Consider the following 57,500-nt stretch of genomic DNA (forward strand, 5'->3'; position numbering starts at 1 on the left):
TTAGCTGTACGTACAGAATAACTGGGTTACACGACACTTATGGGAGCGCCATTTTAAAAGCAGCCTAAATTTGTAAGCTCTACTGACAAATTTTCTGGGTTACACTACACTTATGGGTGTGCCAACTTAATATTATGCAGGTTATGTTTGTAACTACCTACTGAATCACTGTGTTCCACGAAACCTATGGATGCGCCAGCTATAGTGCGACCTATGTTTGTAAGCTGTAGCTACCTACAGAATGAGTGGCTTTCACAACACGTATTGGTGACCAGCCTTAAATGCAGCCCAAGTTTGTATGCTGTACTTATAGAATTATTAGGTAACACTAAACTTATGGGTGTTCCACCTTACGCTCATCCTCTTGTCTTTAAGCTTTACCCACAGAATCACTTGGTTACACTACACTTATGGAAGTGCCAACTTAAGTGCAGCCTTCGTTTGCAAGCTCTACCTATAAAAACACTGGATTACACCACACTTATGGGTGTCCGACTTTAACTACAGCTTATGTCTGTACCCGCTACCTTCAGAACAACTGGGTCACACTACGCTGATGGGTATGCAACGTTAAGCGCAGCCTATGTTTGTTAGCTCTACTTACTGAATCACCGAGTTTCACTACAGTTATGGTTGTGCCAAAATATGTGCAGCCTATAATTGTAAGCTTAACCTACAGCAATACTGGGTTACACTACACTTATGGGCGCGCTACTTTAAGTGGAGCCTATGTTTGTTCTACAGAATCAGTGGGTTACACTTTACTTACGGATGTCCAACCATAAGTGCTTCCTACATTTGTAAGACCTACCTACAAAATTACTGGGTTACACTAGAATTTTGGGTGTCCAACCTTAAGGTGCAGCCTATGTTGTTAGCTCTACCTATAGAATCACTGGGTTATACTAAACTTCTGCTTGTGCATCCTTAAGTTGAGCCTTTGATTGTAAGCTCTGCCTACAGAATGACTGGGTTACCCTAAACTTATGAGGGCGCCGCCTTAAGTGCAGCCTATGTTTGTATGTTCTTCCTACAAAATCAATGGGTTAGACGACACTTATGTGGTGCGCCACCTTAAGGACGGAAAACTTTTTTTAGCTCTACCTATAGAATCACTCTGTTACACTACATTTATGTGTGTCCAACTTTAAGGGCAGCCTATGTTTGTAGGCTGTACCTACAGAATGACTAGATTACAGTAAAGTTATGGATGCCCCACGTTAAGTGCAGCCTTTGTTTGTAAGCTCTACTTATAGAGTCACAGAATTAGACTAAACTTATAGGCGTTCCACCTTAAGTACAGCCTATGTTTGTAAGCTTTTTCTTTAAAATCACTGAGTTACACTACACTTATGGATGCGTCTCCTTAAGTGCAACCTATATTTGTAAGCTCTTTCTTCAGAATCACTGGGTTACACTACACTTATAGATGCGCCTCCTTAAGTGCAGCCTATGATATAAGCTCTACCTAGGAGATCGGTAGGTTACACTAAACTAATGGGTGCGATACCTTAACTGCAGGCTATGTTTGCTAGTTCTACCTACAAAATCAATGGCTTAGAGTACACTAATTAAAGCCCAACCTTACGTGCAGTTGACGTTTGCTTCCTCTATCTAACGAATCACTGGGTTACAACACTTTTACAGGTGCGCCACCTTAAGTGCAGCCTATGTTAGTAAGCTCTACCTGTCTAAATGACAAGTATTTTTCAGCAGGGTAGTGTGGCTTTGGGAAATAATGTATCGGTTCCTAGAAAAGTTACCTCAAGACTCCCGAGGTGGAATTTTTTGTACAGTGTCTTGGCCTCATTTTCTTGGCCGAGGGTTAATATGGCCCGGCTGCTTCGCAGAGCATATTCTCGGTCTATTGGGATTATATTCTTAGACTTTGTCTAAGTTTGTGGGATTTGTTTCTCGAAAGCTCCATTGGTTTCTATATCCGCTGCTATCCTATTTCTACGATCCTGGCATGCTTTTTTCCGTTGGAGTTCGAATATCCTGAAAAAAGTTGTGTTGAATGAGAGCATGTCCGCGAAAATAGCGTCTTGTTTCTCCTACCTTGTATATTATTATTGTATATAGAGTGAATTTGAACAAACTGCTGGACATTATCAGGTATCTTCGTTGGAGCAATAAAAACAACAACAATTACCTGCAGAGTTAGTTTCATTGATCTTTTAAATTTTAGGATGGAATTTTTACCCAATACGAACACTGTAATTATAGTTGAACCGTACTGTGGTACTATCACAGAGCCTTGGTTACCTTTGGTTTCACCAGACATAATTACCCATTTAAGTGGGCTAATGATAATAGACCCTTTTACCCATACGGCGGCCATATTGAATTAATTTGATTTAAAGAGTATTTTAGGATGCCATGGGGGCATTACCGAGAAATAAGTATAGGTAATAGCATCATTTGTAGTGATATTTGGCATAAATACCACGAGTGATATTTCAAAATTGTTAAACGTAATTTCACGAGCCGTTAGGCGGGTGAAATTTGAGACAAATTTGAAATATCACGAGTGGTATTTATGCCAAATTCACGTACAAATTATGCCATTATTTGTTTATACTACTCCCCGCAAAAGGTTTGTAATTTTCAAATGTAGGTATTTCAAATTAAGCTGAAATACCACTGCTCTAAACCAATCCAATTCCAGAAATTTCTCATGTAGTAGGATAAACAGTGAAAACCCATATTTCTAAAACTAGACTAGAAAAAGGCGATCATTATTACATCCACACACCCCACAAGGATCTTGTTTCAAATAACAATCTTGTTTAAGAAAAAAACTTTAAGAGAAAATGTCCTAGGCATCCTATAATACTCTTTAAGTCGAATTAACTTAATATGGCCTCGGTATCAGTAAAACGGTCTATTACATTGATTCTTTGTATTACTTAGTTAAAAAGTCTGGCAAAATTTTTGATGACACTTGTAAAAAAAAAAATTTCGATATTCCACTGTAATATTCGTAGTTTGGAAAAAACAAATCCTCGCTTCATGATATTTTAAGCATATTTAAGAAAACGCCAGATATCATTGTAATATCAGAGAGTAAGATGAATGCAAATACCAGTGCAAATTTGAATATTCCTGCTTATGCTTTTGTGAACAATAACTGAAAAACGCAGATAGGAAGTGTTGGTCTGTATTTATCTAATGACTTGAAATTTTTAAAAAGGAGTCACTTAGATGTCGAGGATGATAAAATAGAGTGATGCTGGATAGAGCTGGAACGTACAGCACAAAAAAATACTGTAATAGGCTGTGTCTATAGACATGCTAAAGGTAACCAAGACCTATTTGATAGTATTTTTAAAGAACAATTAGAACAACTTTATACCAGGGGACACGAGTTGTTGGTCCTTGGGGACCTTAACGAGAATCTTTGAAATTTTAATTTTCAAATTTTAATCTTAATCAGAGAACCTAGACATCGTTCTTAGATTAGTGCAGTCAATGTTTGTAAGCTCTAACTACAGAATTACACTACACTTACGGTTTCCCCACCTTCAGTGCAGCTTATGTTTGCAAGCTTTTTTCACAGAATAACTGGGTTACAACATACTAATGGCTGCACCAACTTAAGTGGAGCCTATGCTTGTTAGCTCCACCTACAGAATAACTGGGTTACACTACACTAATGGGTGTCCAGCCTTAAGTGCAGCCTTTGTTCGCTAGCTTTACGTACAGAATAACTGGCTTACACTACACTTATGGGTGTCCTTCTTAGTGCAGCATATGTTTGTAAGCTCTTCCTAAACAATGACTGGGTTACACTAAACTTATGAAAGCGCCACCTTAAGTAGAGCCTATGTTTGTATCCTTTACCTAAAACATAACTGGGTTACACTACACTAATGGGTGCTTAACCTTTAGTTCTGTCTCTGTTTGTGAACGCTGCCTACAGATTTACCAAGTTACACTATAGGTATGGGTGTCCATCCTTAAGTACAGCCTATGTTTGTAAGCTCTATTTACACAATAGATTTTTTCCACGACACCTACTTATGCGCCTTGTATAGTGCAGCCTTTGTTTGCAACCTCTACCTACAGAGTCAATGCGTTACACTACAGGTATGGTTTTCCAATCTTAAGTGCAGCCTATGTTTGTAAGCTCGACTTACATAATCACCACACTTTTGAGTGTCCAACCTTAAGTGGGGCCTACATTTGTTAACTCTACATACAGAATTACAGGGTTAGACAATACATATGGCTGCGCCACCTTAAGTGCAGCCTATGTTTGTCAGCTCGACCTAAAAAATCACTGAGTTACACTACACTAATGGGTGTCCAACCTTAAGTGCAGCCTATGTTGGCCTACAGCATCACTGGGTTACACTACACTAATCGGTGCGCCACGTTAATTGCAGCCTCTTTCTGTAAAATCTACTTACAGAATCACAAAGTTACACTTCAAGTATGGGTGTCCAACCTTAAGTGCAGCTTATGTGTTTTAGCTCTACCTACAGAATCACTCCGTTACACTACATTTATGAGAGCCCCTCCTTAACAGCAGCCTATGTTTGTAAGCATTAACAACAGAATTACTGAGTTACACTACACTTATGGGTTTGCAACCTTAAATTTAGCCTACGTTTGCAATCTCTACCTACTAAATCACTGGGGTACACTACACTGATGCGTGTCCAACCTTAAGTGAAGCCTTTGTTTGTAAGCTTTACCTATAGAATCACAGGGGTACACTATACTTATGGCTGCGTCACCTTAAGTGCAGCCTGAGATAAAAGCTCTACCCTGGGGACTGGTGGGTTACACTACACTTACGGGAACGCCACCTTAACTGCAACCTTTGAATCTGAGCTCTACTTATAAAATCAATGGGTTAGACTAGACTTAGTGAAATTCCAACCTTACGTGCACCTGATGTTTGTTACCTCTACCTGCAGAATCACTGGGCTACAACACACTTATAGCTGTGTCTCCTTAAGTGCAGACTATGTTTGTAATCTCTACCTTCCAAACTACTGGGTTACACTACACCTATGGGTGTTTAATCTAAAGTGCAGCTTAAATTTATTAGCTCTAACTAAAGAATCATTTGGTTACCTTACACTTATGGTGCATTACCTTAAGTGCAGCCTACGTTTGTAGGTTGTACCTAGAGAATCACTGAATGACACTACACTTATCGTTGCGCCTTCTTAAGTGCAGCCTATGTTTCCAAGCTTTATTCACAGAATCACTGGCTTACACCATACTTACAGCTGCCCTAACTTAAGTACTTCCTGTGTTTGTAAGCTCTACGTACAGAGTCACTTTCTTCTACGAGACCTATGGATGCGCCACCTATAGTGGAGCCTATGTTTGTAATTTTTACCTACGGAATCACCGCATTACACTACACGTATTGTTGTCTAACCTTAAGTCCATTCTAAGTTTGTTAGCTCTACGTACAGAATCACTGGGTTACACTAAACTTATGGGTGCGCCACCTTAAGTGCAGCCGACGAATAACTGGGCGAACTACACCTTTGGGGGTCGTTCCTTAAGTGCAGCCTATGTTTTTAAGTTCTACCCGTAGAATCACTGGGTAACACTTCACCTATGGGTTTTCAACATTAAGTGCAGCCTATGTTTGTGAACTCTCCCTACACAATCACTGCGTTACACTAGACTTTTGGGTGTCAAGCCTTATGGGAGGCCTATGTTTTTTAGGTCTTCTTTTAGAATCACTTCCTTACACTTCACTTCTGGGTGTTCATCCTTAGGTGGAGCCTATGTTTGTAATCTCTACCTATAGAAACACTAAGTAAAACTCAACTTCTGGGAGCGTTACCCTAGGTGCAGCCTATCTTTGCAATCTCTAGCTGCAAACTGGCTCGGTGACATTACACTTTTATGTGTCCAACCCTAGGTGGAATCTATGTTTCTTAGCTCTCCCAACGCAGTGGCAGTGTTACATCACAATTATCAGTGCGGTACCTTAAGTGCAGCCTGTTTGTATGCTCTTGCTACAAAATTAATGAGTTACACTACACTTATGAGTGTCCAACCTCAAGTGCAGGCTATGTTGTTAAGCTCTCGACCTACTGAAACACTGGATTACACTTCAAATACGGGCGCTCCATCTTACGTCCAGCCTATGTTTGTAAGCTCTAACTACAGAGTCACTTGGCTACAATACTCATATGAGTGTCCATCTTTAAGTGCAGCCTATGTTCAAAAGGTCTAGCTACAGAATCACTGGGTTACACAACACTGGTGCGTGCGCCACGTTTAAGTGCAGCCTAAATTTGTAAGCTCTAGGTAGAGAATCACTGTTTTACACCAAACTTATGGGTGTCCAAGCTTAACTGCTACCTATGTTTGTTAACTCTACCTACAGAATCGCTCGGTTACCCTACACTTATTAATGCGCCACCCTAAGTGGAGCCTTGTTTTGTAAGCCCTAGCTTCTGAAAAATGGGTTACACTACACTTATGGGTCTGCAATCTTAAGTGCAACCTATTTTTCTAATCTCTACTTACAAAATCACTTGGTAACACTACACTTACCTTAATAGCAGCCCATGTTTGTAAGTCCTATCTACTGAATCAATCCGTTCCACTACACCTATAAATGCGCAACTTTAAGAGCAGCCTACGTTCGAAAACTCTACTTCAAGGATAAGTGGGTTACACTACACAAATGGGTGTCCATTTATAAGTGCAGCTTATGTTTGTTAGCAGTTTACTTACAGAATCAGTGGGTTTCTTTACAATTATGCATGAACTTTGTTAAGTGCAGCCTATGTTTGTAAGCTCTACTTAAATAATTATTAAGTTAGACTACACTTCCGAGTGTCCAACCTTAAGTGCAGCCTGTGTTTTTTATCTCTACCTACAGATTCAATAAGTTAAACTTGACTTATGGGTACGCCACCTTAAGTGCGGCTAATGTTTGTAAGCTCTACCTCCAAAAAGACTGGATTACACTACACTTATGGATGTACCACCTTAAGTCCAGCCTAGGTTTTAAGCTCTACCTACATAATCACAAGGTTAAACTACACATACGGATGTCCAATCGTAAGTATAGCTTATTTTTGTAGGCTTTATCTAAAGAATCACCGGATTACACTACACTTATGACTGTGCTAACTTAATTGCAGAATTTGTTTGTAAGCTCTACCTACAGAATCACTGGTTTACACTACACTTTTGAGGGCGCCTTCTTAAGTGCAACTTAAGCTTTTTAAATCTACGTTTAGAATCAATGAGTTACATTACACTTAAGGGTGTGCCACCTTTAGTGCAGCCTATGTTTGTAAACTTTGCCTACAAAATGACTAAGTTACACTACACTTTTGGGTGTCCAACCTTAAGTGCAATCTATGTTTGTTAGCTTAACCTAGAGAATCACCGGGTTACACAACAATAATAGTTGTCCAACTTTAAGTTCAACCTGTGTCTATTACCAGTCTACCTACAGAATCACCCGGTTAGATTACACTTATGGGAGCGCCACCTTAAGTGCAGCCTATGTTTGTAAGCTCTACCTACAGGATCAGTGGGTTATAGTACACTTATGCGTGACTTATTTGAAGTGCAGCCTATTTTTGTCAGCTTTTAGTACAGAATCACTCGGTTACACTACACTTATGGCTGTCAAACCAGAATAACTTAAGGTGGCCAATCCATCAGTTAAGTGGAACCCAGTGATTCAGTAGGAAGAACCTACGAACAGAGGCTGCACTTAAGGAGACGCACCCATAACCTTAGTCAAATGCTGATGGTGATGTGATTCTCTAGGTAGAGGTAACAAACATAGGCTGTACTTATGGTGGCGCACCAATAAGTGTAGTGCAACCCAGTGATGCTGTAGGTAGAGCTAACAAACATAGGCTGCACTCAAGATTTGACACCTATAGGTGTAGTGTAACCCAGTTATTCTGTAAGTAGAGCTTACCAGCATAGGCTACACTTAGGGTTGGACACCCATAACTCCGGTGTAAAGAAATAAATTTTTTGGCTTGCACCTCTTTTTGTATGCCAGCCAGAGTGTAGACAAGCGCTTCTGCTTCAACATCACACATTTTGTGACAAAGTGTCTCGTTCTGCACGTCCGTTATTTTGTCAGCCAGCCGGTTACCAGTGTCTTGGCTCTAAGATCGCTCAACCTGGCTAAAAGTTTCTCCCCGTTAACATTTGCTAGCCTGTTAGCCACCGTGTTGACAAGTGCTTCGGCATCTTCGGCTCCTTTGCCTCCACTTGTTCCTTTGTGTAACGAGGTGGCTCGTTCTCCATCTTGGCTTCATGTCTGCAGCGTGACGACCTGTGCTTAGGTATCTAGATTGTCCAGTTCATCGATAAGTGTCTCGGCCTCCACGTGTACTAATCTTTTAGCAATGTTGTCTTTCGGCCTTTAAATGGGTTACTGTGTTGTCAACTGTCTCATGCTCTTGCTCTTATAGACTCTTTGCAAGAATTTTGACCAGTTGTTAACCTACACACTGCCCAGTATGACGCTAAGTGAATGAAAGTTCAGCGTTTCGACCTATGCCTCGGACTCCACATCGCGAAATTTTTTGCTAGTAGTATAAGCCGTTACATTCGCTACAGTACCAACTAGCGTATAGTTCAGTGCCTCTGGCTGTGAGGCCAGAGTTTAGAACAGTGTCTTGACCTTCGCATCGCCTATTGTGTTACAAAATGTCTTGTCTTCCATGTCGGCTACCGTGGCAGCAAACTCGACAAGCAGTTCTTCAGCTTCCAGATCGCCTTGTCGATCGGCTAGTCTCTCGTTCTCCACCTCTGCGAGCGTGTCAATCGGCAACGCCAACATTGCCTCGGCCTTCAAATTGCCCAGACCATCGTCATGTTTCTCTGCCTGCACTAGCGACCGTGCCTTTCAGCGTGTCGGCGACCACTGCTTTGGCCTCTCACCTCTGATAGTGCGCCAGCCATTGTGTTTTCAGGCGACTCGGCCTCCAAATTGCTCAGGTTGTCACCAAGTTTCTTGACATCTACTTCGGTTGGCTTGTCAGTGAGCGCGACGACCAGTGCATAGGCATCCACATTCCTTAGTGTGTTGACAACGTTGCCTCTACATTAAGGAGTATGTTTTCAGGAGTCTTGGGCTTCGAATCTGCTTGCGTGGTTGCCAGCGTGTGAGCCAGTTCCTCGGCTTTCATACTCCCCATCCCAATGTGTCACCCACTGTCTCTTGATTAAAGCTTGTCAAAAGTGTCAGTCATCCTGACGACACTTCCCAACGTCTCACGTCGCCCACAGATTCACGACATGTTTGGGTCTTAAGCTTTTGCGGGCATGTTAACTAGCGTGTCGCTTCTTGCCTTGGCCTGCATATTGTCAAATGTCTAGCTATGTGTCTTGGCCTTCCACCTCGACTACCTTGTCAATCTGCGCAACGAATGTGTCTAAGTCTTAACATCGCACGAACTTTCGCCAAGTGTCTCGCTCTCCACATCTTCTTGCGTGTTAGCTAGTGTGTCCAGCAGTGCGCTGGCCTGTACATTGAACGAAGTGTCGCCAGCTATCTAGGCCTCTAACTCTGCTAACGTTTTAGCCAGGACGTCGAAAAGTTTTAGGCCTTCTGCGTCGCCCATTGTGTGGCTCGTTTAGCCAAATTGTCGATGATTGTTCCGGGATCGACTTGCCTTAGTGTGTCATTAACTGTCTCAGCAACAACCACTTCTAGCGTGGCAGCCTGCTTTGGGACTGGCACTCCCGCCTGCACATAAACCAGTGGGTCACCAAGTTTGTCAGATTTCACCTCAGCTAGCGTGCCAACCAACACGACGACCAATGCGAAGGTCTCTACAATGCTTAGTCTGATAAACAAGCTTTTCGACCAGTGCCTTAGCCTCCACTTCTTCCAAACTCTGGCGAAGTGTATTGCTTTTTGTTTTTGCTACCGTTTTAGGCAGCAAGCCGACAAGTGCCTCCTTTTCCACGTAGTCCAGCGTGTCGCTAAGCGTCTTGGCTTCCATCTTTGCTGGCGTATCAGCCAGTGTGTCGACCACTACTTTGACCTGCACATCGACCAGTGTTACGCCAAGTATCCGGCGCCAAAACGCTTCAACAATTCCTTTAACCTCCGCATCGTCAAATCTCTCTCCAAGTGTTTCGGCCTCCCCTCCAAACAGCGATTCAGCCAACGGGTGGACGATAGTCTAGGCCTACACTTTGGCCACCGAGTCAAAGGTCTTTTGGCGTTGTACTAGTGCTTCCGCTACCATATCGCTAGATGTGTTAGCTAGTATCTCGGCTTCACGAGTTCCTCGGCCTCCACATCGCCCAGAGGTTTGAGAAATCACTGGGCGGTAGGTCGGCCTCCACGTTCGCTAACGTCTCGCTATGTGTCCCGGCATCCACCTCGGCTACCTTATCAACCAGGGCGAGGACTTGTGCCTAAATGTTAACAACGCACAGGTTTTCGCGAACTGTCTCGCTCTCCTACCTCTTCTACCGTGTCAACTAGTATATACAGAGGTTCGTCGGCCTCTACACTGCTAGGTGTATTGCCAACCGTCTGGGCTTCGTCCTATAAATCGACCAGTGTATCACCAACTGTCTTAGACTTCACTTCTCCAAGAGTGTCGACTAGTACCGTGGCCTCTGCATCCCGGTTTGTGTTTTAAAATGTATCGGCCCCCACGTTGGTTACCGTGTCAGCCAGCTCGACGATCAGTGCCTGGGCCCTTATATATATCCCGGTTTGTCACCAAGTGTCTCGGACTTCAGCTGTTCTAGCTGTCAGCAGGTTATCGATTATTGTTTCGGCCTTGACATCACTTAGTATATTGTAACTGTATAAGTCACCACCTATTTTAGCGTAGCAACCAGCGTTTGTTCCAGTGCCTCGGCCTTGCCATCGGCCAGTGTGTCGCCAAGTTTTTCGGCCTTCATCTCCACTATAGTGTCAGCAAGCCTGACGAAGAGATAGTAGACCTTCAGATTTCCAAGTTTGTTGCCAAGTGTCTCGGATTCCACTTCTTTTAGTCTGTCACCTACTTTATCCACCAATGTTCCGACCAAAACATCGCTTATTGTGTCGTTAACTGTATCAGAAAGAAAAACTTCTAGCGTGGCAGCCAGCGTTTGGGCCAAGGCTCCAGCTTACACATCATACAGAGTGTGACCAATTTTCTTGCCTTCCATTCCGGTACGCGTCAAACACCGCATCAACTAATGCATTAGTCCCTATATCGCCGAGTCTGTTGTAAAGTATCTTCCTCACCACTTTTTCTAGCGTGTCAGCCAGTGTGTCGCAGTGCTTTAGCCTACACATCGCTGAGTTTCTCGCCAAGTGTTTGGACCTTTACCTCTGTTAGCTTGTCAGGAAGCGTGTAGTCTAGTGCCTAGGCTTCGATGTCGCCCACTTTGTTGCCGAGTGCGATGGCCTTCACCTTTACTAGCGTGTCACCCAGTGTGTCGACCAGTGTCTTGCCCTCCACATCGCTTACTGTAACGCCCTGTGTTTGGCAGCGAAACGTCTCGACCAATGCCGTGGCGTCCACATTTTCCAATCTCTACGCCAGTGTCTCCGCCTCTTCTTTTTAATTCGTATTCAGGCAGCGTCCCGACCAGTGTATATGCCTCCATAGCGACCAATGTGTTACAAAATGTCTCGGCCTCCACTCCTGCTAGCGTGTCAGCTAGTGTGTCCAGTAGTACGTCGTCGACCACATTGCCTAGTGTGTCATCATCGTTTCATCCAGCGTGTTGACCAGTTTTTTATCTAGCGTGTCGACCAGCATGTCGACCACTGTCTCGGTCTTTGCATCGCCAAGTGTGGCCAAGTGTCATGTTTGTTACTTTTGCTAGCGTCTGATCCGGCCTTTGAGGGGGTGCCTCGTTCATTACATCTTCAAGAGTGTCGCCAAAAGTCTCAGTCCTTACCTCTCTCAACCTGTCAGCCAGAGTTTTGACTAAGGCCCTGGTATGCAAATCGCCCAATATGTTACCAAGTGTCTTGACTTCCACTCGACGACCTGTGCCTTGTTTTTCGTATCGCCTACTTTGTCGCCAAGTGTAATTTCCTACACCTCTAATAGCCTGTCAGCGATTGCGCGGAGCAATGCCTGGGACTCAACGTCGCTTAGTGTGTTGCAAAGCTTCCCGGCCCTCTCCTCTGCTAGCATTTAAGCCGGCATTTGTAGGATTGTGTCGGCCTTCTCATCGCTTAGTGTATTGTCAAATACCTCGACCTTCATCACTTGTATTGTTTTAACTAGGGTTTTCAACAGCGCCTTGCCCTTGTCTTCGCCGATTGTGTCTTGGGCTCCTCATCTTCAGTCGTGTTAGCCGGCGTGTAAGGTAGCTATGAATCAGTTTCTCCACATATCACAAAGTGTCGCTAAGTGTGTTAGCCTCCGCCTTGGCTAGCGTGTAACTAACCGTCTGCATTAGTGCCTTGGCCTGCACATCGCAATGTGTCTCTCTATGTGTCTCAAGCTACATTCTGGCTACCCCCATAGCCCAAAAGTCGACCAGTACCTAAGCCTCTACATCGCTCCGTGTGTCACCAAGTGTCTCGGAGCCAAAACCATTAGTCTTTCAACCAGCCTTTAGACAAGTGCCTGGGCCTTTAAGTTGTTAGTGTGTCTAAAAGTGTTTCGAGATTAACACCTGCTACAAGGCAGCCAGCGTGAAGTCCAGTGTCTCGTCCTCCACATAATTTAGAGCTTCATTAACGTTCTTCGCCTGCACCCTTTATTGCGTACGAGCTAATGTGTAAAATAGTGCATCGGCCTTTTCATTGCCAACTGATGACCAAGTTTCTCGTTCCCAACGTGGGATTGCGCGTCAGCCAAAACGGTGACCAGTGCCTTGGCTCTGACATCACCCAGTCAAGCGCCAAGTGTCTCGTCCTCCAGGTTTCCTAGCACGTCAGCTACAGTGTCGCTCTATCCAAGTTTGTCGCCAAGTGCCTCCGACTTTAGCCCCTCTAGCCTTCCGCAAATCATTGACCCTTCTATTAGCCTTGACATCGCTTAGTATATTGCAAAAGTTGTAGCAGCAACCTCTAATAGCGTGACAGCCAGCGTGTGTAGCTCTGTCCCGTCTTTGTGTCAGCAAATGTCTAGGCCCTTACTTCGGTTGAAGTGGCAGCCAGTGCGACGGTTAGTGCCTTGGCCTCACGATCGCCTAGTCTGTCAGTAAGTGTCTTTTTTTCCACATTGTTGTGTGTTAACAGATTGCCCAACAAAGCCTTACACTATAAAGTGCCCAGGGTATCGTCCATTCTCTCTGCCTAAACATGCAAGCCTGTCATCGTACATCTTGACCACTGCTTCGCTCTCCACTTCTCCCGCTCTGTTGCCTAGTTTCTCCACGTCCGCCTCTGCTACTGTTTCAGCAAAAGTGTCAACCAGTATCTTGGTCTGTATATCGCTTAGTGTTTCGACGAGTGTTTCGGCCTTTACCTTTGCTAGTATGTAAGCTACCGTGTCGAGTAGTTTCTAGGCCTGCAAAACTGCTAGAGTGTCGACCATCGAGTCGACCACTGCGTCGGCCTCTAAAAAGATGAACTTTAACTCGGTTATCTCATAGCCTCGTGTTTCGCCGTTTGTCTCTTCTCTACATGTTATAGCGTCTCAGGTAGTGTGTTACCTTGTGCGTCGGCCTTTACATTACTTCCTGTGTTACGAAATGTTACGGCCTTTCCCAACGCTTGTGTTTCAGCCTGCGTGTTAACCAGTACCTAGGTCTCCGCATATCTTATTTTGTCATCAAACGTCTCGGGCTCCATCTCCACTAGCGTGTTCAAGCATGTGAACCAGCGCTTCGTTTTCCACATCACCCGGTTTTGTTCCTAGTGTGACCACCCCCACCTGTAATACTCTGTTAGCCTAAGTGCCGAACTGTATCTGGGCCAGTACATCGCTCAGTGTGTCGATAAATGTCTCCCATCCATGTCTACTACCGTGTCAGCCAGCTTGTCGACCAGCGCCTTAGCCTCCACTTCGTCCAGTGTGTCGCCATGTGCTTTAGCCTCCACCTCTGCTAGCCCGTTAGGGAGCGGGTTGACCAGTGCCTCCACCCTCACATCGCCCAGTGTTTCGTTTAATCTCTTTGTCTCAATATCTGCTAGCGTGTGAAGCGGTGCTTCTCCCTCCACGTCGCTTAGTGTTTCGCAAATTGTCTTGGCCTGCAGCTTTGCTAGTGAGTGAACCAGCGTATCCAGCAGTGTCCTGGCCATTATGTCACCTAGTGTTTTGGGTCAGCCTCGGCAAACGTGTCAGCCAGGACGAAGACCAGTGCCTTGCCCTCCTCTTTGAGCAGTGTGTCCTCAAGTGTCTTAGCCTCCACCTCTACTATCGTGTGAACGAGCGTCTTAACAATTGCCTTGGCCTTTACATCGACCAGTGTCTCTCCACGTTTCTCAGCCTCCACCTCCGCTACGGTGTAAGCCAGCGTGTTGTACAGTGCCACAGTTTCCACTTTGTTCAGTGTCGATAAGTGTCTTGACATCCACTTTTTCTAGGCTTGTAACCAGCGTGTTCATAAGTGCCTCTGTAGCTACATCGCGAAGTCTGTCTCTAGAAATCTGGGCCTCTACCTCTGCAAGGCTGTGTGCCGGCGTGTCAATCCGTACGTTGGCCTATACATCGCCCAGTGTGTCGCAAACAGTCAAAGCATTTTACCTTTCCAAGCCTCTTGGCCAGTGTTTCAAGCAGTTTCCTTCAGCTTCCACTTCTTATCGAGTCTAGCCAACTGTCTTGGGCTCAAGCTCTGCTAGTGTGTCAGCTTGTGTTTGCACGTGTCTTTTCCTTTACTGTGGCTAGCGTGTTGGTCAGCGTGTCAACCAATCCTTTGTCCTCCACTTCTCTTTGAGTATTAAAGTCTAAAATAAAATTTCTATAATCCAGGGATTTTTCAGGATATTTTGAACGAACAATGTTTAAAAGGCTTACTTGCCAAAAATGAGCATTTCCGGGCATATTGTGTCTCATATCGTGGCACAGTAATGTTTAGAAAGATCCAAACAAACCCTTTTAATCTTTTTTGGGGTAGATCCAAAAAAACTTAAAACAGTCTGTGTGGAATTTTCTGATTATATCTAGCTAACATCTCGGAGACAATTTGACTCAAAATGCTTACTTTTCGGTAAATAAGCGTCCTGCTCATTGTTTTTTTAGAATATTCTGACAAATCCGGTGATTTTAGAAGTTTCATCACTTTAGTACTCTAATGTGTGTCGCCAACTGTCTTAGCTTAAAGCTGAGCTCGTGTGTCAGCGAGCGTTTCAACCATTTCGTTGGCCTGGACATCACTTTGTGTTTTGTTATCTTTCTCGTTCTCCACCACTGCTACCGTCTCAGCCACTATTTAAGCAGTGCCTCAGCCTCCACGTCGCTTAGTGTGTTCCGAAGTGTCTCGCTCTCCAATACTGCATTCGTGTCAGCCAGTTTCTCGAGCAGTGCCTCGGCTCGCGCAGCGCCTAATGCGTCTGCGATTGTTTCGGTTTGCACTCCTGCTTGCTCTGTGTCTCGGCATCCCCAATGCCCAGTGTGTCGCTCTTTCCCTTGGCCTCCACATCGCCGAGTGTTTTGAAAGTGTCTTGGCTTTTGCCTTTGTTATTGTGGCACCTGGTCCGGAACTGGTGGTACCTTGCGCTGCACATCCACCATTGTGTCGCTAACTTCTGCGGCCGCCATTTTTGCTACCGTGTCAGCAGGCGTATCGACTACAACTTTGGCCTACATACTGCCCAATGTTTTACTAAGTGTGTCTCCTGAACCTCTGCTACCCAGAGTGTCCATCAGCATTTTGACCTCTTTTTCACTCGGTTTTTTGTTCGTCCAAGACTTCAATCGATCTCTTTTACAAACATAACGCAAGTTGTTCAAATGTTCCAATAACTGTTCAAATGCTAAAATTCAAATGTTCAAATGTCAAATGTTAAAATCTGTCAGATTTAGGCTTAAAATTCTCTGACTTAACAAATCATGAACTGTTCAACTGTCGCTACAAGTGTTCATGATGGAAATCTTTACGACTATAGCTACAATCAGGGACAAAAGTAGTTGACACACTTGTTTAAAACGGGTACTTTTGACAAACCTTTAATTCATTTATTATTTCATTCCTTTTAAACGCCGTAAATGCTCCGAACCCCCGAATCAATGTTGTCTGAAGAAGAAAAAAGACTTGAAGGTCCAAAATTCAACGTTGATTTTGGGGGGAAGGGGTTGGGGTAGACGGGGGAAGGGGATAAGTATATCCACTATGCAAAAAAGGGCCATTTTACGGAAGTGTGTAAGCAGTTGTGTCCCTCATTGTCTGAATTCAAAATTGTGCTACTGCACACAAGTTGAGCCGTGTATGACACTGACTTTAACTGAAATTAAATGAATCAATGACATAATTATGTTATTGGTGGTGGGGGTGACATAGACTTATTCACGACCGAATTATAGGGCCAATTCGAATTAATGAATAACGTAATAAAAGGGCTGCGATATCCAGAATTAACGTCCATATGGTTTACAAGCTAAAAACTGACCCTGAAACTCGCTCCTTTGTACAACTTTTGATGAATTTCAAGGGGGTGCGTACTGAAAATATTTTTAATAAAGTGAATATTTCTCGTTCTTCTCTTTGTCCGATTGTTAAGGCCCAAACAATCACGGATAAGGTAAGGATTGACACGTAGTGGGGATAGTCACTGGCCGGCCACGGAAATATGGAGCGTTAGTGAGGAGCGGCCGTCACTGCGTTCAATATCGAAACAACGGAAAGTGAACGTAACTTAATGGCCAATTCAATAAAAATTAAGGACAGCGTAGCAAACATTGCTAGTGTACACGAAAACAATCACTCTCAATCCCACCTCGTGACACCCTGCGTGACATGATAACGCAACGCAAATAGCGTGACATAAGCGCATATGTCTGTGTACTTCGACTGCATTTCTCAAGCGAAACCCTGTGTTTTTTCCTATCGTGGGCAGAGAAAATGAAAAGAGAGCTTTGGATCGTGAACTGGTATTTAAATCTCAAAGAAAACGACCGCTCAAACTGAGGAAAACACTGCTTCCTTCGTGTTACAACGGTTAACCACGTTTCGGCAAACGGAAAGTAACATTAGTCTGTTATGACCTCGTAATGTCGATATGTATTCTCGTGGTTAACCGTTGAAACTCCTTATTTGCACCACATCGCTGGAATTTTTCTCGCCAAGAATACGTATTGCGAAGCACTTTCAACATAGCGGAATCTTCTTTTGCCTTCTGTGAGGAATGAGCGCCTAGAAAAGGAAAATTTTCCAGCGCACGGCCGTCATCAATCACGTGTTATCCCGCTTTGCTTGTCATGAAGTGAACTTCTGGGCCAAAGTAATTGCTGTTTTGGCGATGATACAAACTGGTGTATCTATATTGAAAACAATTTCTTTGGCATTCTGTAATTTACGAGCTGGGAAATGAAATAGTTGTCCGTCCAGCATCAATAAACAATCATACTTCTGAATAAATGGCAGGCGGTCATGTAAAATCATTGCTAAAGTACATGCCTAACCTGGTATAACCTGTTCGACGCCTACCTACGCTAAAAGTTTGTATCAGTTAGGTTTGAAAAGGTCTCAAAAAAATAGAAAAACACATCTATTAATAGGGCATAGCACAAACGGCTGGGCCATCATTTATGAGGTTCATAACCTGTATATTGTTCACGTATTTTCACTAATGGCATAGGTCAGTGTCAAAAATAATGCATCTTCCCTCTGTTACTCTGCAGTACTTTGTTAGCTTAAGTTAACCACTTACGAGAACCATTCCCATTGTACCTTAATGTTTCCATCCTTTTTCCACTATTGGTAATACTTGTGAAAATATTACATCCGCAGCAACGGCATTGATCACAACACAAATCATTTCGTCTTGACCCAACAGGGTATCAGGAACGCTTGCGGGAGTACAAGATTAAGTAAAGACATACGCTTCGTACATTTTACTATACGTATACTACAAATCATGACGAAACTTTTTAAATTGATGTTTAACAACAAACAATTTGGCCCATAGAGTAACGTCATCAAACAAAAATTCAGCAGCGTCAAAAATCTAGCCGGAAAACACAGATACATATTTCAGACAATCAGGGACAAAAGTAGTTGACGCACTTGTTTAAAACGGGTACTTTTAGGAAACATTTAATTCATTTATTATTTCATTCCTTTAAAACGCCGTAAATGCCCCGACCTCCCGAATCAATGTTGTCTGAAGTAAAAAAAAGACTTGAGGGTCTAAAATTCAACATTGATTTTGGAGGGAAGGCGTTGGGGTAGACCGGGGAAGGGGATAAATATATCCACTATTCAAAAAGGGGCCATTTTACGGAAGTGTGTGAACACTTTTGTCCCTCATTGTCGTTAGTTCATTGTTCCGTCCGGTCACTTAGTAATCTTCAAATTCCAACTGTGAAATTCTGGAAATTGGTCTTCGTTTCACCCCTCCTTTTGCTCCAACGTCTACGACTCGTACTAGTATATCTTTACCAGGATGCACTGCCTCTATTCGTCCAAGCTTCCAATCCCGTCTTCTTGCTTCCGGATCAATTACCAACACTACGTCCCCCACTGTTAGATTTTTTGAAGGTTGGAACCACTTTTGCCGTAGCCTGCGAAAACATCCGTTTCTCTTCGCTCTTCGCCGCTGGGGACGTTTCGCGCGGAGAAACGTCTGCGACTCAGCGACAGAAATTCCATACTGATGACGCAAATCAATGTTTACTTAATAAATTCGGTAGTCGTGGGGTTCCAGATGTAAATTTATTCAATTTTAGGTTTCTCCTGGTCGATTTTTGTAGAGTGTTGTGTTCATCTGCGAACGAGCTCCAGCAAAACTCAAATGCTGGTTCTAGAAAAGACTATATTCGAGAGATATTGACTGTTTTGTTAGAGATTTATTGCGTTTACATTTGACCATTGTTGCCTTTTGTCTTTTGTCTGTCATTCGTAAACAATAGCTAAAACAATGTAACGACTCCGTTGACTAATCAGGGCTTCTGACCGGATTCTGGACATATTTTTTGTCATCCGTATGGAATTTCTGTCGCTGAGTCGCAGACATTCCTCCGCGCGAAGCGTCTAACGTTCCCATCGACGAAGAGCCAGGAGAAACGAATGTTTTCGCAGGCTACTTTTGCCGGGATCGAATACTTGGCAAATACTCTCTCATCCAACGACTCCATACTCTACGAATCAGTTCCTGCATTCGTCTCCATCGTCTACGCACACTGACTGCCGTCGTATCGACTGTGTCTTGGGCTAGATGACCACCCTTTTGGCCAATTAAGAAATTAGTTAAGAAAATGGTTTAGGGTCAGCACAGACTCGTCATTGACATCTCCACTAACTGTAGTTAAAAGCCTCGAATTTAACAAACTTTTGGCTCCAGTAAGCACGGTTTGTAATTGTTCATTACTGACATCAGCTTCGTTCAAAATTACATAAATTGCCCTGTTGGCTGACTTGATCATTGTTTCGAAGACACCGCCAAAGTGTGGCGCTTCCGGTGGGTTAAACTGGCACTCAATTCCTTGGTTGGAAGTAAGCCTTTCAATTTTGTCTTGGTAAATACTATCCACTAACTCCTTGATTTCTCTTGCTGCTCCGACGTAAGTACTTCCATTGTCACTGAGCATCAACTTAGGCCACCCTTCTCTAGCCACCATACGCGTCAGCGCATTTAAGAAAGCATCTGTCTCCAGGGAAGCAGCCATTTCTAAATGACAGTGTGTCTTTAAACACACAAATCTACGAGCGTAGCGCTTCACTCGTGGTCTACCTCGTCCTTGCATCGTGTAGAATGGTTCTGGAAAACTGTCACACAATTTGCAAATGGTTTCTGAGTCATCTATAATGGAAATCTAGGTAATGGTGCCATTTGTTGTCGGGCTGGAAAGCCCCTGAATCGTCGGTTACATTCCGCACATTCCTTGATACATTTCTTCACTTGTTGTCGTCCTTGAATCACAAAGTACTTCTCTCGTAAATAGTTTAATGTAAAGTTCGCTCCCTTCTCGTGACCTTACCTCTCATGGTGATACTTCACGATTAACTTGGTAACGATGTGATTCTTTGGAAGGATGATTGGAAACTTCGTCTCTTCTGGCAAATGATATGAATATCGCAGTCGCGCGTTTGATCGAAAGACTCCCCCACAGATTTTTGGTGTAATCTTTAGTAAGGTACTCTTACTAGGGAGAGGCACGTTGTTTTCAAGTGCTCTTATCTCGTCAGGAAAGCCCTTTTGCTGAGCCGCCCTAATGATTTGCTCTTCTGCTTGATTAAGTTCCTTTGGGTTCAACTCCCCACTTTCTCGATGGTTTTAAGCCTTTTTGACATTTGTTAAGAATCGATTAATCCAACCAGTCCCGCACCAAAGACATTTCGATCTCTAGCTTTCCTTTTGGCTTGGTTCTGTACCATTTTGAATACTCCATTGGGTCTGGTGTGCTCTTTGGTTTGACTGTTTCCACCTAATAGCTCTGTGCATTCATGCTTAGCTCCTTTTCCACGAACTCTTCTCGTTTCTCTAATTATAATTTCTTTGTAAGCTTCTGGGGCTTTTCCAAATTTCTTCTCTGGTCACTGATCATCTCTACGTTTTAGAAACTGGGGTCCATACCACCAGCAGTCATCCTTAACTAGCGCCTGAACTGAAGCTCTTCGAGTTCCTAGATCCGCAAGGTTGAGTTTCGTTGGAACGTACCGTGATTGGTCTGGACTGCTCTCGTCATGAATTTCCCCAACCCGGTGGGATACAAAAGGTTTAAAATTTCGATTCTGACCTTGGACCCAAAACCCGACATTTACGCTGTCCACCCAAAATAGGGCCTTCTTCCTAGGAAGCTCCAGTGTTGCACATATCTTTAATGTCAGTGGGAGACCAGTTAGTGCTCCCGTACGTTCTAACCGCGGAATGCTCATGGCCTTCAATGGCGCCAACCTTGACTCTGCTGCGACTAATCTTGTGCTAACTGTTCCATCTTCATACTCATGGCGAATGTACGATGCTGCGGCATAAGCCTTCTCAAACGCGTCACTGAACGTGTGAATAGTAACATCTTGAAGTTCCATGTCTTCCTTCAGACATCGTAGAACACGGACCGCACCAAGTTCACCAAGTTCCCCCAACCATCTTTTCCATTCCATTTTAAAATGATCTGGCAATTCTTCATCCCATCCCAGAGCTTCAATCCAAGCTTTCTGCATCATCATTTTAGCTCGCACTACGAAGGTTGTCAGAAATCCAAAGGGGTTATAAATCGAGGCCGTTTTCTAAGTACGTTCCTCTTTGTTAATACCAATTCGAATGGGGGTGGAAACAAAGGAAAATGAGAACTTGTCTTCCTAAACAATCCACTCGACTACCAAGGTCTTCGTCACTGGAAATACTTTTTTTTCGAGATCCCCTTTAGTTGCTCGATCAGCTTCTGGTATGTCCATAATAACTTCAGGCTTCTGAGAGATCCTTTTGCGAATGTGAAATATTGCTTTATCTCCAAGCTCGGTTAACTGCCGTCGCATCTCCTTTGCTGTTTCCACCGTTTCCACTGAACGCATCAGGTCATCCATATAACAACGGTGCTTCATCGCTTCAGCTGCTAGAGGATACTCTGCTCTGTGATCATCAGCATGCTTCTGCCACACATACTGCGCACAAAGAGGACAGTAACACCCTCCGAACACATATCTCAAGAATTCGTAAACTTCTGGCTCCTTGCTCTGAATCATATTTCTCCATAGAAACCTGTGTACTGGCCTGTCTTCAAGAGTAAGGCCAAGCTGATGATACATTTGACTTACGTCTCCCACTAGTGCAACCAGTTCCTTTTGAAATCTGACTAGAATGCTAAACATGTCTTCTTGCAGTTTCGGTCGCGGTAACGCTTCGCTGTTCAAACTCTTTCCTTGAAACTTAGCTGACGCATCAAATACAATCCTCGTTTTCGTTGTAGTAGTGTCAGCACGCACAACGGGAAAATGGGTAAGTAACCATTCTTCAGTGGGTGTCGGCTCATCTGGCGGCACACGGCGGATGTAATTCTTCTAAAAATATTCTTTAATGACTTTCTGATAGGACTCTGCTATTTCTGGATTCTTTCCCAATTTTTCGCTCTGTGGACTTCAAGCGCTTCTGAGCTAAGGGCCTGTTGTTTGGAAGCCTTGGTCGCTCATTCCCCCAAGGAACAGCTACTACGTAATGATCATTCTCGAACTTGATTGCCGTGCTCACTTTATGCCAGGCTGCTGTTGCATCAGTAGTCATAACCGGTTAAGGAGGTGTAATTCCCATGGTTTTCAGGTCTAAGTATCTCTTCAACAACACATTCAAATCATCTGACTGTTCCACTGTCGGTGCCACTTCTCCAAACTGTTGCATGCCAAAAGTATGACACAAACTGGTGTTGTGATCTGCTCCTGTGTTCTCCATATTTATCCTCCCCACTGCGGTCCACCCCAAAGGACAAAGTCGTGCACATGGCCCCTCGGCTCCACCAATCACTTCTCTCTTGCGGTACATCAATTGATAGTTATCAGTTCGGAGCAACAGATCAAACTTTCCCCGATTCGCAAGCTATGGGAATGGAATGTCCTGTAAATGATTCCAATTGCCCTTAATCCTAACCCAGTCAACTGCTTTCATCCCACCCCAGATTTTCTCAGAAGACTGTGCTACAATCTTAGCTTCCACACTACCGTCAACACTCTCTAATCCAATAGTAAATGTCATGGATGGAAAACGAACTTCCTGATCATTAGCAACGTTCACAGTTTTCAACTCTTTCTCCCCTTTGACTCGGAGGTCCTCAAATACATCTTCATTAACATATGTAGTGTCACTTCCCTCATCCAGGAAACAATTGACAAGAATTCTCTTCTTACCATGTTTCAAAATTGCTGAAACAGTTGGCAGTGCCACTTTTTCTGTTTTCTGTATTTTTAGCGAAGTTGGATTGGTGTTAGTATCCCGCTCCGTGCTAAGCCCAACATTTTGTTCTCGAGTTCCTTGTGACAGAATGTTGTCATCTCTGTTTGACTGGATTTCCCTTCTTCCTTGCATTGTTCTGGCCAACTGAAGCTGGGTTGACTAGAACTGGGCTCCTTGAGGCCGTGTTCCTTGAGGCTGAGTTTCTTGAGGCTGAGTTCTTACGGGTCGACACTGAGTGTTGTTTCCATTTCGACTCCCATGTAACAACTTGTTGTGTCGGTCCCTGCAACCATCAATGTTACACACTCTACTTCTTGGCCACTCCCCTCCCAGATGATCCTCACCCAAACATCTATAACAGAGTCCTAGTTTTTTCGCCGTAGCCCATTTTTCCTGAATATTTCTACTTTTAAAGACATCGCAATTCCATACAGCACGGTCTTCCCCACATACTTTGCATGTTCCCCCCTTTTTGTCATCAGTTCGGTTACTTCCAAGACTTACTTCTTCTATTGTGAAATTTGCCGCTTGAATTTCCTGATTTTAAACCTTGTTTAATTTCAGTTGCTTGAATCTGATATTCACCCTCTTCTGCACTCCAATCTTTGAGTGTAATTAGAGACTCGACCCTTCTATTTTCTTTTACCCAACGAATGTATTGAGACAATAATTTCTCTGGCAGTTTTTCAAGAATGATAGTGTACAAAGTTCCCGCTTCTAAATCTGCGGCTGTATTGTTCTCTTGTAGATAGATCACTGCCCTCTCCAACATGTCTGCAAATTTTTCCAATTCTTTTGAATTTTCTTCTGCGATTGGCTTCAGTTTTTTTAATTCCTCTACATGGCACTGAATTTCCCTACGATTTCCACCGTATTTTCTCAACAACCTCGACTTAGCAGCCTCATAAGCAGCCTCAGAATATCCTAAACCTTTAATTGTCTCTAAAGCTTCGCCCGCTAAACATGCCTCCAATCTCAACATTTTAAACTGAGCAGACATTGTATTTGCATTCACGCAACTCGTAAATGTTGCGTTCCAGTGCTGAAATTCAGTTTTGTTCCCGCTAAATATTGGAATGTAAATTCTTTCTAGGTTGTTCACCCCACTATCAACCTTCCTTTGCGGCACACTGGTGTAAGAGTTACTCAAGTAAGATAGTGGACTTACCGGCCGTGTGTTCCGTGTTACTGAAGGCAAGACACGACGAGCGCCGCTAGCTTCACCTTCAATTCTTTCGTTTAATTCAACTGCTTCATCCCGGACTTTAACTTACATTTCAGTGTTTTTTAGGTCCTGATACCATGTCCGTAATTTTTCCAGTATTTAAAAAGTTTTTTCCTTAATCTTTTTCAAACGCTCCAAAGTAGCTTTAATTTCTTCAATTTCTTCAAAACTTCTTAGTTCAATGTTGCCGCTGACGCCAGCAACCCGACTCGCTAACTCATTTAGCGGTCTTGTTATCGCCTCTTTTAATTTTCGTTTTTCCGCTTCCACTTTCATAATACGGGCATGGCTGAATCTTCTTTTTTGTCCGACATTTTTCCACCGATTTCCTTAGTAAAATCCACGAAGTTTCCCCACCTTTGACAATAACAACACTACTGTCAACTCACGCCACACAAATCATCCCCGTCCAAGACCGTTTTCCTTTAAAAAATTCCAACTTTCAATCCACTTTATCCGGCTCCGAAGAACCAGAAATGTTTCTCCTTAGGTTCCTAAATTTTCTCAGTCCTCTTCCTAAAAACTTTCAGAGTTCCCATTGAAAAAATCCCTTAAAAAAAGATAAAACATCCACACAAGATTTTTTCTTCTATGGCATAACCACTCCTCAAAATTCGGGGACTTTTATTCGGAACTGTAAATCAATCTTCTCGCGCGTAAAGTAATTTCCGGTAAAAATGCACTTCCGGTTTGCTCTTATAAACAATTCTTTTAGAAAAAAGGCACAAGAAATAATCCTTAAACAATCAACCCTCTAAACTTTTTTTGGGGTAGTCCCAAAAAAAATTTAAACAGTCTGTTTGGAGTTTTCTAAGTATAACCAACCAACATCTCGGAGACAATTTGCCTCAAAATGCTTACTTTTCGGTAAGTAAGCTTCCTGGACAATGTTTTTTCGGAATATTCTGACAAATCCGGTGATTTTAGAAGTTTCATCACTTTAGTACTCTAATGTGTGTCGCCAACTGTCTTAGCTTAAAGCTGCGCTCGTGTGTCAGCAAGCGTGTCAACCAGTGCCTTGGCCTTTACATCACCTCGTGTTTTGCCATATTTCTCGTTCTCCACCACTGCTACCGTGTCAGCCACCATGTCAAGCAGTGCCTCGGCCTCCACGTCGCTTAGTGTGTTCCGAAGTGTCTCGCGCTTCACTACTGCAATCGTGTCAGCCAGGTTCTCAAACAGTGCTTCGGCTCGCACAGCGCCTAGTGCGTCTGCAAATGTTTCAGTTTGCACTCCTGCTTGCTCTGTGTCTCGGCATTCACAATGCCCAGTGTGTCGCTCTTTCCCTTGGCCTCCACATCACCGAGTGTTTTAAAAGTGTCTTGGCTTTTACCTTTGTTATTGTGGCAGCCGGTGTGTGAACTGGTGGTACCCTGCGCTGCACATCCACCAGTGTGTCGCTAACTTCTGCGGCCGTGTCAGTGCCGCGGCCTCAATATCTCTCAGTGGGCGAGAAAGCGTATGGGCCTCATCATCCGCTAGCCTGTAAGCCAGCATTTCGACCAGTGTGTCGGGACGTTTTTTGGCCCTTGTCACGTAGCGTGTTGCGTTGGTAATTTCACAGTGTGTCAACCAGGCGCTCGGCCTTCTTATGGCCTAGCGTGTCACTAAGTGTCTCGGCCTCTACTTCTGCTGGCTTTTCAGCCAAATTGTCGACAAGAGTCTAGTTTCGACATGGCATCGTGTGTCGCCAACATTCAGGCCTTGTCCATTATTAGTTTTTAAGCAAGCCTGTCGATCACAGTGTTAACTTGCTTGAATGCAAGCGCAGCGTTTCAACCGGTGGCTTGGGCTTCACATCGTTCAATGTGTCGCCAGAGTGTCAAAAAGTGCCTTGGCCTCCACATCTGCCAGCGTGTCACCCAGAGTGTCGACCAGTGTGTTGGAAACTTCCTCCACTGTCAATCAGTGTCTCGACTTTCCCATCGCCTACTGTGTTGCTGATTCACTAGTTTCTACATCTAATAGCCTCCTCTGTCGTGTTAAACAGCGTGTGGACTAGTGCCTTGGCCTCCATATTTCGCACTCTGTTGCCGTAAGTTTTGTCCTCCAACTCTCCTAGCCTGTTAGAATGCGTGTTGAAAAGTACCTTCGCCTGTACATCATCCAGTCAGTCAAAAAGACTCTTGGTCTTCACCTCTGAGAGTGTGTCTGCCACCATGTCGACCAGTGCTTCTCCCTCAAGTTAGCATTGTGTCTCGCTAAGTGTCTTTGCCTGCAGCTCCTTCTTACGTGTTGTCATGCGTGTTCGCCAATGTGTAGACCTTCACATTAACCAGTGGGTTAAAATTGTCTTTGCCTTCTCCTCTGGAAGCGTTTCATCCAGCTAAGGACCAGTGCCTCAGCGTGCACATCGCCCACACTGCCGCTAAGTGTATTGGCCTTCACCTTCGCTTACCTGGCAGCCAGCGTGTCGACTACTGTCTTGCCCTGCTTATCGCCCAGTGTCACGTCAAGTGTCTGGCAACAAAACTTTTTGAGCAGTGCCTCCTTTTTGGGCTACGTTTCCACCAGTGCTTTGCCCTCCTCTTAGCATAGTCTCTCTGTCTCTAGTCCCAGCTTGCAGCTGTGCTACTGTGTCAGCCAGAGTGTCGACCAGTGTCTTGTCCTTTGCGTCTGCTAATACCTCGGCCAGCGTGTCGACCAGTGCGTCCGCCTTCACATTAAGCAGTGTCTCGAAATTCTCTAGGCCACTACTCTTTCTAGTAGTGTGTAGTTTAGCGCCTCGGATTCCAAATCGTCCAATTTCTCAACATGTTTCTCCGCCTTCAATTTTTCTAGCGTGTTGGCCAGCGCGACCGTCAACACCTAGGCCTCGACATCGTTCAGTGTGTTGCTAAGTGTAAAGGTATACATCATTACTAGACTGTCAGCTAGAGTGTCGACCAGTCACTCTGCATCCCCCATCGTTCACCAACTGTCTCGTGCTCCACGTCGCCCATCGTGTAAGGTAGCGCGACGACCAGTGCCTAGGTGATCAGATCGCTTGGTTTGTCGCCAAGTGTTTTGGAATCCACCTCTTCTAGACCGTTCGCCAGCGTGCCAAAGAGTTCTTAGACCTCCACAATGCCTAGTGTGTCTCAAACTGTCGCGGCCTACATTTTCGGTAGCGTTTCAGCCAGTGTGTCGACTAATGCCTTAGTCTTTTCATCGCCCAGTCTCTTGCTTAGTGTTTCACTCTCCACGTTTTCTGGCATGTCAGCCAGTGTGTCGAGCACTGACTCGGCCTCTTTGTCGCCTAGTGTGTTTTGACCGGTGCCTTGGTCATCACCGCTGCTTCCGTGTAAGAAAGCGTGTTGACTAGTGCCTCGGATTTTACATCGCCCAGTGTGTCACCAAGTTTTTTGGTCTCTACTTTTGCTAGCGTGTCAGCTAGCGTGTCTTCCTGTGTCTCGTAAGGCACATCGCCGAGCGTTTAAAAGTGCCTTGGCTTCAACCTCTATTAACGTGTTAACCAGCGTGTCCACCAGTACCTTAGCTTTTAAATGGCTTAGTGTGCCTGCACATTGCGCAACGTGTCGCCAATTGTGACAGCCTTTACTTTTGAGAGTGTTAGCCACCGTATCGACCAATGCCTTGGCGTCCTCCTTTGCTAGCTCTGCAGCTAGCGCGACTACAATTGCATCAGTCTGTGTCACGTCTTCTACCTCTGAGGGCCAACGTGTCTAACTGTGCCTTGGCTGTCTTCAAAAAGCCCTGTGTATCGTCAGCTGTCTCGGCCTGCCGAGCGTGTCATCCAGGGTGTTGACGACTGCTTCGGTCTCCAAATCGTCCGGTGTGTTGCCATGTGTCTTCCTCTCAACTTCTTGCATCGTGATAGCCCTTGTAACCAACCGTGCCAGTGTTTGGTTTTTACATCAGTGCAGTGTTTTTACATCTGTGCCCAGTGCGTCTCCTTCTGTCAAGGCCTTAGCTTCTGCGTGCAAGTATTCAGCGTCTTGACAAGTGTGCAACCCTTTACTTCGCCGAGTTGGTCACTAAATGTCGTTGGTATACCAAGTATTTGACTCCACCTTGGCTTCCGTGCCACCCAGCACTTCGACGGGTGCCTCGACCTCTACTTTGCCCATTGTTTCGCAAGGTGTCTTGGCGTCGACTTCTGCTAGAGTGTGTCGACAAGTGTCTCGGGCTTCGCATCTCCCAGTGTGTCTCCAAGTGTGTCGTGTGCCACCTATTTCTAGTTTTTTAGGCATCGCGTTCTCCAGTGCACGGACTTCACAATCACACAGTGTATCACAAGGCGTCCCGGATTCAAACTCAGCTACCTTGTCAGCCAGCGCAAGTCATAGTGTCGGTGTCCTTATCGCCTAGTCTCTCCCAAAGGTTCTGGCTCTCCACAACTGTTATCGTGTCAGCCAGTGCGTTCAGCAGTGCTTCGGTCTCCACATCGGCCAGTGTGTCGCCTTTGCCGCGCGAAATGTCGTCAGTTTCTTGCCCTTTGCATTTCTTGCGTGCCTTCTAGAGTGGGGACCAGCGCATTAACCTTCACATTACCCAGTGTGTCACCAACAGTTTCGGCCCCTACGTATGCTAGCTTATCAGCCATATTGTTAACCATTGCTTCGGCCTCCACATAGCCCAATGTCTTGGTAGCCAAGTGTATGGGTCTTTACTTTTGAAAGATTGGCAGCGGGTGTGTAGACCAGTACCTCAATCTGATCTTCTGCTAGTTTTTCAGCCAGCGTGTCTCCCAGTGTCTCGGCCCTTTCATCGCATTTTAAGTCCCCAAATTTCTTGGTTTCCACCTTGGCTATTGCGTTAGCCAGGGTGAAGACCTCAACATCGCCCAATGTGTAGCCAACGCTCTCGGCCTCCCCTTTTGCTAACGTTACAGGCAGCGTGTCGACCAATTCTTTGACCTCTCGATCGTCGGGTGTGTTGCCAAGTGTCTTTGCCCTAACCTCTGCTACTGTGTCAGCAAGACTGTGGACCAGTATCTTGCTTAATACTTAGGTTAGTGTGTGGACAAGTTCCTCAGCCTCCACCTCTGTTAGCGTTTCAGAAAGAATGTCGACCTCTGCTTTGTCTTCCACATCATCCGGTGTGTTCCCAAGTTTCTCCACTTCCGCCTCTGCTAGTCTGTCAGCGAGAGTATCGACCACTGTCTTGGCCTCTACCTCTGCTAAGCTCAACCTAAAGTATAACTAGGTTACACTACACTTATGGATGCCCCTCTTAGTACAGCCTATGTTTCTAAGCTCTTCCTTAAGAAACACAGGGTTACAATAAACTTATGAGTGCGCGACCTTAAATGCAGCCTATGTTTGTATGCTGTAGCTACAATATTACTATGTTACACTACACTAATGAGTGCGCAACCTTAAGTGCTGCCTCTGTTTGTAAACGCTACCTACAGATTTTACTAAGTTTCACTACCAGTATGGGTGTCAATCCTTAAATGCAGCCTATGTTTGTTAGCTCTACCTACATAATCACTACACTTATAAGTGTCCAACCTTCAGTGGGGCTTATGTTTGTTAGCTCTACATACAAAATTACTGGGTTACACCATACATATGGCTGCGGCACCTTAAGTGCAGTCTATTTTTTTTAGGTCAAATTATTGAATCACTGAGTTGGGTGTCCAACCTAAAGCTCAGCCTATGTTTGTTAGCTATACCTACAAAATAACTGGGTTACACTACACGTATGGCTGCGCCACCTTAAGTGCAGCCTATAGTTGTAAGCTTTACCTACAGCATCACTGTGTTACACTACACTAATGGGTGCGCTACCTTAATTGCACCCTCTTATCATAAAAACTACCTCCAGAATCACTTATGATGTCTTTACACTCAAACCTTTATCAAGGTAAACATTAACTGACTAAACCCTGGTACATTTGTACAGTGTTTATGCGGGCTCAAATAACTAAGGTAAATCTGTCATCGATTACAATCTAATCGAACTGGCCACAAATTCTTAATCCACGCATTATATGCTCCCGTTTAAAAGGGAATCTGTGGTTCTTGAATTCCTTGCGTTTTATTTTCTTGTTCTTGATCAGCAAACCGAGGAATCGAGATTGTAGGAGCTCTTACTTTTTTAGCACCTAAACAGGTCGAGACGAAAGCGATTAAATCTGCTACAAATTGCCCTTCGCAAGACAAGGCGCGTTAGACGTGCGTGGTCGTGGCTGAGAAACCAGTTCTGGTTCAAAACTCTGTAAAATGGAACCAAATTGGTTAAAGAATGGTGGAAGAAGCAATTTGTAGTCCTGGTTGTTTTTGCATAGGAAAATGGCGGCAACGTAGAATATGCATCTTCCCTGGCGAAACAATGCAAGGATCAACAATTACGACAAGAAAGAAATACTTGTATCCACAAATTAGCTATACAATGGTGTTAACTTTACCTTTCGGGTTGGTCGCTTTCTTAATGATTTGTGTCTTTCTTTGTTGGCCATAACTTCTTCGTAGACCGAAACCAAACATGGAAACCTGGTCGAAAACCTGCTCTCGAAAACGTGATCGAATGAGACTGACGAAATCCCGACACCACAGGATGTGAAATTCTGTGCGACCGCAAGCGGATGTATCTGTCATCCAAACCTTGGTAACCGGCCTTAACCATGCCTGCTCGCAGGGTAAACCGAACTTTTGCCCTAAGTAACTTTCTATTGTCTTCAGCGCTGTTTACCAGGGTATCAGTTGGCGTTTACACACGCAAAATCCTTACCTAGGTAAGTTAACTTTAATACCTTGGTAGCACGCTCAAGTCTAAACACGGCATAAGTTACACTACAAGTATGGGTGTCCAACCTCAAACGCAGCGTATGTTTGTCACCTCTACCTACAGAATCGCTCCGTTACACTAAACTTATGGAGGCGTCTCCTTAAAAGGAGCATATGTTTGTGAACATTAATAACAGAATTACTGAGTTACACTACACTTATGGGTTCGCCACCTTAAGTTTGGGCTACGTTTGTAAACTCTGCCTATTAAATCACTAGCGTAGACTACACTGATGCGTAACCAACCTTAAGTGGAGCCTTACCTACAAAATCACTGTGTTACACCACGCTTATAGCTGTTTCACCTTAATTGCAGCGTATGTTTGTAAGAGCTATCTTCAGAATCACTGGGTTACACTACATTTATGTATGCGCCACCTTAAGTGCAGCCTATGATATCAGCTCTACCTAGGGGATTGGTGGAATATACTACACGTATGCGAGCGCCACCGTAATTACAGCCTATGATTCTTATCTCTACTTATAAAATCAATGGGTTAGACTAAACTTATTAAATTTCCACCCTTACCTGCAGCTCCTGTTTGTTAGCTCTACCTACAGAATGACTTAGTTCCACGAGACCTATGGATGTGCTACATATAGTGGAGCCTATGTTTGTGAGCTTTACCTAACGAATCACTAAACTTATGGGTGCGCCACCTTGAGATCAGCCTACGTTTGTTAGCTCTATTTAAATAGTCACTGATTTACACTACACCTATGATTGTGCCACCTTAACTTCAGCCTATGTTTATAAATTCGACCTACAGAATCACTGGGCTAACTACACTTATCGGTGTCATTCATTAAGCGCAGCCTATGTTTTTAAGTTCTGCCTACAGAATCACTGACTTATATTTTACTTATGGCTGTCCAACCTTAAGTGCAGCATATGTTTGTAAACTCTTGCTACACAATCGCTTGGTTACACTAGACTTTTGGCTGTCCAGGCTTATGTGCCTCTTATCTTTATTAGCTCCACTTATAGGATCACTGCCTTACACTTAACTTCTAAGTGTTTATAATCATGCTCAAGTGGAGCCTATGTTTGTAAAGTCTACCTATAGAATCACTAAGTAACACTTAACTTTTGGGAGCGCCACCCTTGGTGCGGCCTATCTTTATAATCTCAAGCTACAGAATGACTCAGTTACAATACACTTTTATGTGTCCAAGTTTAGGAGCAATATATGTTTCTAAGTTTTCTCAACGCATTCAAAGGGTTACACCACACTTATCAGTGCGCTACCATAAGTGCAGCCCATGTTTGTATGCTCTGGTTACACTTCACTTATGGGTGTCGAACCTCAAGTGCAGCGTATATTATTAACCTCTACCTACAGAATCGCTTGCTTACACTACACTTCTGGGTTTCCAAGCTTAATTGCCACCAAAGTTTGTTAACTCTAAATACAGAATCACTTGGTTACACTACACTTATTAATGCACCACGCTAAGTGGAGCCTTTTTTTGTAAGCCCTAGCTACAGAAGAAATAGGTTACATTACACTTATGGGTGTCCAACCTTAAGTGCAGACTATGTTTGTCAGCAATTTACCCACGGAATCACTGGGATTTTTTACACTTATGGATGTACTTTGTTAAGTGCAGCCTATATTTGTAAGCTCTACCTAGACGATCAGTGCCTTACACTACACTAATGGGTGCGCCACCTTAAGTGCAGCCTATGTTTGTTAGCTCTACTCAAATAATTATAAAGTTAAACTACACTTCCGAGTGTCCAACCTTAGGTGCAGCCTGTGTTTTTTATCTCTACCCTGAGATTCACTAACTTAAAGTAGAAACTTAAATTGCGGCTTATGTTTGTAAGCTCTTCTTGCAAAAACACTGGATTACACTTATGGATGTGCTTAAATAGGTTTTAAACTCTACCTACGTATCAACACGATTGCAGTACACATACGGGTGTGCGATCTTAAGTAGAGCCTTTTTTTGTCAGCTCTATCTTTAGAATAACTGGGTTACACTACACTTATGACTTTGCGAACTTAAGTGCAGCCTTTGTTTCTTATCTCTACCTGGAGAATCACTAACTTAACCGAGACTTATGGGTAGGGCACTTTAATTGCAGCTTATGTTTGTAAGCTCTACCTACAAAAACACTGGATTACACTACACTTATGGATGTGCCACCTTAAGTGAAGCCTAGGTTTTAAGCCTTTCCTACGTATCAACACGGTAACCTTACACATAGGGGTGTCCAATCCTAAGTATAGCCTATTTTTGTCAGCTCTATCTACAGATATAATGGGTTATACTTCACTTATGGCTTTGCTAACTTAAGTGCAGCCTTTGTTTGTAAGCTCTACTTTCAAAAACACAGGCTTACACCACACTTTTGACGGCGCCTCCTTACAGGGCTGCCTTTGCTTTTTAGCTCTACCTCCAGAATCAATGAGTTACATTACACTTATGGGTGTCCAACCTTAAGTGCAATGTATGTTTGTTAGCTTTACCTACAGAATCGCTGGGTTACAAAACAATAATAGGTGTTTAACCTTAAGTGCATCCACTTTTTGTTACCAGTCGACCTACAGAGTCACCGGGTTAGACTACACTTATGGGAGCGCCACCTTAAGTGTAATCTTTGTTTGTAAGCTTTACCTAGAGGATAAGTGGGTTATACTACACATCTGCGTGCGTTATGTGAAGTGCAGCTTATGTTTGTAACCTCTGCTTACAGTATCACTCGCTTACGCTCCACTTATGGGTGTCAAACAAGAATAACTTAACTTAAAGTGGCTAATCCATAAGTGTAGTGAAACCCAGTGATTAAGTAGGTAGAGCTTACGAACAAAGGCTGCACTTAAGGTGACGCACCCATAACCTTAGTCTCTTGCTGATTGTGATGTGATTCTGTACGTAGAGCTAAGGTGGCGCACTTATAAGTGTAGGGTAAGCGAGTGATTCTCTAGGTAGAGCTAACAAACATAGGTTGTACTTATGGTGGCGCACCCATAAGTGTAGTGTAACCCAATGATTCTGTCGGTAGAGCTAACAAATATCAGCTGTACTTAAGGTGGCGCACTTATAAGTGTGGTGCAACCCAGTGATGCTGTAGGTAGAGCTAACAAACATAGCCTTCACTCAAGGTTGGACACTTATAGTTGTAGTATAACCCAGTTATTCTGTAAGTAGAGCTTATAAGCATAAGCTACAACTTAGGAGTGGAGACCCATAACTCTAGTGTAAAGAGATAGATTTTTTGGGTTTTTTGGGTGGGAGGTTGCACCCCTTATCGTATGCCAGCCAGCGTGTAGACAAGCGCTTCCGCCTCAACATCACCCAGTGTGTAAGAAAGTGTCACGTTCTGCACGTCCGCTATTGTGTCATCCAGCACGGCCACGAGTGCCTTGGCCCAAACATCGTTCTGTCCAGCTAAAAGTTTCTCACGTTCACATTTGCTAGCCTGTTAGCCACGGTGTTGACAAGTGCTTCGGAGTCTAAGCCTCCCATTTCTTTGCCAAATTTCTCAGCAACCACCTCGGCTAGCGTGTCAGGGAGAGTGTATACCAGTGTTTGGTACTCCGCATTACCCAGCCTGTTGCCAATTTTTTCGCTTTCACCTTTTTTGCTTGCAAGATACCGTGTGGATCACCTCCTTTGCCTTCACATGACCCTGTGTGTAAGAAGGTGGCTCGTTCTTTACCTTGACTTCCGTGTCTGCAGCGGACGACCAGCTCACATGGCCAAATATCTAGCTATGTGTCTCGTCCTCCACCTCGACTGCCTAGTCAATAAGCGCAACGACTTGTGTCTAAGTCTTAACATCGCACAAATTTTCTCCGAGTGTCTCTCTCTCCACCTCTTCTTGCGGGTTTAGCTTGTGTGTCCAGCAGTGCATCGGCCTCAACATTGTCGTTTTGTGTCACGAACAGTCTATTCCTCTACCTCTGCTAGCGTTATAGCCAGCACCTGGACCAGTGTTCAGGCTACTGCGTCGCCCATTGGTTGCCTAAGTCTCTCGACCTTCCCCTCGTCTTGCCAGGTTGTCGATCATTGTTCCCGCCTCGACTTCGCTTAATCTGTCGTGAACTGTCTTAGAGACAACTACTTTTAGGGTAGCAGCCAGCTTTTGGAATGGCGCCTCTGCCTGCACATCAGCCAGTGTGTCACCAAGTTTCTCAGACTTCACCTAAGCTAGCGCGTCAAACAGCAGGGCGACTAATGGCTTGGTCTCTACAATGCTTAGTCTAATGGCCGAACTTTTAAACCAGTGCCTTGGCCTCTATTTCTTCCAATTTTTCGCCAAGTGTGTCGATTTATGTTTTTGCTACCGTTTTGGGCAGCATGTCGACAAGTGCCTCCTTCGCCACATAGTCCAGAGTGTCGCTAAGCGTCCCGGCTTCCAACTTTGCTAGGAAATCAGTCAGCGTGTCGACCACTGCTTTGACCTACACATAGACAGCGTTACCCAAAGTGTTTGGCTTCGAAACGTTTCAACCACAGCTTTAGACTCCGCATCGTCCAATCTCTCGCTAAGTGTTTATCCCTCCCCTCCAGCCAGCGATTCAGCCAACGGGTGGACCAAAGCCTCGGCCTACGCTTCGGCCACTGTGTCAAATGTGTCTTGGCTTTGTACTAGTGCTTCTTCTACCACATCGATAACTGTGTTAGCTAGTGCCTCGGCTCCCACATTGGCTAACGTCTCGTTATGTGTCTTGCCGTAAACCTCGGCTACCATGTGAACCAGCGCAAGGACTTGTGCCTAAATCATAAAAACACGGTCTTTTGCGAACTCTCTCGCTCTCCTACCTCTTCTACCGTGTCAGCTAGTATGTTTAGGGGCTTATCGGGTTCTACATTGCTAAACTTCTGCGTTCTGTCCTATAAAACGACTAGTGTGTCACCGACTGTCTTAGCCTTCACTTCTCTAACAATATCAGCAAGAGTGTCGACCAGTACTGTGTTCTCAGCATCCTAGATTGTGTTTAAAAATGTATCGGCCCCCACGTCGGTTACCGTGTCAGCCAGCTCGACGATCATTATCTGGCCTTTTTATATCTCACTTTGTCGCCAAGTGTCTCGGACTTCAGCTCTTCTAGCTGTCAGCAGGTTATCGACCATTGTTTCGGCCTTTACATCACTTAGTATGATGCAAATGCACTAGTTACCTTCTATTTTAGCGTACCAACCAGCGTTTTTTACAGTGCCTCGGCCTTTCAATCGGCCAGTCCGTCACTAAGCTACTCGGTCTTCATTTTCGCTATAGTGTCAGCAAGCTTCACGACGAGTAAGTAGACCTTCAGATTGCCAAGTTTGTTGCCAAGTGTCTCGGATTCCACTTCTTCTAGCCTATCAGCTAGGTTATCGACCAATGTTCCGACCGAAACATCGCTTAGTGTCGCTAACCGTATCAGCAACAAAAACTTGTAGCGTGGAAGCCAGCGTGTGGACCAAGCCTCCAGCTTACTTATTAGCCAGTGTTTGACCAAGTTTCTTTCCTTCAAACCCGGTAGTGCGTCAAACAGCGCAAGGACTAATGGCTTGGTCCCTATATCGCCCAGTCTGTTGAAAAGTATCTTCCCCACCACTTTTTATAGCGTGTCAGCTGGTGTGCGTTGCAGTCCTTTGTCATACATATCGCTTAGTTTCTCGCCAATTGTTTGGGCCTTAACTTCTGTTAGCCTGTCACGAAGCGTGTAGTGCAGTGCCCTAGCTTCGACGTCGCCAACTTTGTTGCCAAGTGTCATGGCCTTCACCTTTGCAAGCTTGACACCCAGTGTGTCGACCAGTGTCTCTCCCTCCACATCTCTTACTGTGACGCCATGTGTTAGGCAGCGAAGAGTCTGGACCAATGCCTTGGCGCCCACATTGTCACATCTCTAGGCCAGTGTCTCCGCCTTTCCTTTTTGGTTCTGTTTCAGGCAGCGTCTCGACCAGTGTCTAGTCCTCCAAAGCGATCAATGTGTTACAAGATGTCTCGGCTCCCATTCCTGCTAGCGTGTTAGTTAGTGTGTCCAGCAGTGCGTCGTCGACCACATTGCCCAGTGTGTCGAGAACCGTCTCGGCTTCTACCTCTGCTACCGTTTCATCCAGCGTGTTGACCAGAGTTTCAACTAACGTTTAGACCAGAGTGTCGACTAGTCTGCTACCATTTTAGCTGGTATGTTCAGGATTGCCTCGAACTTCTCATCGCTTAGTGTATTGCCAAATGTCTCGACCTTCACCACTTCTATTGCTTCAACCAGCGTTTTCGACAGGGCGTTGGCCCTGTCTTCGCCGATTGTGTCGCCAACTTTCTTGGACTCCTGATCTCCAGTCGTGTTAGCCGGCTTGCAAGGAAGCATGTTAATCAGTGCCTCCACATCTCACAAAGTGTTAATAAGAGTGTTAGCCTATACCTTGGCTAACGTGTCAGAAACCGTCTGAATTAGTGCCCTGGCCTGCACATTGCGAAGTGTATCTCTAAGTGTCTCGAGCTACATCCTGGCCAGTGCATTAGCCCAGGAGTCGACCAGTACCTAGGCCTCTCATTGCTCCGTCTGTCATAAAGTGTCTCGGAGCCAAAACCATTCGTCTTTCAACCAACTTGTAGACAAGTGCCTGGGTCATTAAATTGTCAGTGTTTCGCCAATTTTTTTTGGGAATTAACACTTTTTAGCGAGGCACCCAGCGTAAAGACAAGTGTCCCGTCCTTCAGATAATTTAGAGTTTCATTAACTTTCTCCGCCTGCACCCTTTATTGCGCACGAGCTGATGTCTTAAACAGTGCATCGGCCTCTACATTGCCAAATTTATGACCAAGTTTCTTGTTAACAACGTGGGCTTCCGAGTCAGCCAGCACGGTGCCGAGTGGCTTGGTTCTCACATCAGCAAGTCTAGCGCTAAGTGTCTCGTCCTTAAGCTTGGCTAGCACGTCAGCTACAGTGTGGCCCTATTCTAGTTTGTCGCCTAGTTTCTCAGACTTGAGCCCCTCTAGCCTTTCAGGAGGTCATCGACCATTCTATCGGCCTTGACATCGCTTAGTATATTGCAACGGTTTTAGCAACAATCTCTGGTAGCCTGATAGCGAGCGCCTGTATCTCTGTCTCGTCCGCCGCATGGCCCTTGCGTCAGTAAATGTCTACGTCTCTACTTTGGTAAAAGTAGCAGCCAGCGAGACGGTTAGTGCCTTGGCCTTAGGATCGCCTAGTGTGTCGCCAAGTGTCTTGTGTTCCACACTGTTGTCTGTTAGCCGGATTGTTCAACAAAGCCTCGCACTGCAAAGTGCCCAGAGTGTCGTCCACTCTCTCTGCGTCCACTTGCAAGCTTGTCATCGTGCATCTCGACGACTGCTTTGGTCTCCACATCCGCCGCTGTGTTGCCAAGTTTCTTTACCTTTACCTCTGCTACTGTGTCAACCAGTATCTCCACCTCCACCTCCAATACCTCTAGTATCTCCACATCCACCTCTGCTACTGTGTCGGGCAGTATCTTGGCCTTTTATTCGCTTAGTGTGTCGACAAGTGTCTCGGCCTCTGCCTTTGCTTCTGTGTAAGCTATCGTGTCGAGTAGTGTCTTGCCCTGCACAACTGCTAGAGTGTCGAACTTCAAGTCGACCACTGCGTTACATAAATGAACTACCGGCCAGTGCTTCTGCTTTTCCATGGCATAGTGCGTCGCTCATTGACTCGTCTCTACATTTAATAGCGTCTCAGCTAGTGCGTTGACATGTGCCTCGGCGTCTATATTACCCAGTGTGTTGCCAAGTGTTTTGGCCTCCAGCAAAGCTAGTGTGTCAGTCTGCTGTAAACAAGGACCTCGGTCTCTGAATCCCTTATTGTGTCATCAAACGTCTCAGGCTGCACCGTTACTAGCGTGTTCCAGCTTGTCAACCACGGCCTCGTTCTCTACATCGCACGGTTTTTTTCCAAGTGTCACCACCTCCACCTGTAATACTCTGTGAGCCTAGTTGTCGACCAGTGTCTGGGCTAGTACATCGCTTAGTGTGTCGATACATGACTCCCCATCCATCTTTACTAGTTTGTCAGCCAGCACGTCGACCAGCGCTTTGGCCTTCACTTTGTCCAGTGTGTCGCCAAGGACTTTTGCCTCCACCTCTGCTAGCCCGTTAGAGAGTGGGTTTTCCAGTGCCTCCTCCCTCACATCGCCAAGTTTTTCACGTAATATCTCTCTGTGTCAACATCTGCTAACGTGTCATGCAGGCGACAATCAGTGCCACGGCCTTTTCATAGAATAATGTGTCTCCAAGTTTCTCGGCCTCCACCTCTACAAGCGTGTAAGCCAGCGTTTTGACTAGTGGCTCGACCTCCATTTCGTCACGTGTGTCGCCAACTGATTTTCCTCCACTTCTTCTAGCGTGTTAAACAGCGTGACGACTAGTGCTTCGGCCTCCAAATCTTTAACTTTGTTGCCATGAGTTTCGTCCTTCACCTCTGCTAGTGTGTCAGCTTGCGTGTCGATCTGTTCCTTGGCCTATACATTACCCAGTTTTTCCAAATACTCATAGTCTTCACTTCTACAAGCGAGTCGGAAAGCTTGTCAAGCAGTGCCTTTCCCTCCACGTCGCTTTGTGTTTCGCCAATTCTCTTGGTCTGCACCTTTGCTAGTGGTCAGTCAGCGTATTCAGCAGTGTCTTGGCCATCATGTCTCCTAGTGTTTCGGGGCAGCCTCGGCAAACGTGTCAGCCAGCACGAAGACCAGTGCCTTGCTCTCCTCTTGGTCCCGTTTGTCTCTAAGTGTCTTAGCCTCCACGTCCGCTATCGTGTGAGCGAGCGTCTTGACAAGTGCCTCGGTCTTTACATCGACCAGTGTCTCTCCACGTTTCTCAGCGTCCACCTCCGCTATCGTGTAACCCAGGGTGTCGACCACTGCCTCAGTCTCCACTTTGTTAGGTGGCCATAAGTGTCTTGACATGCACATCTTCAGGCTGTTAACCAGCGTGTCGACAGATGCCTCTGTATCTACATCGCCCAGTGTGTCGCCCGAAATTTCGGCCTCTACCTCCACTTCGCCTAGAGTACTTCTAAAATGACTGCTTTTCTTAAGATATTCTGAAAGAACAATATCCAAGGGGCCTACTTGCCAAGAATGAGCATTTCGGGGCCAATTGTCTCTGATATCGTAGCCCAGTAATGTTTAGAAAACTCCATACAAAACCCTTTCAAACTTATTTGTGTTCGACCCAAAAAAACTTTAAAAAATCTGTGTGGAGTTTCTCGGAGACAATTTGACCCGAAATGCTTATTTTTGGTAAATAGACCTCTCGGACATTGTTTCTTTAGAATAATGTGACAAATTCCATAATTTAAGAAGTTTCATTTTTATGCAAACGTTACCTTAATACTCTAATGTGTGTCGCCAACTGTCTTAGCTTCAAGCTGCGCTCGTGTTTCAGCCAGCATGTCACATTACAGAAACGCGCCCATTGAAAAACGTCGCCCGTGAAAAGTGGGGTACCCATTAGGCTTTGCGAGCAAAAACGAGGTTTCAAAGACTACCGTCTTTTTCGGCCTCTTATGAACTTCACAGCGGTTAACTATTCTCACACTTTCAAGAGACAATGCAGAAACAATAGAAGTAGGTTGCCATTGTTTTAAGAGTTAGAATGTCTGTCATTGCAACAAAGAAGAAAATGTTTAATATGCAAAGAGAAGCAAGTTTTCTTTCTCGTGCACTAACATAAAACTCTCGCGAATTCGGTAGTCTCGTGCGAATTGTTTCGATGGCAAAACAATTAAAGCTTATCAGAAACCAAAGTATTCTTCACTTAAAAACTCATCTTCACGAAAATCACTCGATAAGATTGAATAAAAATGTTTGCAGCGTTTATAAATATTATTATAAGAAGCGATATTGTAGTTGTTTTCAAAAGACGGATTAGATTGCTGTTTAGGTTTGGCCATTAAATATGTAGTTATAGCGTTCTTAAAGAAAATAACGCTCTTAATTTTGCCTTATACTGTGCTAAAATCAATATCTTAAATGAAGAATGTAAGTGAGAGTGCTTTTCCGTAAAATTTGCCCGTAAATTTTAAGGTTTATAATATTATCCAAAACCCGCGACAAAATGTAAACAAACTATTAACGCATTGGTTGCGCTCATATTTCATCGATCGATTCGAAACATGAAGTTTGTAAAGGTAAAAATTCATTTTAAGTCAGTGCATTGAATTATTTACGGCAAAATCAACAACAATCATCGAGGATTTTTCAAATTTGAAGCATTTAACAGCAAAAAGTCACATGCTAATTCGGAGTAAATTTAGACAGACTGAGCTATTGTTAGTCGCGTGAAGTTCTATTCTTCATCGAAGAATAGGCAAATGTTGCGGCTGTTTGAGCAGGAACAATAAACAGGAAAGGGATATACCCAGGGGATTTCTTGATTGACACTAAATTAAGGTCATTTTTCACTTATTTGCATTTTCACGATCGACGTTTTTGAATGCGCGCGTTTCTGTAATGAACTAGGGCCTTGGCATTTGCATCACTTAGTGTTTTAACATATTCCTCGTTCTCCACCACTCTCACCGTGTCAGCCACCATGTCAAGCAGTGCCTCATCCTCCACATCGGTTAGTGTGTTGCGAAGTGTCTCGCTCTCCACTACTGCAGGCATGTCAGCCAATTTCTCGAGCAATGCCTCGTTCCCTCAGCACTTAGTGCGTCTGCAAATGTTTCCGTTTGCACTCCTGCTTGCTCTGTGCCTTCGCATCCACAATGCCCACTTTGTTGCTCTTTGCCTCGGCCTCCACATCGCCGAGTATTTCGAAAGTGTCTTGGCTTTTACCATGGTTATTGTGGCAGCCGGTGTTGAACTGGTACCTTGCCCTGCACATCCGCAAGCGTGTCGCTAACTTCGGCGGCCTCTATTTTTGCTAGCGTGTCAGCAGGCATATCTACTACTGCTTAAGCCTGCATATTTCGCGATGTTTTACTAAGTGCGTCTTCTGAACCTCTGCTTTCCAGAGAGTCGATTAGCATTTTGACCACTTTTTCACTAAGTTTGTAACCAAGTGTCTTGGCATCTACCTCTGCTGCTGTGTGTCGGAAGTGTATTAGCTTTCAAATCTGCTAGTTTGTTAGCCATCGTGTCGATCAGTGCGTCGCCCCCACATCGTCCAGTGTGTCATCAAGTCGCTAGTTCTGCACCGCGCCAAGTGTGTCACCAAGTGATACACCTCTGCAACCGTGTCATAAAGTGCATCGATCAATGTGTCGCCGAGTGTCTTGGCTATTACCTCTTCTAGCGCGTTAACCAGAATTTCGACCATAGCTGTGGCCCCTATATTGCCAAATATGTAACAAAATGTGTCGGACTCCACTCCTGCTAGCGTATCAGCCAGCGCGTAGACCAGTGCCTCGGCCTAAAGATCGCTCAGTGGGCCAGAAAGTGTCTGGGCTTCGTCATCCGCTAGCCTGTAAGCCAGCATTTCGACCGGTGTCGGCGAGTGTTTTGGCCTGTGTCAAGTAGCTTATTTCGTTGGTAGTTCCACAGTGTGTCTAACAGGCGATCGGCCTTCTTATGGCCTAGTGTGTCACTACGTGTCTCGGCCTCTACCTCTACTGTCGTCTCGGCCAAGTTGTCGACCGGAGCCTAGTTTTAAGATGGCATCGGGTGTCTCTAACTGTCTCAGCCTTCTCCTTCATTAGTTTGTAAGCAAGCTTGTCCATCCAGTCTTAACTTGCACGTCTATTAGCGTAACGCCAACTGTCCCAAAGAGAAGCGTTTCGACCAGTGGCTTGGGCTTCACATCGTTCAATATGTCTCGCTTTTTTTTTGCTAGAGTGTTAGCCAGCGTGTGCACCACTGACTCGGGCTTCCCCTTTAACGGCGTGTGAGCAGCTTGTTGACTAGTTTCTCCGACTCTCCCACGCCCATTTTGTCGTTAAGTATCTGTCTCCACCTTTTCCTACTGTGTTGCCTTGTGCCTTGCCCTTCAAATCGCCGACTGTTGCTAAAGTGTCTTAGCTTATAACTCCGATGTGTTAGACAGCTTCTTCACCAATGCTTCGGCCTTTACACTGCCTAGAATGTCGTCAATCGTGTTAACGAGCGTGTCCACCAAAGCCTCGCTCTCCACATTGGTTAGTGTGTCGCTAAGTGTCTCGGCCTCAACATCTGCAAGTATATTACCATCTGTTGTGTCCTTCACTTTAGCAAGTCTTAGAGGCACGCGTTGTTTGGAGCTTTCGCTTCCACATCGCCTGGTGTCTCTGCAAATGTGTCGGCCTACACCACTTTTAGCGTGTCACCTAATGGGTTGACGAAAGGCTTTGTATTCAGATAGCTAGTGTGTCACATACTGTCTTAGCTTTCAAATCTGATAGCCTTTATGCCAACAGAAGGACCAGTGCCTCCGCCTCAACGTCGCTAAGAGTATCGCTGAGTGTCTTGACTTCCATCTTGCCTGTCAGGCAGCGTGCTAACTTGTGCATTGGTCTCCACATCGCTCACCCCTGATACCGTGTTAGCAAAAAAAGGCGATCAATGCTTCGGTCTCTACATCACTAAGTGTGTCAGCAAGTGTTTCGGAGCCGCCTCTATTAGTCTTTAAAAAAGCATGTCGAGCAGTGCTTGGGCCTCCGCATTGCCCAATTAGTCGCCAAGTGTTTTGGCCTTCACCTTTGCTAGGATGTCACTTAGGGTGTCGCCCTGTGCTGTGGTCTAAAAATTGCCAAATGTGTCGCCAAGTGTTGCGGGTTCCACCCCCGCTTACCTGGTAGCCAGCAGGTGGACTAGTCCTTTGGCCTCCATATTGCTCACTGTATGATAAAGTGTCTCGCTCTCCACGTCAGCAAGCGTGTCCGCCAGAACTGCCATCGTTGCCTTAGCCCTCACATCGCTTAGTCTTGCGCCAAGAGTTTTGGCTTCCATATCTGACACCGTGTCAGCCACTGTATTGCCATGTGCCTCGGCCTGCAGATCACCCAGTCTGTCACCAAGTGTCTCGTCCTCCAGCTCTGCGAGCGTGTTAGCCAGCGTGTCCATCACTGCTTCTGCCTACATATTTCCCACAGTCTTCTCAACTCTCTCGCCTTGTAGTTGTGAGCGTGTTATCCTGCTTCCCGACCACTACCTTGGCTTTCACATCGCCCGGAGTGTTTCCAAGTGTCTCAAGCTCTTGCTCTGCTACTGTGTCAGCAAGAGCGTCGACCAGTATCTTTGCCTCTACGTCGCTTACTATGTTGACAAGTATCCTGGCTTCTACCTCCACTAGCGTAGAAGCTAGTTAGGGTGTCGAAAAGTGTCTTGGCCTCCACACCTGGTAGAGTGTCAGCCAGTGTGTCAAACAGTGTGTTGCAAACTGTCTGTACTGTCCAGTCAGTGTCTCGACTTACCCAACGCCCACTGTGTCGGCAATTCACAAGTTTCTACATCTAATAGCCTTTCAGCTAGTGTCTTGACTTGTGCCTCGCCCACGTCATTACCCAGAGTGTTGCCAAGTGTCGAGAATTATTTTGGCATCGCAATCCAAATTTGTCACCAAATGTGTCGGCGTGCCTCTTGGCTTGCGGGTGTTCCGGCAAGTCGACCACTGCTTCACCCTTATCATCGACCTTTTTTTCCCCAAGTATCTCTACCTCCACGTGTGCTATTCTGTCACCCACTTGTGCTATTCTTTAAGCATGGACCAGTTCAGTACATCGCTTAGTCTGCGACAAGTGTTTCCGTGTCCATCTATGCTGGCTTGTTAGCCAGTGTTTCCACCAACTGTTTTAGCGCGTCATCGAGCGTTTTGACTAGTGCTTTGGCCCTCACATCGCCCATTGTGTCGCATCGTGTCTTCCTCTCGACAACTTCTAGCGTCTCATCTAGCACTTTAACTAGTGCCTTGATCTTTTTATCGACCAATGTGTCTTTAAGTTTGTCGGTTTCCACCCCTGCTACCGTTTAAGCCAGCGTGTCGACAAGTGCCTTTGTTTCCACTTTGTTAGGTGTGCAGCGAAGTGTCTTGTCCTCAACCTCTTCTATCGCGTTAAACAACGAGTGAACCAGTGCCTTGGCCTCCACATTTCGTCCTTTTTTGCCGCGAGTATTGTCCTGAACCTCTGATAGCCCGTCAGAATACGTGTAGACAAGTACCTGGGTCTGTATATCACCCGGTCAGTCGAAAAGACTCTTAGCCTTCACCTCTGAGAGTGTATCTGCCAGCATGTCGACCAGTGCTTCTCACTAAAGTTAGCATTAAGTCTCCCTTAGTGTCTTGGCCTGAAGCTCTGCTATTGTGTCAGCAAGCGTATCTGCCAGTGCCTTGAAATTCAATTTTGCTTCCGTGCCGTCATGCGTGTTCACCAATGTGTCGACCTTCACAGTAACCAGTGGGTTTAAGTTGTCTTTGCCTTCTCCTCTGCAGGCGTTTCATCCAGCTAAGACCTAGTGCCTTAGCGTCCACAGCTCCCACACTTTCGCTAATTGTAATGGCCTACACCTCTGTCAGCGTGTCAGCCAGCGTGTCGACCAGTGCCTTGCCCTGTACATCTCCCAGTTTTACGTCATGATTCTCGCAACAAAACTTTTCGAGCACTGCCTTGTCCTCCGCGTTTCCCAATCTCTAGCCAGGTGTTGCTGGTTTTTTTTCCTGCCCTTTCAGGATACGTGTTGAGCAGTGCTTTGCCCTCTACTTAGCATAGTCTCTCACGGCTTTCAGCTCTGCGACTGTGTCAGCCAGGGTGTCGACCAGTGTCTTGGCCTTTAAATCTGCTAGCGTGTCGGTTAGCGTGTCGACCAGTGCGTCCGCCTTTACATCAAGTAGTGTGTCAAAATTGTCTATGCCTCTACTTTTCCAAACAGTGTGTAGTCCAGCGCCTAGGATTCCAAACCGCCCAGTGCTTCAACATGTTTTTCCGACTCCAATTTTGTCTAGCGTGTTGGCCAGCGCGACGGTCAGCAGCTAGGCCTCTACAACGTTCAGTGTGCTGCCAACTGTAACAGTTTGCATCTCTGCTAGATTGTCAGCAGGAGCGTCGAGCAGTCACTCTGCATGCCCCATTAATTAACCAAACTTCTCGGGCTCGTCGGCTAGCGTGTCAGCTAGCGCGACTACCAGTGCCTAGGTGATCAGATCGCCTAGTTTGTTGCCAGGTATCTTGGAATCCACCTCTTTTAGCTTGTCCGCCAGTGTGTCGAAGAGTGCTTGGACCTCGACATCGCTGAGTGTGTTTCCCCCTGTCGCGGCCTACATCTTCGGTAGCGTTTCACCAAGGGTGTTGACTAATGCCTTAGTCTCTTCACATTTTTCCACATCTGTGCCCATTGCGTCTCTCTCTGTCGAGGCCTTAGCCTCTGCTAGCGAGTTTTCAGCGTCTTGACAAGTGTGCGAGCCTTCGCTTCGCCCAGTGGGTCACTGAAAGTCCTTGACATACAAAGTATTTGACTCCAATTGGCCTCCGTGTCACCCAGCACTTCGTCAAGTGCCTCGATCGGTACATCGCCCATTATTTCGCCAAGTATTTCGGCGTTGACTGCTGCTAGAGTATGTCGACAAGTGTCTCGGGCTTCGCATCTCCCAGTGTGTCTGCAAGTGTCTCATGTGCCACCTTTCCTGGTCTTTTCGGCATCATGTTTACCAGTGCCCTAAACTTCACAATCACAAAGTGTGTCACAATGTTTCTCGGCTTCAAACTCATTTACCTTGTAAGCCAGCGCGATATATACTACGTCGATCTCCTTATCGCCCAGTCTCTCGCGAAGTGTCTCGCTCTCCACCACTGTTACGTTTCAGCCAGTATGTCGGGCAGTGCCTCGGCCTCCAGATCGCCCGTTGTGTCGCCAACTATTTCGTCCTCCACTTCTGCTAGAGTTTAAGCTCCTTGGCTCCCACATTGCTCGGTGTGTCAGACTACAATTCGCTAGGGTGTTAACCGGCATTTCGAACTATGTCTTGGCCTCCGCCTCGCGCAGTGTGTCGTCAGTTTCTCGCCCTTTGCTTTTTCTAGTGTGCTTGGCAGCTTGTAAACCAGCACATTAGCATCAACATTACCCAGTGTTTTCCGAACAGTGCCGACCACTTCCTATAATAGCTTGTCAGCCATGTTGTTAACCATTTACTCGGCCTCATCTCTTTGTCTCAACATCTGCTAACGTGTCATCCAGCGCGTAAATCAGTGCCACGGCCTTGTTATTGACTACTGTGTTCCAAACTTTGTTGGCCTCCACCTCTGCTAGCGTGTAAGCCAGCGTTTTGACTAGTGCCTCGACCTCCACTTGGTCAAGTATGTCAATAAGTGATTTTCCTCCACTTCTGCTAGGGTGTTAAAAAGCATGACTCATGCCATGAGTCTTGTCCTGCACATCTGCTAGTGTGTCAGCCTGCGTGTCGATCTGTTCCTTGGCGTCCACTGCTGCTTGAGTGTCAGCCAGCAGGTGGACTAATGCACTGGTCTACACATATTGCCCTGTGTGTCAGCCAGCGTATCAAAAAGTGCCTTGCCATCGACAACGTCTAGTAATTCGCCGAGTGTCGGTGCCTCGACCTCTTCTTGCGTATTGGCAAGCAAGTTGACAAAAGCTGATATCTCTACATAGACCAGTAGGTAGCTATGTGTCTTGCGCTTCACTTCTTCCGGCGTGGATATCAGCGTGTGGACCATTGCCTCTGGTTCCACATCGTCCTATATGTCACCTAGTGTTTCGCGTCAGCCTCGGCAAACGTTTCAGCCAGGAGAAAGACCAGTGCCTTGCCCTCCTCTTTGTCCAGTGGGTCCTCAAGTGTCTTAGCCTCCATCTCTACTATCGTGTGAGCGAGCGTCTTGACCAATGCCTCGGCCTTTACTTCGACCATGCTCCCTCCACGTTTCTCAGCCTCCACCTCCGCCACGGTGTAAGCCATCGTGTTGACGAGTGCCTCAGCCTCAACTTTGTTAAGTGTCGATAAGTGTCCTGACATCCACTTCTAGGCTGTTAACCAGCGAGTTGTCGAGTGCCTCTGCATCTACATCGCTTAGTCTGTCGCCAGAAGTCTTGGCTTCTATCTTTGCAAGCCTGTCAGGGGTCGTGTTGACCCGTGCGTTGGCCTATACATCGCCCAGTGTATCCCAAACACTTTAAGCCTTCACCTTTGCTAACCTCCTGGCCACCGTTTTAAGCAGTTGTCTTTTCTTTTACTTTCGCTAGCGTGTAGACCACCGTATCAAACAGTGTTTTGTCCTCCACAGGATTCGTCAGGATATTCTAATAGAACAATGTCCAAACGGTCTACTTGCCAAAAATGAGCATTTTGGGGCAAATTGTCTCTAGTATAGTAGCCCAGTAATGTTTAAAAAAATCCATACAAACCCTTCTAAACGTTTTTGGCTTCGACCCAAAAAACCTTAAAAGAAGCTGTTTGGAGTTTTCTAAGTATAACCAGCTAACATCTCGGAGACAATTTGTCACGAAATGCTAATTTTTGGTAAATAGGCCTCTCTCACATTGTTCTTTCAGAATATTTTGAAAAATTCCATATCTTAAGACATTTCATTTTTATGACATCACTTTCGTACTCTAACGTCTGTCGCTGTCTTAGCTTCAAGCTTTGCTCGTGTGTCAGCAAGCGTGTCAACCATTGCCTTAGCCTTTACATCAACAAGTGTTTTGCCATATTTCTCGTTCTCCACCACTGCTAAAGTGTCAGCCACCATTTCAAGCAGTGCCTTTAGCTCCACATCGCTTAGAGTGTTGCGAAGTGTCTCGCTCTCCACTTTTGCAGGCGTGTCAGCCAGTTTCTTGAGCAGTACGTTCGCTCTCACAGCGGCTAGTGCGTCTGCAAATGTTTCGGTTTGAACTCCTGCTTGCTCTTTGTCTCGGAATCCACTATGCCCAGTGTGTCGCTCTTTCCCTCGCTCTTCACATCGCCGAGTGTTTCGAAAGTGTCTTCGCTTTTACCTTTTTATTGTGGCAGCCGGTGTGTGAACTGGTACCCTTCCCTGCACATCCACCAGTGTGTCGCTAACATCTTCGGCCTCCATTTTTGCTAGCATGTCAGCAGCCGTATCGACTACTGCTTTGGCCTGCATATTGCCCGATGTTTTAGTAAGTGTGTCTCATGAACCTTTGCAACCTAGAGTGTCGATCAGCATCTTGACCTCTTTTTCACTTAGTTTGTAACCAAGTGTCTCGGTATCTATATCTGCTCTTGCGTGTCGGAACTGTCTTAGCTTCCAAATCTGTTAGTTTGTTAGCCAGCTTGTCGACCAGTACCTCGCCCGCACATCGTCCAGTGTGACACCAAGTCGCTAGTTCTGCACAGCGCCAAGGGTTAGACCTTTGCCTTCGTGCATAAAGCGCATCGATCAATGTGTCGCCGAATGGCTAAGCTATTACCTCTACTGGCGCGTCAGCCAGAGTTTCGACCATAGCTGCGTTCCCTATATTGCCAAATATGTAACAAAATGTGTCGTACTCCACTCCTGCTAGCGTATCAGCCTGCGCGTTGACAAGTGCCTGGGCATAAAGATCGCTCAGTGGGCCAGAAACTGTCCGGGCTTCGTCATCCGCTAGCCTGTAAGCCGGCATTTCGACCAGTGTGTTAGCAATTGTTTTGCCCTGTATCAGGTAGCGTGTTGGTTTGATAGGACCTAATACAGGATCCTGTAAACCTTGTATGGTAGGATCAACCTTCTTGAGATTTAAATGAATCTCTAGAATAATGTCATCATTCAACCGTCCAGTTGGTGATAAAATTAGCTTGAAGTGACGATCATTTAAATTTCCATTGTTGGGTGTGCTGACACTATTACATGTAGATGCTTTGACATTGTTACTATCTTTAACTTTTATCTTAGCCTTAGTGTCATAAAGGTTGCTGCACTACAATTTGGGCAAATCCAAGTTGTTTTGGCGTTATTAGACTTGCGCTTGTAATTCATGCATGACAAGTGGAAAACTTTCCATTCATACAAGGATTGTTGTGGCATTCTATCAGTTTATCACTTGCTATGGCCTTCTGATTGCATACACAGATAGCTGTGTCTAGTTTGACAGCTTTCTTTGTTGTGTCATCTGACATTGATGGCCTTTGTGGCTTTTGAGGTGGTGAACCATTGTGGCACAAAGGGCACATCCAGTTCTTTGGCACTTCTGTGAGTTTAAGACAGGACAAGTGGTAGGATGAAATAGGGCATGCTGTATTAGAACAATGAACGACAGCCTCTCCTGTTTCATTCCTGCAAAAACATACTGCCCCAGCATCAAACTGTTTTAGGGTTATGTCACGTTTCTGTGTGTACCAGCGCCCTAAAATTTCAGGCAACATAAAAATCTCCAAAAATTGGTTAGCTTAGGAAGTACAGCGTCCCAGTGATGTTGGTTCGGGGTAACTCTTTGAAAAACAAACTCAATGTTTTCCTTTATCCTACAAAAAAACAAAGTCATTGTACTTTTTCCCAGTTGTAAAGAGTTGCTGTTGGAGTTGATAATAATATTGATGGTCATCCTTGATTGTCATGGTTGTATTTAAACAGGATCCTTGCTTAGTGAGGTATTCTTTAAAATCCAAGTCCTTTAAACGGTAAGGACACTTAATCTCGCCACACCCTTCACCACAACAGTCACAGCTGCACAGAAAATCTGGGGTGGCATGTAGCCAAGGATACTCCTGATTTACAAACATTTTGCACTCCTTGACCTTGAAGTTCACATGCATCTCCTTCATTGCTAATTCATTTGCAGCTAGAGCTTGTTTTTCATACTTGCAGCCATGTTCTGTAGCAGCATTGCTAAATCTAAGAATGTGGGGATAGCATAACGTTTTAATAAGGGAATGGGATGGCTGAGCTGGGTTAGTTTGACAAGCCTGCTTGCTAATGGAAGCCACGATTCGTCCTGCACGATGTCGGAAAAAGGCATTGCAACTAGATTGTTTTCTAGTATCCTCTTCTATGATTTTTACCTGTTCAGGTGTGTTTCAATATCTACTTTAGCGTAGATCTCCAGCAGTTCATTATATTGCGTGTTTAAATACTTTTTGTCAAATAGGTCTGGGACAGCTTAAACAGTTCTGCTCTTTGTAACAAAGGACTCGGAGTACGGATAAATTAAACTAAGTGCAACCGGCTTATCCTTACATGTCTTCAAAGTTTCCTAGAAGGAGTTTAACTCAACCTCAGTTGGAGCTTGAATGTCCTTTTTCTGTTTGTCGCTAGTTTTCGAATCTCCAGGGACAAAACATGAAGCATTATCATCAAGTTTTTCTACTGTTTCGTCAAGTTTTTGCTTCAGCTTAGTGGCAGACCTGAAGTCGATGTCTTCAGCTTGAGCAAATGGTATGTCTATGTTGTAGGTTGGCAGTATCCACACACATTGTTTATCAGTGCAAGCAAGCCTTCCTCGTACTCTGTTAAACGTTTCAATGTAAAATAGGACGCTAGCAATGTGGGAGCAGGTTTCCCCTTGCCCAGCAATACATCCGCGGCAATGTGCACATAAAATCCTTACTTCATTTTTGGTGATGATCCACAGAGGAACAGTTGGGTCGTTCATCTTTTGAGAGTGGCGAACCTTTCCCAAAACAACATGCTTACCGGCAATGATAAGTCCGTGGACAATTTTTACAAATCCAGAGACTGACTGGTTGTATGCTTGAAGGCTTTTAAAGGCCTTAAATTGGTCCTTAGTGTAGTGACTGGTTTCAAGAACAAGATACAAAACTAGGTCAATCGACTCGGTGGGAGGAAGACATTTGGCATCGTATTTTTGGCATAAAATTAGAAAAGGATCGACTCCAATGCACGCTATTTTCTGCATGTACCTTTTCTTAACGAGAGGATCAAGTGTATTTGCATATTCAGACAATTGGGGAGCGTCATCTTTCTCCTTAGACATCTTTTGTAATGTAAATGACCGTAGAACACAAGAGATTTAAAAGCCGCGAAGGGACACCAACATTGCGGCGGGAGTTTTCGCGGGAAAATTTTAAACTTTGTGACGTCACGTGAAAACACTCTATAGTGTAACCCAGTGATTTTGTACGTAGAGCTAACAAACTCAGGTTGCGCTTAATGTTGGACAACGATACGTGTAGTGTAACGCAGTGATTCTGTAGGTAGAGCTAACAAACATACGCTGCGATAATGTTGCACACCAATCAGTGTAGTGTGACCCAGTATTTCTGTAGGTAGAGGTTACAAACATAGGCTGCACTTAAATTTGGACACCCATAAGTGGAGTGTAATCTATTGATTCTGTAAGTAGAGCTAACAAACGTATTCTGCACTTAAGGTGGAACACCCATAAGTTTGGTGTAACCCAGTGATTGTTTAGGTGGATCTTACAAAGATAGGCTGCACTTAAGGAAGCACTCCCATTAGTGTAGTGTAGGCCAGTGATTCTGTAGCTAGAGCTTACAAACGTAGGCTGCACTTAAGGTGGCACACCCATAGGTGTAGCGTAACTTAGTAGTTCTGTAGGTAGAGTTTAACATCAAAGGCTTGACTTAAGGTGGCGTAGCAATCAGTGATGCTGCAGGTAAAGCTTAAAAACCTAGGCTGCACTTATGGTGCCGCAACCATAAGTATAGTGTAACCCAGTTATTTTGTAGGTGAAGCTAACAAACATAAGCTGCATTTAAGGTTGGACACCCATAAGTGTAGTGTAACCTAGTGATTCTGTAAGTAGAACATACAAACCTGGGCTGCACTTAAGGTTGGTCCCTAAAACGTGTAATGTAACCCAGTGATTCTCTAGGTAGCTACAGCTTACAAACATAGGCTATACTATAGGTGGCGCATCCATATGTGTCGTGCAGCACAGTGATTCAGTAGGTAGTTACAAAGAAAAGCTGCACTTAAGGTGGACAACACATAAGTGTAGTGTAACCCAGTAAATATATTGGTAGAGCTTACAAACATAGGCTGCTTTTAAGGAGGCGCCTCCATAAGTGTCGTGTAACCCAGTGATTATGTAGGTAGAGCTAACAAACATACGGTACCCTTAAGGATGGACACCCATACATGTAGTGTAACTTAGTGAAGCTGTAAGTAGAGCTGACAGACATAGGCTCCACTAAAGCTTAGACACCCATAAATGTAGTGTAACCCAGTGATTTTGTAGGTAGAGCTTACAAACATAGGCTCCACTTAAGTTGGTGCAGCCATAAGTATGGTGTAACCTAGTGATTCTGTAAATAAAGCTTGTAAACATATGGCGCACTTAAGTTTGCGCACAATAAGTGTAAAGCAAGCAAGTGACTGTGTAGGTAGAGATAATGAACATACGCTGCACTTGAGGTTGAATACCCATACGTGTAGTGTCATCCAGTAATTTTGTAGCTAGAGCTTTCAAACATAGGCTGCACTTAAGGTGGCGCAGCTATAAGTGTGTTGAGACCCAGTGATTCTGTAGGCAGAGCTAACAAACATAAGCTGCACGTAAGGTTCATATTTCAATAAGTGTAGTCTAACTTATTGATTTTGTAGCTAGAGCTTAGGAACATAGGCTGTAGTTAAGGCGGCGCACCCATAAGTGTAGTGTAACCCAGTGATTTTGTTAGTAGATCTGAAAAAGAGAAACTGTACTTAAGGTGGTGCAGCGATAAGTATTCTGTAACCAAGTTATTCTGTATGTAGAGCTACCAAACATAGGCTCCACTTAAGATTGGAAACTCATAAGTAAAGTGTAATACAGTGATTCTGTAGGTAGGGCTTACAAACATATGCTGCACTTAAGTACGCACAGCCATAAGTATAGTGTAACCCAGTGATTCTGTAGGTAGATCTTACAAACGTAGGCTGCACTTTAAGTAACGCACCTATAAGTGTAGTGTAACCCAGTGATTGTGTACGTAGAGCTAACAATCTGAGGTTCCACACGTGTAGTGTAACGCTGTGATTCTCTAGGTAGAGCTAAAAATTATAGGCTGCACTATAGGTGGCGCATCCATAGGTCTCGTGGAATTAAGAGCTTACAAAGATAGGGTGCACGTAAGTTGGTGCAGCCATAAGTATGGTGTAACGCAGTGATTCTGTAGGTAAATCTTACAAACATAGGCTCCACTTAAGGTGGCGCAACTACAAGCCTAGTATAACCCAATGATTCTTTAGGTACAGCTTACACACAAAGGCTCCACTTAAGGTGGCGCATCCATAAGTGAAGTGTAACCTAGTTATTTTAAAGGTAGAGCTTACAAACATAGGCTCCACATACGGAGGCGCACCTATAGGTGTAGTGTAACCCACCGATTCTGTTCGTAGATCTAACAAACTGAGGTTGCACTTAAGGTTGGAAAACCATACATGTACCGTAACGCAGTGACTCTCTAAATAGAGCTTAAAAACCCAGGCTTCACTAAAGGTAGCGATTTTATAGATGTCGTGGAAGTAAGTGATTCTGTAAGAAGAGCTAAAAAACATAGGCTGCACTTAAAGATGGAAACCCACATTCGGGACTTTGGAAAGCTAAAATCTTGAAATCAGCCAAAATCTTGAATTCAGGATTTTGGAAAGCTAAAATCTTGAAATCAGCCAAAATCATGAATTCATGATTTTGGAAACCTAAAATCTTGAAACCAACCAACATCTTAAATTCACGATTTTGGAAACCTAAAATCTTGAAATCGGCCAAAATCTTGAATTCAGGATTTTGGAAAGGTAAAATCTTAAAATCGGCCAAAATCTTGAAATCAGTCACATTCCCGAATTCAGGATTTTCGAAACCTAAAATCTTGAAAACGGCCAAAATCTTGAATTCAGGATTTTGCAAAGCTAAATTCTTGAAATCAACCAAAATCTTGAATTGAGAATTTTGGAAAGCTAAAATCTTGAAATCGGCCAAAATCTTAAATTGAGGATTTTGTAAAACTAAGATCTTGAAATCGGCCAAAATCTTGAAATCAGTCAAATCTCGAATTCAGGATTTTGGAAAGCTAAAATCTTGATATCGGCGAAAATCTTGAATTCATGATTTTGGAAAGCTAAAACCTTAAAAACGGCCAAGATCTTGAAATCGGCCAAAATCTTGAATTCAGGATTTTGGAAAGCTAAAATCTTAAAATCGGCCAAAATCTTGAATTCAGGATTTTTTTGAAGCTAAAATCTTGAAATCGGCCAAAATCTTGCATACAGGATTTTAGAAAGCTAAAATCTTAAAATCCGCCAAAATCTTGAATTGAGGATTTTGGAAAGGTAAGATATTGAAATAGGCGAAAATCTTGGATTCAGGATTTTAGAAAGTTAAAATCTTGAAATAGGCCAAAATATTGAATTAAGGATTTTGGAAAGCTAAGATCTTGAAATCGGCCAAAATCTTGAAATCGGTCAAAATCTCGAATGCAGGATTTTGGAAGGCTAAAATCTTGAAATCGGCCAAAATCTTGAATTCAGGATTTTGGAAAGCTAACACCTTGAAATCGGCAAAAATAAAGAATCCAGGATTTTGAAAAGCTACAATCTCAAAATCGGCCAAAATCTAGAACTCAGGATTTTGGAAAGCTAAACTGTTAAAATACGCCAAAATCTTGAATTAAGGATTTTGGAAAGCTAAGATATTGAAATCGGCCAAAATCTTGAAATCGGTCAAAATCTAGAATTCAGGAGTTTGGAAAGAAAAAACCTTCAAATCGTCCAAAATCTTCAATTCAGGATTTTGGAAAGGTAACATATTGAAATCTGCAAAAACCTTGAATTCAGGATTTTGGATAACTACAATCTTAAAATCGGCCAAAAACTTGAATTCAGGATTTTGGAAAGCTAAAATCTTGAAATCGGTCAAAATCTTGAATTTAGGATTTCGGAAAGCTAAAATCTTAAAAATCGGCTAAAATCTTGAAATCGGCCAAAATCTTGAATTAAGGATTTTGGAAAGTTAAAATCTTAATATCGGCCAAAATCTTAAATTGAGGATTTTGGAAACCTAAGATCTTGAAATCGGCTAAAATCTTGAACTCAGGATTTTGGAAAGCTAAAATCTTGAAATCTGCCAAACTCTTGAATTCAGGATTTTGGAAAGCTAAAATCTTAAAATCGGCCAAAATCTTGAATTCAGGATTTTGGAAAGCTAAAATCTTGAAATCGGCCAAAATCTTGCATTCAGGATTTTGCAAAGCTAAAATTTTGAAATCGGCCACAATCTTGAATTAAGGATTTTGGTAAGATAAAACCTTAAAATAGGCCAAAATCTCGAATTGACGATTTTGGTAACCTAAGATCTTGAAATCGGATAAAATCTTGAATTCAGGATTTTGGAAAGGTAACACCTTGAAATATGCCAAGATCTTAAATTCAGGTTTTTGGAAAGCTGAAATCTTGAAATCTGCCAAATCCTTGAATTCAGGATTTTGGAAAGCTAAAATCTTGAAATCGGCCAAAATGTTGAATTCAGGATTTTGTAAAGCTAAAATCTTGAAATCGGCCAAAATCTTGAATTATGGATTTTGGAAAGCTAAAATCTTGATGTCGGCCAAAATCTTCAATTCAGGATTTTGGAAAGATAAAATATTGAAATCCGCCAAAATCGTGAATTGAGGATTTTTTAAAGCTAAGATCTCTAAATCGGCCAAAAACTTGAATTCAGGATTTTGGGAAGCTAAAATCTTGAAATCGGCCAAAATCTTGAATTCAGGATTTTTGAAAGCTAGAATCTTGAAATCGGCCAAAATCTTGAACTGAGGATTTCTTAAAGCTAAGATCTCTAAATCGGCCATAAACTTGAATTCAGGATTTTGGAAAGCTAAAATCTTGAAATCGGTCAAAATCTTCAATTCAGGATTTTGGAAAGCTAAAATCTTGAAATCGGCCGAAATCTTGAATTCAGGATTTTGGAAAGCTAAAATCTTATAATCGGCCAAAATCTCGAATTGAGGATTTTGGAAACCTAAGAACTTGAAATCGGCCAAAATCTTGAATTCAGGATTTTGGAAAGCTGATACCTTGAAATCTGCCAAAATCTTAAATTCAGGATTTTGGAAACCTTTAATCTTAAAATCGGCCAAAATCTTGAAAGGAGGATTGTGGAAAGCTAAAATCTTGAAATCAGCCAAAATCTTGAGTTCAGGATTTTTGAAAGGTAAAATCTTGAAATCGGCCGAAATCTTGAATTAAGGATTTTTGAAAACTAAAATCTTGAAATTGGCCAAAATCTTGAAGAGAGGATTTTTTAAAGCTAAGATCTCTAAATCGGCCAAAAATTTGAATTCAGGAATTTGGAAAGCTAAAATCTTGAAATCGGTCAAAATCTCAACTTCAGGATTTTGGAAAGCTAAAGTCTTGAAATCGGCCGAAATCTTGAAATCGACCAAAATCTTGAATTCAGGATTTTGGAAAGCTAAAATCTTGAAATCGGCTAAAATCTTGAATTCAGGATTTTAGAAAGGAAAAATCTTGAAACCAGCCAATATCTTTAATTGAGGATTTTGGAAAGCTAAAATCTTCTACTCAGCTAAAATCTTGCATTCAGGATTTTGCAAAGCTAAAATCTTGAAATCGGCCAAAATCTTGAATTCAGGATTTTTGAAAGCTACAATCTTGAAATCGGCCAGAATCTTCGATTCCGGATTTTGGAAAGCTAAAAACTTAAAATCGGCTAAAAAGTTTAATTTAGGATTTGTGAATGCTAAAATCCTGCAATCGGCCAAAATCTTGAATTCAGGATTTTGGAAAGCTAAGATCTTGTAATCGGCCAAAATCTTGAATTCAGGATTTTGGAAAGCTAAGATCTTGAAATCTGCCAAGGTTTTGAA

General features: G+C 44.2%; 2 protein-coding genes across 2 annotated transcripts; both read right to left on the reverse strand.

The window, feature by feature from the left end:
* Positions 1-19,286: 19,286 nt before the first annotated feature.
* LOC140948902 (uncharacterized) lies at positions 19,287-19,787 on the reverse strand. The gene has a single exon (XM_073398167.1). The coding sequence runs from the start codon at positions 19,785-19,787 to the stop codon at positions 19,287-19,289; it is 501 nt and encodes a 166-aa protein (XP_073254268.1).
* A 790-nt stretch (positions 19,788-20,577) lies between these two features.
* On the reverse strand, positions 20,578-21,210 carry LOC140948903 (uncharacterized). Its single transcript, XM_073398168.1, has one exon. The coding sequence runs from the start codon at positions 21,208-21,210 to the stop codon at positions 20,578-20,580; it is 633 nt and encodes a 210-aa protein (XP_073254269.1).
* Between the last annotated feature and the right edge of the window lie 36,290 nt (positions 21,211-57,500).

The sequence above is a fragment of the Porites lutea genome, chromosome 9 (assembly GCF_958299795.1).
Source record: "Porites lutea chromosome 9, jaPorLute2.1, whole genome shotgun sequence".
Classification (NCBI taxonomy): domain Eukaryota; kingdom Metazoa; phylum Cnidaria; class Anthozoa; order Scleractinia; family Poritidae; genus Porites; species Porites lutea.

Excerpts from the sequence above, each read along its gene's own strand:
- LOC140948902 (XM_073398167.1), bottom strand. The coding sequence starts at position 19,787 with ATGCAAGGACGAGGTAGACCACGAGTGAAGCGCTACGCTCGTAGATTT.
- LOC140948903 (XM_073398168.1), bottom strand. The coding sequence starts at position 21,210 with ATGATGATGCAGAAAGCTTGGATTGAAGCTCTGGGATGGGATGAAGAA.